General features: G+C 40.1%; 2 protein-coding genes and 1 non-coding gene across 3 annotated transcripts; all 3 read right to left on the bottom strand.

Annotated features, from left to right (window-relative positions):
• Positions 1 to 7,201: 7,201 nt before the first annotated feature.
• LOC139123371 (neurogenin-1-like) lies at positions 7,202 to 7,837 on the bottom strand. Its single transcript, XM_070689520.1, has one exon. It carries the CDS (start codon positions 7,835 to 7,837, stop codon positions 7,202 to 7,204), a length of 636 nt encoding a protein of 211 aa, XP_070545621.1.
• Positions 7,838 to 35,290: 27,453 nt separating this feature from the next.
• Positions 35,291 to 51,426, bottom strand: LOC139122854 (cation channel sperm-associated protein 3-like). The gene is made up of 6 exons (XM_070688666.1): positions 50,670 to 51,426; positions 41,952 to 42,137; positions 40,795 to 40,983; positions 40,176 to 40,247; positions 36,940 to 37,097; positions 35,291 to 35,527 (listed from the first exon to the last, which is right to left on the bottom strand). The coding sequence occupies exons 1-6, from the start codon at positions 51,141 to 51,143 to the stop codon at positions 35,443 to 35,445; spliced, it is 1,164 nt and encodes a 387-aa protein (XP_070544767.1). The 5' UTR covers positions 51,144 to 51,426; the 3' UTR covers positions 35,291 to 35,442.
• Positions 51,427 to 61,189: 9,763 nt separating this feature from the next.
• Positions 61,190 to 61,281, bottom strand: LOC139123412 (small nucleolar RNA U3). The gene has a single exon (XR_011549653.1). It is a non-coding gene; the product is annotated as a small nucleolar RNA U3 (small nucleolar RNA).
• Positions 61,282 to 72,089: the final 10,808 nt, after the last annotated feature.

Genomic DNA, 72,089 nt, shown 5'->3' with positions numbered 1-72,089 from the left:
ACTGCTTTCCAGACAAGGTAAACGAAACGTTCGGCCCGGAACTACGTGCAATTATGGATCTGGCATCCCGTGTGGGAGATCCTGTCAAAATTAAGCAATGAAGACAAGACAGTTTGTTATTTCTACATCAAAATCTCCGGGTAAGTTTGCGACAAAGGAGTAAAATTTGAATGGAAATTTAGAACGTCGTACTGTGTGATTGATAAAAGAATTTCCGACAAATAAGTGTTATAATTGTACTCTCAAGATCCTGTGATCGAAAAATGCCCCTTTCAAGTTGGCAAAACAAATTGCCGCTTTGACAACTGTAAAACGTACAAAGGTAATTAGTAGATTTATCTAATTTTATTATTTCAAAAACGTTTATCGCGCAATGATATTTAAAACAATAATTCTACGCCTTTCGATTTTTTCCCCAAGTACTGTATTTTCAAATTTCAAATCCGTACAATGAATGAAAACAAACTGTTCATACCGATAAGACAAAAAATCGTAAAGAAATTGAACTGAAAGGCACAGAGATTGTCGCTGGCAGCAGTTGATCAATGGATCTTGGCACTTTTACTCTTTAACCTCGGCACTTTAAACATTGTCTGTTTCACTTTACATCTTAAACATAGAGAAGAGAAACGCTTGATACCACCGAGTGTGCTTGGTCGATGTTCATTGGTTGCTGTAGGTTGAATATGAAACCCGTAAGACCAATGCCGAATGCAGGTTCCATAACATTCTTACCCAGATATAAAAACACCCAAAAAGCCTGATATTCGCCGCTCTTCACCAAACATTATTTACTTTTTTGCGGATGAAGGCAACCGCCAACGTATAACAACCCCATGATACCGATATTTATATGCATAAGAATTGCTTGTGGTGCCAGTGGCCTGCCTCTTGCACAGAGACTGTCAGATAAAAGATAACACACGTCAACATAATAATTTTTTATGCATACAACAGCAATATAATATATTCTCTCTCTCTCTCTCTCTCTCTCTCTCTCTCTCTCTCTCTCTCTCTCTCTCTCTCTCTCTCTCTCTCTCTCTCTCTCTCTCTCTCTCTCTGGGTATGCCTCTCCTTCACTGAGACGACGTTTACCGGAATTTTGTTCACCGTAACTCTCTTCGTACACAGTCAACATGATATGAAATCATGTCCGGAGAAATGTTGTGGAATAAGTCTCGCTCCACTGTAGGATTCACCAGACGACCCCTTAGGTTGAAGTAAATTTCGCCTCTCACAAAAAATACATCTATCAATGCCCCTTAGGAGACGGTTGAATAGTAAATAAATAAATAAATAAATAAACAAACATATAAAGTTTACGATGTTTGTCAAACCCGCTTTTTGACCCATTATACACAATGTACCGACCCGTTTTCTTGTCCATGGCTGGCCGATAAAACGCTATGACCCAGTTTCGGCAAACATCAAACGTTTTACTTCCGTTGAGGTCACACGAGACAATGAGTGCGGTCACTTGCCTGACTTTTCAAAGAAGCGCAAGTGGGTCACTTTCATGTTCCACGAAAACGAAATCATGTAAACAGTTCCCAATCGGAATGTCCTCATATATTACCCTTCCCATCGAACCATAATTATAAAAATAAAAATCAATTGCCATCAAAACTATGTTATTTTTTTGAAAAAACAAAACAAAACAAAAAACAAAACAAAATCCCGCTGTATTCATTCAAGAAAAAACACAGAACAAAATTTACAAGAGACTGGCATGCGCACCAGCGGCAAAGTTGGTGACACTTCATGAGTTTACAACACACAGCTCGAATGGTCCCCTGGGAGAATTTTCCTTTTCACATCAGAGGCACATAGTTCCCCGGGAACGCCCCTTGACTGCCGTCATACACAGTTCAAAACAGAAGAAAATGTCAGAAAAACAGCCATGGGAATACCCTTTGCTTTGAAATGTCTCGTAGTTTTGTGAGTATGAATCTTGGACCGGGAACGAGGATAAAACGGATCACCAGAAATTGAAGGTACGAAGATAAGCAATTAACATATATCAAATTTAAAATCGTATGGAATGTTTATTTTTTGAATTTTCCGACAATCGAAATGGAAATGAATAGATAAAATGAATCGAGAATCAAAACAACATTCTGAGGCGGAAAAATAACTCTTATGGCGGGATGACGTCGTTGTACGACAGTCTGTTTGTTGTTTCCGAGTTCTGGTAAAACACCATGCTGTACTTTTTGCGCACTTTTTTGCCGACAGATTTTCACCACAGATTTTTACTCGATAGATCAATGCGCCTTTTGACAACCCTGAAACCACGCTTGCATGTTGACCCGATTTTATATGTACCCAGTCGACTGGTTTTGTACCCAGGGTGTTCGTGACTTGCTAGCAATCATGTAAACTCGGAATCGTCCTTTGATTCACACTCGATTGTGGATGACTGGATTTAGATCTGAAAGAAATGCAAGGATCGGTAAATATATCGGTTCTAAATGATCTCATCAGCACTTACAACTCCAAGAGATGACAGCGCTTTCTAGACCATATTCTTGCCTGATATTTGAGACCTATGAGGCCTTCTTGCTTTATAACTGTCATTTGACATGGTACGTGTAGTCGCCTAATAATTAAATTCCCTGCATTTTGGAAGAGTCATTTACAGCACATAGTAGCGTCAAGTCAGTTCTGTGTCACTTTACGTGCCTTATTAACCTTTATTGCTATAAAATCTTTGAGATTTAAGTCGGTAATTTATTTGCAGTTCTGTGGTCATTTTTGTCTCAATATTGAAATAACATGGATGAAAACGAACGTATGATTTCCATTACACAGCGAAAAAAAGTACTGTAATTTTATGAAAATTGATAGCCAAAATATGAAATGGGATATTTCAGGGGAACCATCCGCGATAATTGCTGTGGTGATACGAAAAATTTTCAACCTTTCGAGTTCAAATTTTGTGAGTTCGTAGTTGGAGGGAAGAATGATAATATAATAACATTGACATAGATAGGCAAAGTTTTTGTTAAATGTCACCTATACCACATGTTGAGGAATATGGGAGAAGGTAGGCTACTGACAATCGGCGAAATGAAAAAACATATATTTTTTCATTTTGAAAATGTATATTGTTTCATTTTGATGCATATCATAATACTTTCTATTATCACTGACAATCACTGAAGGAGCGTGGTCTTACTTCACAAATTTTACCACGGGGCGACAATTTCTGTCGAGAGATTTCGGCGGGAAAAGTCGCGCGTACGAGAAACTGCGATGAAGACATATGGATATCGGAGATGGTGCCCGGTAACATTGCTACGCTAACGATCGTTGTACGCATAAAAGCTGAATGTCTGTTTAATAAATAAATGTCAAGAGGAGATTTTGATCCGCTTTAAAAAAGCTATCGAGAGAATGCGCCGATAAAGTTTGAAAGATCCCGTATTTGCTGTCCACTTCCCGGCGGACCGGTCGAGGCTACTTGTATGCTCTTAAATCAACCACTGAATCCATGACGCCGGGACGAAACACAGGATTCTCGCATTTTGAAACGAATATCGAATTATACTGACTGAATTGGCAAACAAGTCGAACGCTGACGTCAACATGTGTTTGAAATTAAAGGTATTTTGTCCAGTAGCAATTAGAGTCGTACGTATAGCTGATGCGGCTTTTATTTTGGCTTGCTACGACCCGCTTTAAAATATGGCATCCTGGTCGTACACGATGTACACCTTCATTTCATTTATTTAAATTACCATCGCCCTACCGACCGTTGTTCGCGCTGTATGGGGTGGTTGATGTGAACGATCGCATTATTTTTGTGCAACGAGAGCAAAGACCTCTGTTTGCATTAGTAAATGCATCGGGTTCTCTTATTCAGGGCGGGCGATCAAGGAAATATCACAAATTGAGCCGCCACGATTTCTAATTTTATGATGGCCCAGATGTGGTGGATCGAAACACCACAAAGGCAATCAAAATTTGCCATTTATATTTCTTCCATCGCTTTGAAAATATCGAGATATAATATTTGCGTTTTTTTGGCGAAAAATTGAGCAAAACAGTGACAGATGGCGACGATGACGTGCCAGGTGATTGAGAACACGTGACGTGTCCATTTCACTAGCCGGGGCTTTCTGCTGGTGGAGTATATCTTTTCAGTCGCTCTATATACTTTCTTCAAAAATACGGCAATTTGATCTTGCACTAATTAGTCTGAAATTGGGCCTTTCTTGCTGTTAGCTTATATGTAGTTACACGTCACATCCAGTATGTAGGCGACTTTGACGTAGAGCTGACATTAGCAAAAGTTGTGGATCTAAAAGCTCAATTTTCCGAAAAGTCTGACGTATGTACACCCAGTATGTTTGAAACTATACGGTGCCACGAAACAAATATATTTTCAAAACAATTTGCTAAATTATCGAATGATCTCAACCCTTGAAATTGTTAAAGTTGATTCAGCCGTCAAAAATATTTTATTTTCTCGGTGATTTAAAAATGTGAAAGGAAAAAACCATAACAATAGATTTTAGAATATAACAATCGGCTCAGAATAGAAATTTTAATTAACATTTTTAATTTGTAATTCAGAAAAAAACTCGACTGCCGTAGACATTGGTGTTGGTTTGATTGGATATTGGCTATAGCAGAGTTCCCGCCAAGATGAAATCAATTTCTGTCAACGGGAGAAAAGTTCAGAAGATTTTCTCATAATAAAAGTACGTACACGCGTACTCAATGTATCGTTGTCATACTTCACGATTAAGATTGTCAGAATTTTGTTTATCTCTAGCTGTCTAGATCTGCTTTGATAATTATGAAATTTTCTGAAATTCTACTGTCAGTTAGGTTATATTTCGATCACGCTTTCGACTTCCTGGCTAATTTTACCAAATCCGAATAACCTTCCAGGCGTGGAGCCCGTTTTTAACCGAACGTAATCGTAAGATCTACAATTTGTTTTGTTTTTTACTTTGTGAGGAGAATTTTCAATGGTAAAATATCAACTGAACGGAAGTATTCAACCATCGATGAATTCACAAACCGTTTGTATATAAAGTAGCTCACAGAACCAGGAGAGACTAACTTTAGAGGGCCTTGATTGAGTGAGCGTCTTTGTTAGGTTTACTATAACAGGACAATCGTCTTTGAAACGACTACACAGATACGCTCAAAAGCTAGAGTCTAGTGATGTAACCGATGAGTAGCCTAGGACTTCAAGACACAAAGGGTTTCAAAACACCGTCCGCAAGTCGCCGGTAAGGTTGATAACTGCTCTTTTCAAAGGGTGTCACCGAGAGGGATATACCGATCACTGTTTTGACGATCGGCCAGCATCGTTACACCCATGCTTGAAAACCATAGGGCTAAACGAGGCTAATGTTGGTCTCTGCCGGGAGTTTGCCTGCATGCGAACATATGGGCACCTCGTGTCGTGGCTCCCTTCATGGCGAGAAAGCGAAACTTAGCAATACGTCAACGTTCGTTGCAGTTTTGTGCGGGGAAAAAGTGACATTTCCAAGTATAACCAATCATGAGTGGCAGAACACCGGCTTCGGGGGATAACAATACTTTTCGTTTCAAATTTTCCTCGCATGTATCTCAAGCTGACGTTGAAATTTGCTGCTATTGAAAGCCCTTACACGCATTCCACACACATCTCACTCGAGACCGATAAATGCCACTCACTTTCTTTTATCTCTTTCACCTTTATGAATTCCTCTCCACTCTGAATATTTCATGCTTTGTACATAAAATTTGCCCCTGTCTAATTTGACCGATTTTGAAGGGATTTTCTACGCTCTGTGTCTGCCTATGTAGTACGGAGACGGTGACTGTGAGTGCATTGTTCGTCAGGTGGAAATTTTCCCGTTAAAAAACCGGTAAACCATTAATAGTACCTCCATGTAGCCAGAGAAAAGAACCCCTGCTCACATACGCTCTGACGAACGCACCAAACGCTTTTAGGCTCATTACATCCTAGGCAAGTTGAGATATGGCTAAACCATAAATAAATTTCAGTGTAGGGTTTTAGTTCGGGGTGAAATTATCAGTGTACATTTTATAGTGCAAGTTTGACGAAAGATCTCTTTCCCCGGGACAACAGAAAGGTTTGGGGCATTTCACAAACAGGTTTAGGTAATCGTTATCAGAGCTGATCCCGTAATAACCATCCTTTTAAAGTGCAGAGGGGAGGTAGCTGGGCGAATCGATTTATCGACCTCATAGTTTAATCGCGTTGCGAACCACCGATATGGGACAACTGAAGTCACATAATGCGACGTGATCTCAATTTTAGTATTAAATATAGTTCTGTAACATCCAAACATCGGAGAGATAGGAATTTGTACGTCAATATGCGTAATTAGCCATTAATCTACGCTGCTATACGCTGATTCTTGGGGCACGCGCCTGGGCGTAGAGCACGTGGCGTGTCTCCTCATGGGTGCACGCACGCACACAGGACGGAATTGTTCAACTTGTCGTGCTACAAATGTGATCAGGGACCCGGTGCATAACATAACCAGTGCATTTATTGTGTCCGCATCACCTCTGACAAAACCTCGGATCGCCATATCGCGCGGAGGGAGCGAATAAAAATATCATCGGAAGACGATTTACCGTAAAAGGGGCGCTGAGGAGATTGGGCAGACGGGAGAATAATTACCCGAAAACCTACGACCCCTCCCCTCCCCCCGAAGTGAAAGAATAGTACAAACAGGTAACAGAGATGGACAAAAAACACACATTGGATTGATGTACTTAGACTTGACGCAGCGAAGTAGTATCTTTATTGAAGTCTCCCGTGGTGCAATACAATATCAAAATCAGCCAATTTCGTCTACCATTGTCTTGTTTCGCAAGTGCTCTACAGCGTATACAGTTATTGTGAATTGAGCAAAGTAGAAAATGTCACTGAGCTCGTGATAACCTTGTCCCTCGTTTCGTCACCAAATCAGTGTTCATGTCAAGTGATATAAACGATTCAGGAAGGTACATATGGTGGCAATGACCGCAGACGAAGCAAATTTGGCAGTTTAGTACTGTAGTTAAAAGACCGTCACGACAAATGTTATGTAACTTATACCATGTCTTGTCAACGAGTCTACTGCTATGGAGGTTCTATTGAAATAAAATGACATCTTAATACTTAACATCCCTGACAGAGAATTTATCGTGTCCATCATCGCTCTGGTCATTTACACCCCTGTTGTCATGGCGACAAGGAATCTTCGTAAAAGTTTGTTTCAGTACTACTTGTTGAGTATGTGGAGTCTGATACGGACAGCGGCGATGCCAAGTCGGTTGGCGGCGCCTCTGATGCCGTTGTTGTCGTCGTCAGCTTAGAAGCAAAGTAGCTCATATCGTGCGCCGTTTGTATGAAGTCCTTAGACGGCCAGTCCATTGTCATAACGTCGCCGCCATCCTGCGGTTCGTTCGTCGTCTCCGCTTCGAACATCTTGAGCATCTGTGACAGCGCCCAGATATAGTTATGCGCAAATCGCAAAGTCTCGATTTTTGTAAGTTTTGTGTCGTCGGGAAATTTGGGCAAGACATTACGTAATCCATCCAACGCTTCATTCAATGTGTGCATTCTATTTCTCTCCCGATCGTTCGCTTTGAGTCGGCGATTCTTCTTAATGCGTGTCACGCAGGCGGGACTTCGATTTTTGCACCGTGTCTTGGTGTATCTTTTTCTTCTCCCATTGTTTTTCTGCGCTTTTCCTTCTTTACCTCGCCTTTGTTTGGAGCCATCAATGACCTGTGCGTTCTTCGCGAGATTGTCCTCCACGTAGCGCTGGCAATCGCAGCCGTTGACTTGGATGTCACCTGCCACCGGCGGTCGCATCATTCAAGGAACGAAAATTTGAAAAAAACCTCCGAGAAACGAGAACCTGTTCTGAGAGAAAAAAGGAGAAGAGAGAGGCGCGTGAAACGACATTAATTTTGACAGTCAATCCGGAAACAGCTTATCCAATCGTGCGCGGTTACCCGCTTGGCATAGAATCCAAATCTAACAAGGGAGGCAGATTCGATTATTCAAACCCGTAATATAATTACCCGTAAAACCCCGGAAATCCGAGCAGCCTATTATTCCCTCTAATCGGTCAAATATCGAGTTTTATTTTTTTGAGAGCGTACACGATTGAGATCTGTTCGGCACGTGACAAGTAGGTTTCTCTTCGCCACGGCGAAATAGCGTGCACTTCAGAGTAGATCGTCTCGCACAGCCTAGTTCCGCCCCCTCACCCAAGTTTAAAAACTCCTCGAGTAATTTTGGAGAAAGAAATACAAAAAGCGATTAAATATAATAAAAATACAAAATCTTTAAGAATCTGTCAACAAAATCCACATACCTGTCAAAAAAATTAACTGTCTATCTTCTGCTGCGTCCCGTTGTCACACTGAGTGTCGCAGAGAATGGCGGAACGGAGCACGGTTGAATTAGATCACCCAATGAATAGGAGGCTTTCAGAATACGGTTCACACTTTCCTAAGACTATAACTACACAGTTCAGCGCCTTGCTAGGCTTCTAGAAGATTCCGTGCGTGCGAATAAGACATGAGGCCATCGCTTTGGTGAGTGCTCCGACAGAACACACCAACCGCTGTTTATATATACCCCTTCAAACAATACACGGTTTATTTTGCATTACTTAACAAAGCATGCTCATTTTGGCCTGCCCACTGTTCTTAGGGGTATTCAGTTGTCAATAAGCCCACCAAAGGCTCACGTCTCTGTTACAATGCCCATCCTATAGAGGCGCTCCACCGAAGTTGCTACTCCGGATCCAATCAGAAGCGAGCACTTCCCATTAGTTTGCGGTAGACGAGAGCCAAGAGAACCGTAGAGCCTTTCTCAACGCTGCTGCTGTGGCCCAGCTTCCGCCTTGTGAAAACAAAACTCTTCGACTCCTTGCAATTTAGCATACTGTTAAAATACCTTACTTTTGATATCAATTTTCGTAACTTTTTAAGTATCCAAAACTAGGAAATATACCCCTTCAGATTATTTTTCGTTGCCATGGTTAATTTGATGAATCGGAAATATTGTTTAATTTTCTGAGGTTCGGTTTATATTGAACTCTCAAAAACAGGGTTGACCTTTTGAGTACAGGCAAAACTCTCTCGGGCTCACAAAGTGCGACAGGAGTGGAGTTCAGGGCGCACTTCTATAGCTTCTCTACAGCTGTATACGCTTTTTTCAGCTGAAAGTCTCCAGGGCGAAGCCAAAGAACCGCCTATTTCGCATTTTCACTCCATGACCCCAGTGTCACATTGACGAAGGTCACTTGGCTCTGAATGCTAGGACGACGGCCTGCGCTCCGACGCGCTTTACGCCGAAACAACTCACGTTTGTCATAGAAAACCAGCACACTGCCGTCTCTTATTCAATGCGCATGCGCACATAATCAAAAGCGCGTGTTTTTAAAACTTTTAAAAAGTTTTTTCCCGACGCGAAAAACAACTTTCGCGCACTTTCGCGTCGTAAAAAGTTGCGTTTTTCGTTGTAACTCGGCGTTCGAATATTTTTCCACTGTGTTTTTTCTATGTCTGCCTACTTTTTGTTGACTTAATCATGGCTGAATTGAACGGATACATGAACGCTTTGCCCAAACAAACGGGACACAAAGCGCAACTGGCTAGACAGAATGGCCCACCTGGTTCTTTCCATTTGCTAAAACACTAATAAACACCTTCCTTTCATGTCTATTAAATTCTATACTTAATTAGCACTACTTTAGGGGCATTAATCATTCATTTGGCGGTTGGCTGGCGTCTCAGTCTTTCACCTGGCCCCCCGATATTGTCGACGCATTGTTAGGACGGCGCGTGGCGTGAAAGACTACTACCCCTGCCATGATAATTTCAAGCGTGTCGCTACAGCAACATCGCCTACTTGTTTACCATCCGTAGGAAATACTGCATTGATAAAATCAACCGAGCACTCTTTTAACAGTACCCACGTGCGCAGCTAAATGCACCCCATTTATGGCTGTCTCTTGTTGCAAATACTCGGCGTTTTCCGCCTCCCAAACTAAGGAAGAAGCCCAGTTCGGCATGTCGCTGCGGATGAAAATAACTTTTTCGGGTGGTGTGTTAGGGGCTGTATCTGGCATCTGCAGGTTTTCCTCCCTCTTCTCGCTGCAGCCTTTTGTTCAGATACTGAAGGGCCAAAAACAATGGGCCAACAAAATTGTTGTAGGGCTGGCCTGGATGCGTGCTGTCGATATTGTCTGCCGGCATAATGTATGCCTGGCCGTCACAATGCGTACTTTGTGACGTGCTTGCCGTAACAAAGTGGTTGCCGCATAATATAAAGTTTGTGGTGTGCTTTCTACACCATATGTCATACAACTCGCTTCTTTCCTGTGCCTGATAGTTATCGGCTGTGCCTGCTTCCCCTACCGATTGCAAAATGCCCGTGGATTATTCAAAGGCTCCAAAGAACCCCACTCTTGACGTCTTTATTTTAACACGCCATAAATCATCCCGTTTCTTTTTTTCCTCCCCGATAAAATATCAGGCCTAAATATTGACTGTCCACCATTTTGAAAAATTGTATGCCTTTGCTACAAAATTGGGGAAATTGAGAAACTCGCGGCGTATTTCGGTCGATTTCAGATTCGACTACTTTTTCGTCAAGTACTTTTATCATATGATGTGTTTTTGCGCCCGAAAGCCCGAAATCGATACAACTTACGAGATCCAGTCAACGTTGTGACCTGGTTTGGAACCTGTCGCTCGAGCCCTCACCGCCCATCACGCAATGCATCATGGGTAATCTTCATTGACAAAAGAGCCTGAAATGCGCCTTTCTTTTGTGATGGTATAAGACCTGTGAAGCGCTTCCAAAGCGATGTTTTTTCCACATTGACTTTGTTTTTTCTCTCTCCCTTTCATCACACAAGCGAATAATCAGCAGGCCAATTTTTGACAAACTCCGAGTACACTGGGAGCTGTTGGTCTACCATGGCTCACAGATGACAATTGTGCCATCATTTGTGAAGGCTCACCTGCTGGAACCGAAGACGTTTGTCACTGGCCTTTGGGAAAGAGAGGGGGAAAAACCGCAGGTGCTTGCGGAAGAAAACGACAGACAAGGAAGGGCGCGGGCCAAAAATAAAAGAAAGAGAAAAAAAAGTGGGGAGAAAGCCAGGCAGGACTAGACTGGTATTGGGCCGGGGCAAGGACCAAGTTATGCCGTAACCTGTTCCCAAATGTTGATTTCGAAACAGGTGCAGCGTCTGGTGTAGTCCTATGTTGAATGGTGTACACTTAGCCTCCACAATAAAGCCGCTGAAAGCTCCAAATCAAATCGAAATGGTTATTTCGAGTTGCCACCAGTTATACCAATGTCAAAAACACAATCGTACCAACCTTCACGCCAACGGCCATGCTTGTTCGAATGCTGCACAAACACAAATTTATGGATTTTCTCGGTTTATTGTGAGTGTCCCTCCTTATTTGACACTTTACAATGAAATGGGATATAAACTTAGGAGAAAAGAGTCCGATTTTTCTCGGTTTTGATGACATCGATCCGAAACGAAGCTAGAATCGGGAGTCCGTTCCCTTTCGTTTTAGTTGAATGGTTTCTTGTTTTTCGGTATCGTGGAAGCATGGCTGGCGAACGATTTAAACGGTCGCCCCTTTAAATCAATTACACTGAGGCCAGATAGGGATTCACAGTGGCTCGTGCAGAGCCTGTAACCTTCCCAAACATCGCTCACCCCTTAGCCACAACCCATAAGTTGCTAAGTTGTTCATGAGCGACCAATCGCCACCCAAAATTCGTTACTCTCGCTCCTGTCTTGGTGTTCTCCCAAAACTCAAACCACTAGGAAACATTTGACCATGGCGCCAACCGAGCCACGGCGACGTTTAAATTTCACCACCACCATCCGCTTGTCTTCAGTATTGAAACATTGAGACAGAACCGTTTCTTTAAAGATCACATGGGCGTAGTTTTTTTGTTGAAAACTTTTCCTTTTTTTTCCACGGGATGTGGAAATTAGGTCATCTAAATCTGCCCAGTGTGATCAACTCCAAACTAATAGCTCGCTTCAAGGCTCTTGTGTGATAGGAGGCTCCGACTTGTCTAATTTATAGCTTGTGTTTGTGCATAAGCGCTGCCGAATGACGGTCCATTCATCTGTTAAATCTACATTCGTTTACCCTCTGATTTAGCTTCTATTTCTCCTAGCTCAATAGTTTCCCTATCAGAGACTGCGCACTAATAAATCAAACAAATTAGATGGTTTCAGCATACAGCCTCCTTAGCCCGTGGATGGATCAGCCAAAAAAAAAAAAAATGAAATCGACCAATCGATCATTTGATTTCCTGGGTGCCAAAAAGACACCACTTTTGACTTCGAGCTTGAAATCAAGTTCAAAAGTTGCTTAAATATCGCGTTTATACGCGGCAACGACGGGAGCTGTTATTGAAACAAAACCCCCGACTGGTGAAGCACTTCACACGCCAGCAGTTTTGTGCAGCATATATCGTCCCAACACCAGTTGAAAGAGTTCCCAGTGCGTTCTTTTATCACTACTATCACAAGTGTCCTGTCGCGACGTCGCCAAAAAATCCTCCCCACCTAAAGTGATACAGCAAAAACGAATCAGGCAGTTCACACCGCCATCTTTAGGAAATACATGGTGCGACCATACAGATGATATGCAACACTGCAGATTTAACTGTCCAAAATTTGAAATTCCCTCCTTCCTACCAACGCGAAAATTTCTGATAAATTGGTGGATGTGGGAGCGATTTGACAGCTTGTATCAAACTCGGGTTAAAATTAATCCCTCCGTCAGGAACGATTATCAACGCGATCCGACATTAACCCTTACACTTTTAATGAGCGTCCCACCCGGTTCACTGTATTCATTTCCTTGCCATTAGTTCATCGGATGCGTCCGGTGCACTGACGTGTCGCTTCCCAAATAATTGTGATTTAGTCCAGGCCTACACCCTTGCAGATGTAACCCCAGTGTCGTTGTGAGTTTCTTCTTCTATACTGTGTAACTATATCACTCATCGAATTGTCGCCTATGTTACAACTATCGGCTGTTGTAATTTCAGTGAAATCAATCAGTTTATCGAATTATCAATAGACCAAACAATCAGCAAGAGTTTATCTATCGTCCATCGCACTATTATTTAATTTTTCTATTCTTGATAAAGATTGATAATTTCAACAACCAGATCTGATGTTTTCGTCATCTTTCAACGTGGCACACTCAACAAAGCAATCATGAAATCAACAGCGTATTCACCAGTGAGGAACTGAAATGTGCAGGGTTGTACTTTTCAACCCTGATATACAACTAGGACATTTTATACGGCTTTCTACCATTGTGGAAACTACAAGGAACGAGAACATCGGTTTTCGTGTCTTTTGAACATTCTGTATGGGTTATTTAAGGTCACTTGTCACGTTTAAGTTCCTTCCCGCGTTTGCACGGAGGAGACTCTCGAAACTTCCAAAACCCGAGCGCATAAGATTTCAAAACATCTCCGACTTGCCTTACTCGCCCGAGGACGATGAATACGTGTATGGAATAAGCGTAGACTCCCAACGTGAACGGGAATCTAAATAGAAGATTTGCACATTTTGGCATTTTTATCGTCAGCTCCACAGCCCCCTGATCACTGAATTTTTCACACTTACGTGGTAAAAGTATAAACTGACCTTGACAAATCGATGAAAACGTTTATTTGTTCATAGTGCAGATCTATTTATCCCACCAGGCAAGCATTTTGCATCGCTGAAGATACTCAAAATGTCTTGTCTTCCACTGATTGGATAATAGTCGTCACGTCTTTCGCTTTAAAAAAAAAGCTGCGCCTAAATACCATTTTTTCAATATTTTATTTCCTAAGAAATATTTAACGTGCTTTGAAAAAGTACGTTTGGTGTTTTCCGGCTTTTTGTCACGTGATACCCATTTCTTTGTACCGATCCTTTGTTTGCTCGTACTTTCCCATATCTCTTCTTTTTTTCAAAACTGTTTATTTCCTTCGGGGAAATTTTGTCCGAAGTTCGGAAACGATCACGAGTTGAGAGCACCACAGATCGCTCTTAAGTTGGATATTTGCACAGGTCGACCAAGCGGAGGTTGAATTTTCGTCGTCCTACTCATATGTACACACTTGTTTTCGAATGCTAAACGTAATGGGCGCACAATCTCTGCGACTGGAGCAAGGTAAACAAGAGAGTATAGATCCCTTTAAGCCCACAACGATGATCCTACAAGTACAACCACTGACTTCATTCTCCCCCAAATACATCGCTTCTTTTGACGGGCTTTCTTGCGTGTGGGAACCCGTCTACGAGAACATTCTCACTTTTCGTCGCTACCGAAGTTAAACATTGGAATTGACGAACGTGCTCCGTCCATCATTCAATTCTGCGTCGTCGCTCTTTTGAAACGTTCGGTGATTCTTGCAAAAATACGTTTTTGTGAGCCCATTTTACAGCTCAACTTTTCATATTGACCGTAAAACTTGAATTTACGACCGTTTTAACGATGTATTGACACGTTTAGGAGTAGCGCAATATAGACACCGATTGCAATAAAGCAACGGACATCTTGACGTCGTTCAAATTCAACATGATTCAAACGTTTATGCTGTGTGTTTTGGCTTCTTTACGCTCCGCGTTTATAAGGGGCCTTGCACCCAGTGCCTGTCACACTTATGTGCATACTCTAAGTTTTGTGCTGTCGTATATATTCACCAGAAACAGTTTACAAACTTAGACTTGTCCATGATAACACCTGACGTCTTTTCTTTCGTTTAAGTTTACACGACGAGGAGCAAAGCATCCAGTAGCTGGCACTGTTGATTGTTTCCGGTAAACTTCACAGTTTGCTGACTCTCGAACGACTTAAGAGCCGCATCGTTCCGGTTCCTGATGAGCTTTGCACGGCATGACTACGGCACGTCTGTTCCGAGATAGTTCTTTTGTGAGAAGGCAAATGAACATGAAATAGGCGCAGGATTGTTGAATGTTTATGTCATGAGATCACAAGCTAACTCCTAAGTGTGATATTTTTCCTTGGAAAGCCTAGACCAAAAGCGCGGAAGAAAGCTCTCTCAACAAACACTATAAGTTTGATCAGATAGAAGGACTCATGTCCTTCCTCGCAGAATTAATGAACTTTCCTTCGGAAAACATGACCAAAGTGCAGCTGCTGCACGCAGAATACGTTTTTTTTTTTCAAAGATATGCACACAAATTATCCAAATTGAGGATGTCGGTATAGAAGGCGTGGTTCTAGCGGAGAACTCGTCAACGTACGGGCGCGCAAGATATTCGACACACCCTCGTTCTGTTTCGGAGGGCGTCGTGTTGATTTTGGCGAGATCGACGCCAAACTCATGCTCTTGCGTATTCGGTCGTCGTTTCATCGAACATGATTCCCTTTTACCATTTGTATTTTGCCAGGTTCCGTCGAATGAACTCACAGGCGCAGGCGAGATCGCAGTCGTGAAAGGAGCCACGATAGACTCCATACAGCAAGCGGCGTTTTAGACTTTATGCATGCGGTTGTAAATTTAGATCATGGGAAAGCGCTGTACTCGGCGTTTTGAACCGCAACAAAACATGATGCAATACTTCCTGAAATTGAGCTAATTGTGCTGGATACAGCTTGACAACGACCTTTTTAGCTTTTCAGGTCACATATGTTGTCTGTCTGTTTCGATGTCTGTCTCTTTTCCAGCAGTTCTCTCTCATGTCTTTTTTTCCTCTACCTCTTGCCCATTTTGTGTCTCTGTACTACTAAAGCTCCCTGTCTCTCTCTCTCTCTCTCTCTCTCTCTCTCTCTCTCTCTCTCTCTCTCTCTCTCTCTCTCTCTCTCTCTCTCTCTGAGTCTATCTCTCTCTCTCTCTCTTAGGGTCTATCTCCCCTCTCTTCGGGTCTATTTCTCTCGTGTCCCCTCCCTGTATTGATCTGTCTGTAACCGTTGCTGTCGCGCTTTCTGTTTGTCTGTTTGTCGTTTTTTCTGTCAGCCGATTTCTGTCTGTTTGTCTCCCCTCTCTGGCCCAGGGACTGACCTGCAGATTGTGCTACTTGTCGGAGATTGCATAATGATGGGTCATAGTTTCGATGAGGCAGAGACTAAAAACACCGACAACAAAAACAAAAACAAAAATACAAAAAACTCGAAAAATTATCCTTTATTTTTCCTGGAGAGAGATTTGATCGATATTGTCACGATCGGAATCACTCAACGAATCGACAAATATGGCTAACAGATATGGCTGTCGAGTACGTGATAACCGCTTAAGCTTAGAAACGTGCCCGGAGTATGACAAGACACGCGTATTGGAAATTGTACGTCGGTCTAACAACCGTTCCTCTGTCGGTAGTTAAACAAAAAGAAGGCTAATTGGGCATTATCTTGTCAATATTGATGACACTCTTTGTTTGCCGGGCAGATCAGCACCGGTCGTGTCAGATCAATACGTGCGTGACAGCATCACGGGAGGGGGGCACTATGCGCATGTCTCGGAAATCATTAAATCAATTGGTCACAATATCGGTGTCTGCCACGCGTACGACTCGTGGAACACATGTAGGCGGAAAATCAATGCAACCGGATTCCAACACAATTTGAATCACTCTGTTTACAAAACGAAGCTTTCCCCTCTTTTGAATAAAGACTTTCACCGTATTTGTGAAGATCTATATTTTCCACCCTTTCATGGACTAATTTCTTAGATAAAACCCACCTCGCGGAAGCAAATAAAATGCAAGCCCCTTAGGAAAAAAAGTTGAAATCCTGCAAGTTTTTTTTTTCGTTTGCTATGCGCAAGCTCAAGATAATTTATGAGCTTACTGACAGTTTCAAGGAAAATAGGGCACATATCATTTTATTTTCAAGACAACCTAGTATTCAAGTTTCAACTTATGGCAGCCAGCCATATGTGGCCATTTTTAACATTAAACGTTTGTAAAGTTTGGGTTACACGGTACTCGAATAGAAAACTTGACATTGTGACCCCGATCATAAAAGAATATTGTTGAAAGTTTACATGGTCAGACAGATTGCCAGGTCAAGTTTAAAATTCCATCTTTGACGTGCACAGTACATTGCAGAGTAAACATTATGTGGTATCCTGATCACGTGATTTTCGATTTATAAAAGTGACTAGTCTGCATTTGTGGTAACTCAAGCCCATGTTTTGAAAAAAAAGACTTTCAGTCGTAGCACCATTTTAAATGTACGCGTAAGCCTATATATTTAGCCTCCACATGTGCCTAAATTCTGTTTTTCTATCTATCTATCTATCTATCTATCTATCTATCTATCTATCTATCTATCTATCTATCTATCTATCTATCCATCCATCCATCCATCCATCCATCCATCCATCCATCCATCCATCCATCCATCCATCTATCTTTCTATCTATCTATCTATCCATCCATCCATCCATCCATCCATCCATCCATCCATCCATCCATCCTTCCATCCGTCCATCCATCCATCCATCCTTCCATCCGTCCAAATGTATCTAGCGGCCGTTTGTATTTGTGGTGTCCATAATTGTCTTAAGTTCACATTCAATGCATTGTTGTAACCGATCTGCGGAAATGAAACTTTAGATTTGCAAAGAGTGCGTTCAATGATAGAGCCTCGAGAAAACCTAGGGTCTATGAATCGATGTCAACTATCTCACTATTGCCACCCGGAATCTGTGTGTTATATTAGCTAGTCTCGTCGTACCGCTCGTGTTCGTCAGTATTCTTTCCTAGACAGAGTACGACGTCATCAAGATAATCCGAGGAAATTGCCTCCTCCACCAGCTTACCTGTTATGAATGTCAAGTTTTAAACACCACTGAGAGCGGTTTCTCGAATGTTTTGGAAGCCGTCGGTTCGACATCATGATCGGATACTTACTCGTCGCAGCCGAAACTGTTTGAATAGAGCCTCTTTCTGTCTTATATTTGTGTGTGAATCCATCGTCCAATAGAGAGGTTGCAAATCTTTACAGAAAAGTAGAACATGTAATTGTAGCGAAACACATTTCAAAGAAAATGGCGAATATCTCCTGCCTAATTTTAGAGCGGCGAAACTTGGTACATCAACGCGTTTTGTCAAATGAAGGAAGACAGATATGGCTGGGCTGTAGTTGAGAGAGAGAGAGAGAGAGAGAGAGAGAGAGAGAGAGAGAGAGAGAGAGAGAGAGAGAGAGATTTTATTAGATGTTAGTGTATTTGAGTCATTGTGTTTATTTCCTTCCTATCCCCCTTGAGAATTGGTTTCCACATAACTGTCGAGAAAAGTGCGTGAATGACAAAACCACAACACTGTCCATAGTGTGAAGTGCAGAACAAAGTACGATAGTCTTCTTTACTTGGTTCTGTTTTGTAATATGAAATCCGTTTTCGGTTTGATCAAACCGGTACTCTCATTTAAAGGTATTGTTTAAAAGTACGGACGTTTAGCGGCACTTTATGAATTTAATCCGATTATATAGTCAAAGTTTCATCATTGACAACCTTACTATCGATTTTTTAAAAAAAAAATAACAAAGCTCTGTACGACTTTCATTTCAAATTTTCTATAGGCTTTACGAAACACGTCCAAGCCACCACCAAGAATAATCGCATTTCACTCAGAAAAGAATATCGATACACGATTGTGTTGATTTCACATGGCTGCCTGTCGTCCAGGAGGATTACCGGGTCGATGACGTGTTTTGAAATGTACGAGTACCTGCGCCACGCGCTGGTCAAAGCCAGCGCACGTCGCCGGTACCAAACTTTCGATTTTTCGATACTTTTAACGATCCAGACACCCCCTCCCCGGTGTGTTCTTTCTTTGTTTACGACCTGCCGTCTTGAATAATTAATACATACAGTTGGCGTTGCCGATTCCATTGTGGTGGTCATCAATGGGCGATCTTCAGAGATGAGACAAGACGTTTGGAAAACACCGGCGATCGAAACGAATATGATCTTCAAAAGAACGATCAATGACCGTGTGCCAACCTCCATGCAAACACAACGATAATTCTGTGAACCGAAGATTATATTTTTTGCTCTTGATTGTAAGTCTTACAGAAGTAAAATCTCTCCAGGCCAAAGCGCTCTGTAATTCACTGTTGTCCCCAAATTAATCTTCATCACGTACTGTGATTTTCAAGGTCTGATTGTCGGCCTCTCAGGTCTAAAGCGGTTAAAATCTATTAAAGGATAGATAGAGGATGCTCATCCCATTCTATTCAACATTCTATTTTCTCGAAGAATTGATTCATCAAAAGGGGAGAAGGGAAAAAAGACAATAGTGGAATAATTTGAATAATTGACCCATCTCCCAGCACTTTCAATGCAGACACCGCCTGAGGTCCTCTTTCGAGAGATTAAGATTTCCCGGCGAGGGGTGCCACGCGTTGGAGCTTTGTGAAGGAACGCCAGCTCTGAAGGCGGAACTCGGAGTGTGGCCATCACCGGAACTGAGAGAAAAGGCCCCGTTGTTCGCTGTCCTGGCATTGTAATTGTTCAATACACTGACTGACCATTCTCTCACGCTGAACATTCTTCGTACAGTCAAGATTAACCCTTTGAGTGCTATAATTTTTCCCACCAAAATTTCAGTGCAACATTTTACCAATTTTTATGAATTTTTCTGTATTTTTTTTTGATAATTTTTGATCAAATGGACATTACATTTCATTTACTACAGTTTTTTTACCAAAATTTTGGCAAAAAATCTGAAAAAAAAATTGACTGGGGCACATTTTATAAAGGTGACAAAAATTGACTTTGTCGCTCAAAGGGTTAAGCGACTCATCATTCAGCGAAGAGGGACTATGCTATCCCTCTTGCCTTTCCATCGCGTGGTGCCGCACTGTGCGAACAATGTCCGAGTTTCTATAAGTGTTTGAGCAGAATGCAATTTGGAAAAAAAACAATAAACAAAACAAAACAAAACCAAAAAACTTATTGAAACTCCAGACAACTACAATTTTTCATTTGTCAAGGTACAGCTTCCTTGTGTGAACTTATTTCACACCCGAAGAAAAAATCAACTTCTGAACAGTTTTGAACTTGTAGTCTCGGTAAATTTGAGCTCAAACCCGCGGCTTAATTGCTCGTTTCCTAAAAATATATGATTGGAGTTTTAACTTCTCTCTTTCGACATGCCAATCGCCTCAATCAATCAAACATACAAAGTTTGTCAGAAAAATTGCGCGCCAATGCTAGAAGAAATTCGGAATATACCAAATAATGAAATAGCCCCACCAGACGTTTAAACCAAGTGGCTTGGTGTGGCTACTGAGGAATGGAGTTTACTCAGTTACAAATCAGCATCAAACAGAACGGTCACACTTCGATTGAATGTTTTTTTCATCGAGGAAAATTAATCATCTTCGGACCGCCATTGAATACGTTTGTCGGTTCTAGAGCAACGGGAGTCCCATTCTCGATGCCGGCGCTTTCACAACATGCAGACGGGATGAAAACATCGAAGGTCGTTCGGTGTGTTAGTCTCCCACGTAACAACATGTGTCTCAACAAAGTGGACGGGAGAAGATGCACGTGCCAATGGTCACAGCATAAATTACAGTTAATTGTTTTACACAAATAGTCGGCAATAAGACAATGACTCGTAATTAAACTGTTTGGAGAACGGGCGATCAGTGAAAAGCGGCTACGCTAACGAAGCCATTGTCACTTCATTTTTGTGTTAATTTGCTCGTAGTGATCGCGATGCCAGGGTTTCCACCAATTTCCAGTAAACGACTGATTTTAATAACGACCACTCTTGCAATTCTAGCGGTAGAATACGGTGGGATAATTGTTTAATGTCTTTTTCGTAAACACAAATTTCGTCTTACGCCGGATTTCAAATCCGCCTTTTGAAGTGGATACATTTGGTTTGCTACAACTGTCTTTTAAACAAAAAAAGTAAAATTATCAATGCAGATTTTTTTATCCCCAGTTCTGCAAAACCGATAATTATCGGTTATGTCAAAGATAAATGGAAGAAAACCAATCAACCAAGCAACTGATATATGACGTTATATTTCGTAATTGAAAGTCGGCGGCTGTTCTGTTCTAAGAAGGACTTGTTTTGGGGTTTCTTAGAATCCGACGACACAATCAGAGTCGGCGCCAGACAGACTAGCGACCATGACGAATGTTTGAAACCTCAATAACGAAGTGTGAAAACAATTTGACACTTTGGTCAAAATCACGGTCATTTACTGTTTTTATGTTCCAATTAAGTGTGTTTACAAGTCAATCACTTTGGTTTGAAGGTCTTCTTCTCAGATCGAAGGACGAACTTCTTGTCCGTATATATATATATATATATATATATATATATATATATATATATATATATATATATATATATATATATATATAGTCTTTAGGGTCTTATATTTTGAATTTAATTTTTTTAGAGTCGAAAACTCCACTTTTTTCACAATCTATGACTGATCGTTTCAGAGGGTCTGTCAGCTTAATTAAAACATTTCTGTCTAATTTTTCTTTTCCTTTTATCTTTTCTTTTACAGCGCCTTTCCCGCCAAGAATACAATCGTCTGTGCGTCTGCACAGACGATAAGCCGGCATAAATCATTTGAAGCCAAACATGTTCTCGCTCAAGCAACCGCGCGACTTTTTCTGGAAAGGCGGGAAAATGTTGTATTGATGCTGTACTGCACATGCTAGTTGCCTACTCGTCACAAGTTGCTGCATTGAGTAATATGATTTCGCTGTATTCAAGTTTTAGCATTAGATTTGACGGATGCGTGTTCGTATTCTGAGAGATACATGAAAGGTTCTCTCTGTTTCGTTATAAAATTAAACATTTTTAACATGTTCACTTTGGGACTTGTCTAACATACCACTTTGTGTGGATGGGGCACATAGGGAGAGAAAAGTGTTATGACATTGAGTGTGTACTGATGATTACGTCATAGTAGGATATCGAAAGCGCAAATCTGATTGGCCGAGACTTGAACATTCCCGTACCACTGGCATATTCACGATATAGCATGGTTGGAAAACGCTTAGCTAGAGAAAAACATATTATTGACATTTCTCGCCAGAATTTCAATATACTGTTATGATACAGTAGCATTAAACCACCTCAGCAAAGGTCATGCTACTCAATATTGACCAGATTACCTCATATATTTGCACTCAATATCGCTCGTGATTTTATGTGTGAACTGGTCAAAATCTCACGGTGTACCGTCGCTGGGTATGGATTATTGCTTATCGGTTTTACCTGTGTAGTTCGAAATTTTTGTTGACATTTTTTCAGTTCCAACATCATTACTTTTAGTTATTTGAACACAATGCTGACATTAGCATTACGCCGTTTAAACAGCCGTAACCAGAGGAAGACGTTTGCTTGCCTGGCTCTGCAAACCACAAAAGCGGCCGGGCGGAGTCTCCAATGAGCCGATTAAGATGTACATCATGAAGTTTTGGATCACTGGTTGCAGAGCCGAGTTGCTTCCGGTACTTTTGTACTTGAAAGCTTTGTTTTGTACTTGTTTAAATACAATTGCTCTCCCTTTGTGCGAAGGTCTAATTCACATCTCTGTCTCCGAATCGTGGGATGATCAGTCATCGAACATTGCTCCGAGCGACAAAAATTGTGAACCGCAGAAGGGCACCATTCTCTCCGTGTTCACCGGAAAACAACTTGTTAGAAAAGTCAAGCGCGTAAACAATTAAACAATATAGCAATCACCAACATCGGGGTCGACTGATTAAATTTTCGGGTTTTTTTTTGATGGAGCTGGAGCTCCATAATATCTGACAAGTACTACTCAATGGGCCGCTTCCTGTATATTCATCGAAGAGGACATATGCATCATACGGGAGCTTGGGACCCAACCACAGGTGGTCGGCGTTCAAAGCCTCGTTCTGCAAGTTCTGACCGCTGACTCACCACGATCCGCCGAGCATAACGTGCACATGTGTGTCCCGGCGTGACGGAGTGATCGAAGAACAAGCAAACACTGACACATCGTATGTTTATCGACAAGATTAGAACACTCAAGTGAATTCAAGTGACGTTATCGTAGGTTGCCAGCGGAATTTCAAACACCGCGTACGTAAGTGATGGAGAAAACTTGATGACAGACAAATTCCACATGAGCGATCTACGGCCAGTATATCGTGGAATAGATTTACAAATTTGCACTTATTTAGAGAGAGAGAGAGAGAGAGAGAGAGAGAGAGAGAGAGAGAGACTTCGCTCACAGAATTCAACACTTTGAAAACACTTTGACTTGTCAGCAGCAAATATCATACAATCTTTTACCACTAATTTTGTGAGAAATGTATTTTTTTCCAGACTGAAATACAGTTCAATGATTTTGATACTTTGTAGAACCATCTACAGATTACACGAATTATATACACGTCACCAAGTTGCAAAGAGTATATACATCACTGTCGACTGGACAGACGACACTTGTTCCCGCGCATTTCCCGTCACACACCGTTTGTGAGCCGCCATATTGAAACGGAATGCGGTTCCTGTCTATATATTATAGATTATCGCTTGCTCTTCATCGACCCCAATAATTACTCAAATATGTCAACTTCATTTAAAAAAAAAATTGCCCAGGATATGACTCGTGAGAAAGTTTATAGTCTGTAAACATGGATGGTAAGCTTACTGCCAACATCATTCCTTAAAATCGACCCAGATATGGTCAGATCTAGACTGGTCATATTCTGACATATTGAGCCAAAGTCATTAATCTAGGCATCTTTTTTGTCTTTTTTGTTTCACTTGAGCAGTAAATTACTTCGGTAACCTTGAAACATGATGAAAGAGAGGTCAACCAGGCATGAATTCAGCCCCTGCTTTCACGCGGAAACGAGAAATAAATCTATGAAATAATTTCCGGTATATTTGTCAGAAATATGCTAATGAGCGAACACAAACTGCAGGCAATCGCGCGGAGCATATCGACGTTTTATCTGACACCCACATCACAAATGATCAACACAATTTGAGTTCTTGTTGATTTTTAGAATACACCGCATGCATGGCTTATGAAAACCAAACACTTTGCCGCTTCAACATAAGGATACTTTCCAAACTATGCATTTTTCCTTCTTTTGACATTGAGGTAATACACGCCCCGAACAGAAGGAAAGGTTTAATTTTTTCCCCAAACTCTCCGCATAGAAGCATTAAACCATTCTTTTCGTAATCAGGAATAAAATTCGGAGGTCACCGTGCAAAGTTTGATTAGAGAAACAAGAAATTACCTACAAATTTGCCGACAGTTGAAATTCAAAATGGCTGCCACATCCTGTGTCAGTTGTATTAGTAAATATTAACATTTCGATTTTCACAAGAACAAGACGATAAAGCCTTCGTTCACTGTACATGATTCAAAAACGAGTCCACACAATCAGCAGACCAGAAAAGTATTGTAAAAAATTGAGAGTACGAAAAATTAGCCCGATGCGCATTCTACCTTAATCTTGAACATTACTTTAACTTGCCAATGGAAAAGCGGATATTTTTTTCCTGGCAGGTTCTGGTATCCGTCAATGAATCAAGTGACACAAGTAGTTCTTGTATTCGTCCACCACCACTTCATTCTTGCCCTTCCTTCGATATTCTATGCGTTTGTCACAAATATATGTCTATATTGCCAATTTCCTTCCAATCTGATTTCCCCCGTCGTACTCATTTTCTCCTTGTTGTTCAAATCCTCATGATATTTTGCCTTTGTGTTCGCAATTATTTTTCTAAGCAAACACACAACAACTCATGGCATGACAGGTGACAAACTGGGAGAAGTTTGTATAATCACTCTGAGATCCCGGTTCTTAAAATTCACAATGTCGCTTCAAAAGTTTAGTGGCAGTTGTTTCATGGGCAGCCCGGGCGCCTGCAGCTGCCGCTAATCAGCCACCGAGTTTGACGGATGGAACGCGAGCTAATATTTGTTAAATCGGCGTGTACGGATAGCCAAGGGAGCGCTGAAGTCACCGCAGGCCACTGCGGGGTCATCTGTCAATGTTAAATGCCCAAAGAGACAACGGTGTCATATGACGCCCCACAGGTGGAGCGCCATCATTCAATTATACATCCAGCATGATAACAATGCGCCCTCAGTAGACAATGTCGGGAATGTCATTTTTGCTAGTTTATTTGCCTATGAACCTGTCTGTTGCGAAAAGAGATCTTTCTGTCTTCAAACTACATACACTTTTATTTTATATAGCGATTTCAGCAGCTTGTGTGGTACCTCATAATGTCTATGAATTAGAGTGAATATCGTTACATGCATCTTGTCATGTACTAAAATTATATGATTACGCCGCCGACGATATTAGGGAACGAGCACAATTAACGGCAGGGGGGGGGCGGAAGAGAAAATATGTGGTGCGTATATTTTTTACAGGCCCCCCTAACACCAGCAAAAATTTTAGTGGCCCCCCCCATCACCGGCGACAAAATTTTTGTGGCCCCCCCTCCCCAAAAAAGAAAGATTACATAGGTACAAAGTTGTACACATATATATAATCCTTATAACTTTTAATATATGCTTTAGTGAAAACAACATTCTTGCATTCTTGAAATAAATAATAAACAAATAAATATATAAATAATAAACAAATAAAATAACTTTACTTCAACTGAGTATCTGTATGATGTTTTCAGATGTTGGGGAAAAATGTATAACATGACCATTGTGATTTCAATGCACTTTCCACAACCCAGTGTCTGCCTTTCTATGACTACCCAAGATATTCAATGTTACTCCACTGTAATGACAGTCTGCCATTGGAATAGTCCTTCATGGGCTAACTATAAAAGACTCATTAATGCCATTTTTTCCTTCTTTTTTTCAGTATTTTTTTCCTGTGTGTCCACTACGTATTCTAGTTCTGAACTGCCTATTAGCCAGTCCACATTCCTGTGTGGAACAGGTTGAATGGTTATTTGAGGAAAAATAGGCAGTCCATAGCAGTCCAACCTGCCACATGCCAGTATTGGAAATATGACATGTTAAAATTTGAACATTCATCACTGGCTATGAATGTGAAATCAGACTCAGCCATGTGAAGTAACCATTCATTAGCAGTCCTATTGAATTCATGATAGAAGGGAAGATTGTCAATGGATTGAATGGTAGCTTACACATGTGGCGGTAAAAATTTAGACATGCATTAATAAACTCCAAGGACTGACTTGTTGTCAATTCTCATGTTTTCACATCCCTATTGTCTATTTAATTTAAATAAATTAGGCGGCACTCATGTGTAGAGTTGATTTTACTTGGGTTAAGTTTTTCAGGTGAAATTACTCATGTTTGCACTATAGAAAGGGCACATGGGTCACATTTACCAGTTAAATTGTTCTCAGACTTAAATATTTAGTGGCTACAGAAGCAACGGTTTGCCATTTTTAAGTGACAGTATAAAGCTGTAAGTTTTTGATTTTGTTAATATTTTTGTTATGTATCAACTGCACTTACTTCATTGGTTCACAAATTTAAGTTGAATTAGCTCGTTGATATTATCAATACAACCAACATACACTTTGTGTGCATGTATATTATAAAAGTTCACTGTTATTGTGTTCAATTGAAGTTTAGTCCAGACCAAAATGTGTTTACCAACAATAACAATGCTGACTGTACATAATACAGGTCGTGAAGACTGGATATTTGAACGTGTTTTAGAAAATAGAATAACATATTGCATAGCTAACATGATTTTGAAAAGAGAGAAAAACCTGTAGTCGATGTACGAAGAACACAATTTCTGCCAAAATTATGAAGTTACAGCCTATCCCTTAAATATAATTAGCATTGGTTTCATCATTCATTCCATTCAAAAAAAACGAGACCAGGGATTTTCAGTATAAACCAATGAATATGACAAGAGGGAAGTCATGCAGATGGCTGCAAACGTCTGTGAGCAGCCTCTAAATTAAATCAGCACAGATCAAATTTTAAACATCGTTTATTTTTATTTTCAAAATGTGCAATAATAAACACATGTTCACCGCTAAATATTCCATATGATCGGAACCTGCATTCTATTGAAAGGTACTCACATTTCCAGACGTAATATGGTTGGATCTGTCATTTAATTTTTCTCATACGGTCCACGTTTTCGCGTACGTCCGTCAGCAACTGGCTATGCAGTCATGTACATGTACGTCAGATCATCACACAACGACGAACACACTTGCGACGGTTCTGCATCTGCCATTGTAAAACTTTCGCGATTACAACTTACATAAAACTTAATGGAAACGCAGTACAGGTACTGTTCATCCCCAAACCGTTCAAAAGTCGAGCCGGATGGACTAACGGTTCTGACGATGTATGATGTCGTGACTTTGGAAAGAGTTGTGTTGGAAGAGTGGACGGGACGCAACAGGGTATGAACGTAAGGGTCCCGTAAATGAGTACGCTTGGATTTAACGAGGCTGATCAGAATTGCAACAGGGTTCACTTAGTGTGTTGGACGTCCGTATTTTAACTGATCTCTTCATATAAAGTCAATTTTTGCTTATTAGAAAAATCTAAAAGAACAGTTTACGCGTACTTGAAATGTCAAAATTTTGCGACGATCACGACCCTTGACCTTTCGAATTTGACCAATGCTTTGTGTTCCCACACGATCGTTATCGGATATCACATTGCATCTCTCAAATGAGATTGCGCAGATTTTTTTGAAGTAATGGCTGTTCAGACCAGCTGAATCTTACGAATTATGGCTGATTTCTCGGTCATTTCTTCCCCCAGTGACGACACATTTTTAGTCAAAACAGCAAGTGAGTTAGGTCTAAGTGGTAATGTTTCAGTTGGCATGAAGGTAAAGTGTATTTCCCCGCGACAGTGTTGGATGCAGTGACCGAGATAGCAAGTCGTCGTGGACGATAATTTTCCATTCATCCGGTAAGTATTTGAAATGCATATTTCTAAAGGGCAATTACGAAATTAGTATGCCTTATAGAGAGGCTTTTCTCTGCACATTGATGTTTTCCTGGGAAGCTTGGTTTTGTATATGGCCCGACATTTTTAACCTGAGCTTTAGGGGTGAAAAGAAAGTACGTATCTGTATACCTGGACAGGGCGGAGGGAGGTGTACAGTGTGGCCATTAACGCAAAACAAAGCTGGGCTTGAACAACGCCTAAGCTTAGTTTGCGTCCATGATCACTCAGTGCAAAAACACTGCTATAAAAAAAATAGGCGAAATGAAAATATTTAAAAAAAACAAAACTACCGTTAGATCGTAGGATGAACATGGCTATGTAAACTTATGATTGTTTGTACCACCCGGTCTTACTTGCATTTTTACTTCTTTTATACATGGTTAGTTTTAAAATCCATTGTTAATATGATATTGCCAGGTAAGAAGCCTTGTATTGAAAGACAGAAAAAATATTTAGAAATGTGAAACGTCTTAATTTTCAAGGGACAGCAGCTGTTTGCCTCATGTATAAACATACTTTCTTGTATTGATTCAAATTATGAATTGTGATGCCCTCACTTTGTAAAGATGTACATAAATTAATCGGTATAGTGGCTGTGGCAACTAGTCAAGTCAATACAACATACACAAACCCAATACATTTCTAGACATATATGTTACACTTTCAATGTATTAATTTTGCACTCGCAAAGATGTATGTAAAAAATTCCTCTATGTGTATGTAACAAATCACACACATGTTCTGAAACTTTATTGTAAAGTTGTTGTCTTAATAAATGTTGCTAAGTTCATTCTCGTCTTTCTGTTTCATTTCAGTGTGCATGTCAGCCAAGGCCCAAGAGAAATTTGGCAAGAATAATCATGACTTACGTAAAGAAGTTTTCAATGTCAAATTTCAAAACAAAATAGGACATGAAAGACAAGACTTGGCCAGAGTTAAATGAACTCTTTTAAAAACTAATCTTTGACTAAATCACTTTTCACTGTGTCTATGAAATTTGTTGAAGCCAAAATTTATTAAATTGGTCATCAGACTTACAGATATGTTTTGTGCTTTTTATTTTGAACGTTTGGAAAGGTGAGTCTGCTTGTGTTTGCTGTGTTCAGGTGAGTCAGAGTTGCTTTTAACTCTGTTTGGCCTGTCTTAGTTTTAGGCCAAATATGGTTAAATTACATCTCTAACCAATTGTATCATATAATTCACCGAAAGAGGCTGTGTAAAAAGTACTTGATTTTACTGGAATTTGATTTCACTTATTTGATGTTTGCTTACACCTTGCAAACATGCAAATGTAACAATGTTTACCAAATTCATAACGGCAACATCAAAATAAGTAAAATCGGGTGTCAAATCAGTACTTTTCATGGTGCTCTTTTTCTGCCAGGATGACCCTGTCATTCATATGTGCATTCAAAATAACCATTCGTTCACATACGTGTGAGTGGATTCAGAATAACCATTCGTTCACATGTATGTGAATGGCTAGCTCATTTAAATATTTCGGCCTATACACATGTTACCTACGTGCTTCTGAAATGAATGTGGACTGCCTGACTGCCTATTCCCTATGCACATGCATAAGCCATGCCAACTAGCCATGTGAATGCTAATTTCACATGGTACTGACAGGCATTCCTGTTCTATAAGGGATTCCTATAGCATGATGAAATAACCAGTTTCAACCGAGCCTCTGTATCGTTACCAACCATTATTACTGTTGACAAATGAAGTCAATTTTCAATAATAATATTGCTCATTTTACACATAACAACTGCATTGTGAGGTTTAAGACTTGGTATTTCATCATGCTACAAGAAGTTTAACAAGGAACTCCAGCTTCAACAAGGAACAAAAATGCTGAAAAATATTCTCTGTCTGTCATGGTGTAAAACATTTTGGTGGCCCACCCCTTACTTTCCCTGGAGTTTTCATGGCCCACCCCAAGAACACTCATTTTTTTTCGTGGCCCCCCATTTTCTCTTCCGCCCCCCTGCCGTTAATTGTGCTCGGTCCCTTATCCTTACATTTTGCACGTGTACTTTTCTTTTGGCGTCGCCATGTGTGTATGACCTGGAATGTTCGACCCTTAGGTCGCATTGTTCCACGCAAGGTCAAGCTGCGCTCATCCGTGCGATCAGTTTAATGCAAGTGTACCGCTCCGACACTTTCCAAAATTCTAATTCGTTGACATGTTACACTTGACTTGCATAAATGTCCTTGATTCAAAGCGTATAGACAATGGAGTGTGACCGGCTAGTGTTTCCCTCTGCCTACTCCACTGGGCAGTCTGTACGTATCGAGAAAAACGGTTAGTCGGTTCTCAGCTGAAATATCGACAAAGGCACCTCTGAGTGGAAACATAGCGTTTTAAATGTTTTCTCAAACACTACTCAAGGAGATTTTAAACCATCTCTTTAGATATCACCGTGCAAATACTGGAACTAGAGAAATTGTGTTGCTAAGATTACAGATGTTTGAAATTTCAAATTGCTGCAATTTCTAGTGATTACTCTGGAGGGAAGAGAATTATTTTTCGATTTATAAAATCAAAAAACAAACAAAAAACGAAAAATCACGAGATGGTGGAAGCTTCATTTACTCAACTGGTTTTAGACGAGTCCACAGGGGCAGCAGATCATAAAGAATTGTAAAATTCTGCGGATAATTTTTTCTCAGAATTACAAAGTTACTGGAATTTGGCGTCAGATTGTATCATGTGAGAAAGGGTGCATTGTTTTAGCCTAACATCGAGTTTGAAGATCAGCAAACGTTTTCTTCGGATACAGAATAACAAGGACAGCGTCTGGCATCTACTTACGAGAAGCTGTCGGTGACATTTAATTATAAGTACAGAAGGGTGATATTTTCTAATCTTGTCATCCATGATCAAGATAATTTGAGAGCGTGGCTGGTCATTCTTGCGCTGAGATTTGGAGCCTATGCCTACAGCATGCCCCATCACCCAGCTGTTAGTACGTGATGTTTCTGATTAAAACCACTGTTCCTTCTCTATGTGCCTTTTCGATGACGAAATCTTCGCGTATAAGTTTAAGAATTTCGCACGGACGGCAAGATTTTACCGAGAAAGATAAACAAATTGAAACTGGGGTCAAGCGTGGAAAAGAATGGTATTTTGTATTCGTATGACGTAACTTTCCGTTTGCGATCTCCTTGAAAAGACCCACAACAATTGTAAGTGGTCTAACAATACTGCTACTGTACGAAAATGGTAAGTGGTATATATTTTCTATAACTTTCCCGAATGCCCGATACATATGTTTTACATCAGAGTCACTTACAGTCGATGCTAACTCAAAATTATCCCATGTTTAAGATTTCAAGCACGGGTCTTTCTATCGCAACATTTTCAACTTCATGCCATAACAAAGACCAGTTTTTGAGAATTTACAAGTTCACATTTTCCGTCGCGCATGCGTTTTCCTAAGACTATACTCACTGTTTGGCGATACCACTGTCAGCTTTAGTGACGCAGTTCCAGACTTGCTGAGCGTCCGGTCTGCGATTTGTTTCGTAAGCGTGTATGTCAGTGGACACATGTAATAGAGTTTGAGGGCATATCTACCATTTTCCTGTCCATAGCTCCGACGGCATGTTAATTTCCTGGAAGATTTTAGTGCGTGTATCAGAAGAAGAATGAAATTGCACACAAGAAATGTGCATGTTTGAAACTGATTAAGTAAATACACAGCTACCGGGGAAACAGTTTTACTAGGCAATGAATCACCGAGCGCGCACTGCGAATAGTACCCTCACAGCTCCAGCACACGATCCACAGACGACGGCCCAGTGCGTTTCAGTGCGACGAATTAATCACAACAGCCATAATCACAAGCGGCGGAACAGATCGGTACGGTCGAATGAGACTGTCGTATGGTATCGCCCGGAAGACAATTCGACACCCGCACCTCATGCTTGGGTGAAGCTCTAGGCTTCAGTAAACACCGACAGCCACACCGTGCTCAATGGGCATGACAGAGTGTAAATTTAAGCCGGCAAAATACATTTCATTATTTTCGCTTGCGTAAAGGAGATTTATCGCCCTTATAATTAAATATATCATCGCCATTATAGGTCACAGTGCAGGTGTTCTCAAAGGGGACTCTGTACGCTGGAAATCTTTTTGAGATGTCAAATGAAATTTAGAAAAACATATATCACATAGTAAATTTCTGTCAATTGATCTCATATGTGTTTGTTACCTTATTCAGGATAATTTGTTACGAGGTAGGGTCGCTCAAAAGGATGGGTGTCGCGTATGAAACGTCTGAAAATCGGGGAAGAAAGCATTAACGTGTTCGATGTTTAGACAGAGCTGCGCAGAAACGTCAAAATGGAAGCTTCATGCTGTCAACAAAAAGGCACATAAAAGGTGACATTATGCTCGAAGATTATTCCAAGTCTTTTTGAGAGCTTGATTTCTGGCGGCCTTAAAGCGGCAACAAGGGTGTAAATTTGGTATAGATTTTACTTTCTTATAGAACTATGTACAAAGAGAAAGAATTGAGGGGGGGGGGAGACAAACGATGACGTGTCGATAATGGCAGTCTGTTTTGGCCAAGTTGGGAGTTTGTGATCAGAGGTCGCTCCTAAAAAGGTCCGAACTTATAGAGAGCCCGGATGCTCGAACGACAAAATCTCATTCTGAACTTATGGGTTTCTATCTCATGCCTGTTTCGACAGATACCCAGCAAAATCATAGTCAGTGCATTTAAGGTAAAAAAAATGCGGTTGTGAAATTGAAATTTTAATGCTGCTGTTTTGAAAATCCTAAAGATTGAATTACGTATTTCCTATCTCGCGCAGGATTTTTAAAGTTGTGGAACGTTTCAAACAACAACGAGTTAATGAACCCCTCCCCATCATGCACAAAAAGCGTGAGTTTTCCCGCTCGCTCAGTTATTTGGGCAAATACGGCCTGACTTGTCACCATAACTTATCATCAAGATGTCACCATACGGCTACCACATTTGGCTAAACGAGGTACGTGTTGACGGGCTTTCCACTAACTCCTACTCTTAGACAAGTACGATGTGATTTCTTTAATATTTTTTCGGTTTTTGATTCTGTGGCAGTTCCTTTTAATCTTGCCTTGTCACACTCTGTATTATTCTGTCCTTACGCCGATAAAAATATGACGGAACTCTGATTTTTTCCGGCTCGTAACATACAGGCGACAAATTATGATGTAATTTTAGGATTCCAATTTTTTGGCTTCCAAAATCGCCCGGTTAACATTGCCAGTTATATCACTGCCGACGGAATTTGTGTGAGTGAGCCCGCAGCATTCGGGACGAGTGCTCAGTATATGTGTATTTAAGTGCATTGGAAACTAACTGTACGCTGTATAGCACAAGAAAATTACCGTACCGTCAATACTCACTCCTTTTTCATCATTTTACATGTGAATATACTTGATTCAAACATTACAACAGAACTGGGCAGTTGAAGAAAAATCACTATTCAAACGTATATTATAGGAGAATTTTTGCTTATTGCAATCTATTTCAATGGCCTACAAAAAACAAAGCCCTCAGTATTTGGCATCATTTTAGTCAAATTCAAAACTACAATGAACCGTGATGACAATGAGCGAATGTGACTGCAATAAAAAATTTGTGTGGAAGCAGATTATTTTCACGAACAAACACAGTTACTGACGCGAACTTGGACTTGAAATCGCTTGTAACACGCGATGCAAATCATCGTACCCCTAAACTCCATACAAGTCACGTGTGAAATACTTCAAAAAACAGAGGTTTTAAAAAATTGAATAATTCTCCCGAGTTCGTGTTGATTGTTGCATTGAACAAACATTACCCATTTAAATGAAAGAAAATCGAATGGTTTAAACTAAAAATCAGCTGTTACTAAAAAGCATCCCAAGAGCCCACTTTGAACTCTGTGCATGTACTGGAAGAAACCTTTGAAAGTATTGTAAGTTGTCGCCCAACGCGTCATCCACACTTGCTTCGATGTGCAAATTTCAAGACCTGAAATTTCGACTCACTTTTTTGGAATTCGCTGCAACAGTGAAGTACCGCCGTCTCTTTTATTGTTTTGGAAATTAAGATTTCAAGCGTGTCGCCGATCACAAACCAACGCCCAGGCTACACGGTACAAAGGATAGCTTCAAGGTCACTCTGAATGGGTCATTAAGCATGATTCTATTCCACTCCACATCAGACCAATGAAGCGAACAGGTAGGCCATAACAATAAAAACAAAGGCCCAGTAAGAAAGCGGACGAGTGGGGGCTCCCTTTCACACACCTGAACGATTAACAGTGGCGTCCACCGAAAAAGCCCCGGGACAATGGAAGTACTTCAGATTTTATTGTCTTGTTTTTAAACACTTAAGTGGTGTTTATTTAACAGAGAAAACTAGAAGTAGGGCAACCAGCTTTAACGACGCAGTGCATAACTGGAGAAAAGAAATGTGATAGGGAATGCAACAAAGGCGTCTCAAATTCCGTCACATAATCTCCACCGTGCTGCCTCCCATTGCGACGTGTTGGGGGCGTCTCGGCGTGTTGTTATTTAAAAGATTGAAACTGTTAATTACCCGCATATGAATTTCAACTCGACATCTCCACATCTGCGTTTACTGTTCGTCAATATCCGAGGTTTACCAAAATTAGCCGACGCCTTTCCGAGTAAAGACCGATAGCGTGTCTCTCCATTGCTGTTGTGTTAATGACTAAAGCCACCTTGAGACCATTGGTGCACCTATTATCAGTATGGCATAGTTAAATGCAGACTGACTTCGAGTGGAGATGTTATGCCTTAACGTCCAAGAAGACCGGAAATCTTGCATGATTGTAGGTGTTATCTGTGTCTCTGTGTTATTTGTGAGCGAGACTCGTTCTAGATAGCAGCTGTATTATCAAACCGTGTACCAAAGTCTCGTGGCCTCTGACCCGTTTTATGGACAGTATGGAGCCCAATACACAGTGCGGCTTAGCATTGCCACTTAGGATGACCTAGCGAGGATTTGCTGTGGCAATGACATTAAGGTTTTGCATTCATTCACATAGTTCACCGTTACAAGCACACTGTTTTTATTATATTGAACTAGTCAGAATAGTATACATATCTTTATGAGACGTTTTTCATCGATGATATTAAACGATACGTTATGCGATGCAACCCAACCGAGGAATTAGTCAAGACAAATTACATAAATTCGACTTTTGACAAAACCTAAACCTGCCCTGATGACCCTGACCTGGCGCTAAATATACGTGTAGAATATATATTTGATTATCAATCGATACACCGAATTGTTAATTTAGTTATGGATGTATTGATATATTTATTTTACAAGCAATGTCGGTTATATATTCAGAAGCGACAGAAAAAAAACATAAAAACATTTTGTTTCAACTATGACTGTGAAGCGCCTCCTCTCAGAATTCGATCTCAACCTTAGAACCTTGACCTTTCAACCCGAGGTCGGCGTGTCATGTTGTGCCGTACCTTTCTTTCAATTTCACTTCTAAGTCCATGGACAGGAGCTTGGACATCTCAAAATTCAGCTGCTGCAGTCTGTTGTTGGAAAAGTAAAAATTGCCGTGTCAACTGACCTGCATAATTGTGAGACCACATTTTCACAGCACTAGGCCTGGTATGACCTTAACTCACCTTTCATACGTATAACGGTTGACCCAAATGAACATGTCCCTGCTCATGCATCACGTTAAAATTTAACTGCACGAGTCGACCACATGATCTTGGGACGAGCAACTCTTGACAAAAGGTTCAAACATCCTTACTTCAAGATCAAAGTTGGCTTTGGTTCATTTCGTAGCAGATGAAATGTATTGATGACTAATAACAAACTATGCTGCAACAACAAACTAGTATGTCAAACGCCGATTGGTTCATGTATCTTACGTCATTGGTACCAGCGTGCACGTTAGCGAAACACTTTAATGAGTCAGACTCAGGTCGCCTTATCAAAGACATTTAAATTTGAATTTAACACCAGTTATATCATATCAGTATATTGATGGCACAAATACAGCGATTTGATTGGTCGAGACGTGAAAAGACCCGTGGTATATTCGGGATATACCACGGCTGGCACACGCACGAGCTCTCGGTTTGAGCAAAAATGCTTTTTGACGTTCCATGGCAGAATTTCAATATACTGTTATAATATACTGTAAAACTCTTGAATTAGCTGCATGCTTTTTCAGCAATTTTGAATATTCATTGCAATCAGCGGGTTTTTAATTTAGCTGAAAAGACATCTTGACCAGTAAATATGAGGAAAAGTTTAAAATAGCGACATCTTAAATAAGCGAATTTAAAGACTTACTTAAATGAGCTAAAAAGGTTGCTAGCTAAAAAGACTTGTTTTGAAAGTAATAGCAATAAATCACACCAACCGACGGTATACAACTCGGTTTTGACTAGTTCACTTCATACATGTACGAGCGATAGCGAGTGCATAGATGTCGTGAACTGGTCAAAGTCTCGTAGTATACCGTCGCCACGCTGGGTGTGCTTTGTTGCTGAAATATTTCACTTTATATTCATATCTGTCTAACATCGCAATGGAAAGCAATATGGTCTGACAAAAATGTTCGGGTGCAAAGTTCGGTTTGCTTGCACAATCACCGATTCAACTGAATTCAAACGTTACATATACTTCCACAAAATTCCCTCTTGAGAGGTCTAAATTATGCCGCACAAACACCAGAGTTATATTAAAATGTCTTAGTGACCGGGGTGTATCGAACTTTTAAGGTGAGAAGAATAATCTCAGGTATAACCCATTAATCTCTTAAACTACTGTAGCTTCTTAGTGCGCTAACATTGTTATGAGTGTGAGAAAGAAAGCTATGGCTACACGATCAGTACAAAATCTGCTCCGATGTGGTATTTTGTGAGTAAACGTGACGAGCGCCCTCTAAAGTAGTCGTGAATTTAATAAGACAAGATGATCCACTTACCGGTAGAGAGTGTTGTCTTGGTGATCAAGTGACGTAATAAATGTCTCCATCCATATGAGATTGGTTGCTAGGTCAAGCATGACTGCGTAATCATCATGACGTAATGTCTTTTGGAACTCGCCGACCATCTCATAGAAATCGGAGTATTGACTCCCTTGCTGAGGAAAGACAACAGGAAGTTGAACAAGAAATCAGGATACTAACTTTGTAGACGATCCACGGTTTAGAATTTATCTTTGCATCAAAAGACAAACAAACAAACCTAAAAACAATAAAAACAAAACAAAGTAACAACCCTACAAACAAAAAGATCCCAGAGACAAATAAAGATCCCTGGGGAAGATAAGCATCTTTACTGATGCTTACCAGGCTACCCTCGTTAAACAAGGTTTAATAAAATAAAAGATCCCAGAGACAAATAAAGATCCCTTACAACAAGAGTAACATAAAGCTTCACAGTGGGGTATTTCTAATTCTTGAACGTTGACTTTCTTCCAATTTTCGATAGCATATCTTCGCTCCTACGGTAATATTGTTAGCAATCTGCATTCTGCTACTCAATAAAAGTTGAAATCAACTCTTGAATTATCTATCCCTGGATTTGATATTGGATATTTGAGCATATAAGACTGCGTCAATTAAAATAAATTTGTCCTTTCTTCTGCATACAAAGGACAACTTGATTTGATTTCATCCAGTTAATCAGATGACCTCTACGAACCATCTTGTGTCTGTAGTTAAACCGATATTATAAAATAACAACAGCCTGTGACTAAACTTGTGACCCTAGTGATTTGTCTCAAATGTCTTAAGCCTTTCACCGCCATGAACCATTGGTTGGCCCAAACCCATTGCTATGAATGGTGACTGTGATCTTGTTCACAGGGAATTGGAAGTGAACGAGTTACGGTAATGATACTTTCCGCCGAGGGAATGTGCTAAACCGTCACCACACTGTCTATCGACATCTCTGAGTCCGGACGTTGTGTAATCAACACAGTGGTACAATAAACGATATTGTAAACCACGTAATACATCTGACTCGACCATATGATACATTACAACGTTTGACTTAACGGTCTGAAAATCGTCTATATATCTTCCTATACGATCCCCAGGCATGTTGATGATTATTGTCTTGCACTTGCAGTCCACTTTGGACCCTTTGAGCTTCATTAAGGTGGTATGCGCCTCAAAAGTGAAAGACAAAAACTTTTGCTCAAGCTAAATTTCCCCAAGGAATACTTCAACCATTCCCTCTCAAATCAAGAGTAACCAGATATGAACTGAATATGCTCACGTGTTTTACAACAGGTTCATCAATAGTAGTACGCTTCACAGAACAATGAGATATATGTTATCACTATATGTAGCAGGTTTTTTTCAACTTCGCACAGTACTCTCAGAGTTTAATCACTAATTACAAAACTTTATTTAATATGCAAATGAGCTGTTAATTAACTTGACACTGCTCAATGCTTTATGGGACAATTAGATATCCATCAGATCAACATTTGTAGGACGTTTTATTAATTTAATGCTGTAATTTTAGAGTAATATCACTAATTACAAAGTTCATTAAATATGCAAATAAACCCTAAATTAAATTGACACTGTTCAATGATTCATAGCACAATTAAATATTTATCAAATCAATATCTGTAGCACGTTTCACAAAATTTTGGTGCCGAAATTTCAAGTTATATACTAATTACAAGGTTATTAAATATGCAAATGACACACTTAGATATTGTCGTATCAGTATGTGCAGCAGTTTTCATGACGTTTAATGCAGTTATTTCGGAGTTATATGACTAATTATAAGACTTCATGAAATATGCAAATGAGCTAATTATTAACGTGACACTGCTCAATGCTTCTCAGTACAATTGGATATTTATCACATCAACATCTGTAGCAAGTTTCATCAAATTTAACGCTGTAATTTTGGAGTAATATCACTAATTACAAAGTTCATTAAATATGCAAATGAACCTTAATTAACTTCACACAACTAAATGCTCTACACCACAATTAGATATATGTCGTATCAGTATCTGCAGCAGATTTCATGACATTTGGTGCAGTTATTTTGAGTTATATCACTAATTACAAAACTTCATAAAATATGCAAATGACTTATTTGTTAACTTGACACTGCCAAATGCTTCTCAGTACAATTAGATATTTTTCAAAACAATATCTGTACCCAATTTCACTGACTTGGGTGCCGTAATTTTAGAGTTATATACCTAATTACAAAGTTCATTCAATATGCAAATGAACCCTTAATTAATTTCACACTACTAAATGCTTTACACTACAGTTTGATATCAGTTGGATCAGTATCTGCAGCAGATTTCATCACATTTGGTGAAGTAATATCGGAGTTATATGACTAATTGCAAACCTTCATAAAATATGCAAATGAGCTATTTATTAACTTGACACTGCCTAATGCTTCTAAGTATAATTAGATATATATCAGATCAATATTTGTTGCAAGTATCATCAAGTTTTGTGCAGGAATTTCAGAGTTATCTCACTAATAACAAAAGTTCATTAAATATGCAAATGAGAAGATAATTGACATGACACTCACAGTATCATGATAATGTTCTGAGATTGTCATCTGTGAAAAGTTTCATGAAATTTTGTGCAGTATTTCTTGATATATGTCTACACTGTCATTACCGTCTCCATAGGGAAACCATCGTATGGAAAAAAACGACATTGCATAACATCATTAATATGCAAGCCACACTTACCAAAATCTAATCAGTTCTTGCAAGTAGCATACTGTACCTGTGTACCAAATCTGATATGAATTCGTTCAGGCATTTTTGAGTTATCGTGTAAACAGACAGACAGACAGACAGACAGACAGACACACACACACACACTAACACACACACACACACACGGACAGACAGACAGACATCGCTATGACATTAGCCCACGTGTTTACACACGTGAGCTAAAAATCAGGGGTCACATTGCAAATTTTGGTACTAGGGAAACAAGATTGAAATTCAAAATGGCCGCCATCCCTGTGTTAACTGTATGGAGAACGATAATTTCGATTTTCGAACTACTATACAGACGGTGGAAAATTTTCTTACACCAAGAGCTTTAAAATTAGCCCCAGCAAATTGACGATCAGAAAAGAATTGTAAAAGTTTGAGAGTCCGAATATCTGTCCCCGAGGTGCATCGTACCTTAAATATTATCCTCACCTGTTTTTCCAACATTTGTTTGACATCATTGTGCTGTTTCTGAATCATGTACTCCTTCTTCCCCTGTATAATCTGACAATAAATAATATTTCATGTTTCAATGTTATGTGTCTGTCACACTGAGTAATGTCAGTGAAGAACCTGTTATTAGAACACAGCTGCATCATAACGAAACTATGAAACTATACACTGTGTCCTGTATGTACAGTGGAGGCTGTGAAAATGATGACTGTGGAACAGTGTAGTGACAGTGTATTTTAAAGTTGAAAGGAGGCCTTATTCCGTTTCATACACGCTATGTTATGTTCAACAATCGTGGAAACAGTCGCTGATTTACCGATACTTTAATCTATGTCATTTTAGAGAAATTGGTTTCGCCCTGTGTAGATTCGCTTACCTTGTTATTCATTTTCCACAGGAATATTTATGCTATGCCGTCGTTTGTCAACGAAAAACGGTAAATCCGACTGAAGTCAACACACTAATAATTTTTTGCAAGCAGAATAGACGTCATTCCCCATTTTTCAAATCCTCAAAAATAAGAAGATGGAGAACTAGTGATTCTAAATGTTTTTTTGCACAACGCCAGTATTGTGAAAGTATAATTTGCCAATTTTACCTGTTCGCGTTCCTTCGTTTGTTCCTCCCGGAAGTCTTCAGTCGCGTCATGAATATTCATGATGATAACACTGATGAAGATATTGGTGAAAATAAAGTGGCCCAGGAATATGAATACTATGGTGTAAATTCTACTTCCGGTGAGACCTTTGTCGTCAAGAGATTGCTGCAAGTCTGTCCACCCGTCAACCTGTACCTCAGAAATTAAGTGACTTGTGAGTTGAATTTTGAAACATCTTTGTGATATGTATTCATATTGACATGTGCTCGGAATAAAAGTGTAACTTTTCCTCAAAGTTAAACTTTAAATTTGTCAGAGGTAACGTTTAAACAATATCCCTTTCGGTTGACGTTGCCAGATAAGAGATTATGCCACACGTATTTTTGCATAACAGACTCAAGCTGACTAAGATCACCGAAGAATTGTCATTCAAAATTCACGTCCTGTGCTTTAAGTAATAAATGAAATACTTCTTTCATATAAAAAAAATTAACTTTACTTCAACAAAGAACATCAAATTTGTCGTTTTGATACGAAGTCCCGACGTTTAATGTGTTTTACACCAAAGAAAGCCAGAATCTTTAAAATGATTTCATTTTTTGGAAGCCGTCTTTGTTTTTTCAACCTCTCCCCAAACGCCAACAAGAAGGGGCTATGTTACGGCCCAAAGAAGAAAACACGTCTAATTTTTCGAAGTAAGAACATTACCACAACATACTATTCTAATGCAATAGTCGAATTACATTCAAGTTCCTCCTCTAGTTCCTTTAAAAATAGATGAATTGAATTCTAGTCATCAGCGGAATGAACTTTATGTAATTTTTAATAAGTTTCCGTTTTTTTGTGTATAGATACATACAATACCATAAATAAGCCTTATTTTATGTGTTTCCTTTCTAAATGATCTTCTGTTAAAGTGAACCAGAACTACACGAAGAATCCCCCAAACCAACTCTTCAATCTAATTGTAAGTACAAGTCACTTTTTAAGTTGAAGTCAATAATAATTTTCCGTGGCGTTGAATCTTAATTACCGCCATAGTGTAACTATGAATATATATATAAGTACATTGAATCATGTAAAAGATGTTTTGTGTGACTTGAGTAAATATGTGACAACCAAAGAGTTGAACGTCATCAAATGAGTGAAGTACAAACCGTGACGTATGCAAAGAGTGTCAGCATGGCCGTTCCCAAGTCTCCCCACAGTTCTTTTGCGCCATCTTCTTTGTAGCCGAAAAAATAGTATCCAACTATGGCGAACAGAAACATCATCAGCATCAACAACAACACGACATTCACAACCGACTTTCTTATAGTGTCTAGCAACGCTGTTACCAAAACCTAAAGAAAGAATGGGGAAAAATAGAATTTAAAGAAATACTGTCACCTTTATTTCTGCCAGTCAATCAAACAAAAACTAGGTGCCAAGCGAAAACAGTGTTAGTGCTTTTGACGCACTAACATGGCTTTGGCGCCTCTTTACCATATATGTACATATGCAAATTTGCAGAGACGTAGTATTACCTAAATAGCGGGAGTATGCAAATCATGCTCATCTCTACATTTTCTCAATTATACATCACGTCAAACACATAATATGACTTCTTGGCGAGATCTTGGTGTATAAATAGCGCACAGGAATATGTACATTTTATCTTATAAGACATTATATTTTTGAAATTGGAAAATTGCAACCAAAGTTCTTCAGATACCACGGATGGCCAGAAAAATTACACACGCAAGCCGGCAAATGCCGAGAGAGTTTGACCGGTTAAGAAGGGCTTGACTACGCAGTTTCTGCGTAGTGAAGCTTCATTACGTATTCATGGTGACCCCTGGCCAGCTGTCAATAACTTTGGGGGCTTTTGTCTTTTGGCCTGCTTTGCATATGCGTCGTTGGACACGACCTGCCAATCACCCAGGTAGTCAATTAAACTATTAATTGACTGTTTAACCGACCCAATTAACACTATCCAGCAGTATCAGTCATATTTTAATCGCGTGGCCCGGGTGGGCACAACGTAGGAACGCGTGTATTTCTATGTGTACGTTTCACTTGTGGTGTCGTTTGTATCATCGTGCGTTTGAAGTCCTTGTTTCACTTACAGTATTACCTTCAAGGTGACGGGCTTACTATTAATGTTCAGTATCATTGCACCGAGTTCTGCCCACGGTGAAAACCACCTGTTTTGCCTACTAATTACTGCCCGTCGCTGCCCGTCCTGAATGTAGCCTATCATAGCTACAGTAATCAGTCAATATATAATACCCCGCGCCTTATACTTTCTATATACACTTGTAAAATCATAGTCCGAGCCGTAAAATTTTTGACTTTCGATCCGATATACCGGTTGATCGTTGAATCGCACCGGCGCATCCATGTTTACTTGCCCAATAAGCTTACTACTCTGCAAAGGGTGGGTAGATGGAATTCCAGGGCCAAAATGAACACCGGGGCGAAACTTTTTGTGAATCCATGTGAAAACATAAATCATTTATCTGTTTTGATATATACTCCTTAATTGTAAGTTTGATCAAAACCGAGACCACATTCAAGGGCTATGCAGACTGTCCATGTACGCACACACAGGCAACCAACGGTGAATATCAGCGTCAGCGGCATAACTATCGGGTCGTAAATCGATCGGCGGTTTGGGGGCCCTGGACTATGATTTTATAAGTTTATATCACAAACAAATGTTGTGGAATATTAAGATATCGACCTATTAATGTATTGAAAAGGCCAATTTCGTGACGGGCATTGCTAGAAGAATGACGGGCAGGGACGGCAGTAATTAGTAGGACTGTTTCTTTGAATACTGTTCGATATTAAGTGACGGTCAAACTTTTGGGTGGTGCGCGTGACCGGCGGCACTGACACAAACTGGTTTGACAAGCATATAATTCAGGTTTTGTTCAGTGTTGTTACCATTTGTCCGTGGTGGAAAACATTGACGGAAAACCAGAGAAAACGGTCCCGCTCCGGGAACAGCCCCGAGACGGGGACGGCCACACTTGTGGTGTTGTTTGTACCATTGTGCGTTTGAAGCCCTCGTGTTATCTACAGTATTACCTTCAAGGTGACAGGCTTACTATAAAAGTTCAGTGATCATGGCATTGAGTGTGTTACATGTCATGATGTAAATCACGCAATGTTTTTTTTTTTTTTACATATATCCCAAGGATTTGTTTTCGCTTTCTTTTGCCCTCGCGAAGTTTGCGAAAATTTCTCGCTCTGAAAAAAATTTCCGGCCACAGTATCATTGAACCCACTCATTTTTTTCTGGGTGACCTGTGACCAAATGTATGTTATAGTGAAGTCGATCATGCGGGAAATAAAGGAGTATTAAAAGCAAAGTTCTATTCGCCTATGTCCGTTCATTGTCAAAGTCAAGGCAAAATGGTGATCCTGAATGATTTCATGACCATTGGGCGATAGAACTTTAATTTACTCTGCAGTGCGCCTGTTCGATACACAAACATTACGACACTTTTGTCTGGGTAGGTATTAAATTTGGTCTGGCCGAGAAAAAAAAGGCATACAAGACCATAGTCCAAGTTTTTAGAAAAACTAACTGGGACACGAACGGGATTCGTGAATCAAATTTTGTTGAGCTTTACAAGCTGTCTGGTTCACGGCTTATTGTGCACAGGCCGCGTCTTTGCCCTTGCCATCATGTCATTGAACTTGTAAATGGACGCATCAATTTAAACGATTTCTTTTTATGAATGTTCTGTAAGTTCATAATCAAACACCGATCTTTGTCGGCACGCTCAACATGAGAAGAAAACTGCCGAAGTGACGATCGGTTTCGGAGCACCCAATAAAATTTCCACAACTTAACAAGTGTGTGTCTTTTCTTTTGACAAGTGTGCGTAACTTTCCATCATTCTAATGTGGTCACCGTGAAGGCGTTGTCACGTAACTCGTCAACTGCCGAAACCGCGGGCGCGCCGCGGGGGGGGGGGGGGTGTTGACATAGTACAACAATAGAGTTCTGATTGGTCAAACAATGTTTAAAACAGTTCGAGAGATATCAGTTTGGTCAGCACAACTATATCATCAAGACCACCAGAATGCCTTCCAAGAAAGTAATCATCCGTGGCCTACTGGCAGTCGGCATGCGCCACTATCGCAGTGGGCGATCCCTTGGAGTTGGTGAAGTATTCGAGCTCACTAGAGATGCGGCCTGCCTGTACGACAGGAATGCCGTGTCTATTACATTAGGCGGCCTTAATTAGGGGCCGAGAACAGCCCCGAGACGGGGATGGCCACACACCAAAAACGGCCTCACAATAAAGTTTGGCAACGCAACTTAACCCGCCTCACTACGAATGAAAGCCTCCCATCCGACCCTTGAAAACTTAGATTTGTATCCAAACATTCATCTTAATAATTATATTTTATGTGGGTGGCACAGCGGGGAAAGACGCTAGATCAAGTAAACCAAAGCGAGCTTTGTGTCTCCGCACCAGAGCCCTGTCGCCAGGGATCGCTGTCAAAACTAAGCTACACGTGTATTTTGCATACTCGATTGATTACTTTCTTGTCATCGAACACAGAATATAGTCTGTGCAGCTACGGCTTCGCTTTTTGCTATTACTGTTTTATTGAAATTCGTTTGCCTGGTACAAGCAGGCTTTGTCATCGCGACGATTCACGTGCTGCCGCGGGGCCGTTTTCTCGGACGAGGCGTGGGGCCGTTCTCACTTGTTACCTTATGACGCATATCAATAGCGGGCACTTAGGTTTTGGTCAAGGTACTTGGCAATTTATTCGAAGTTTGACACCAGCACTATAAAACCAATAACTTCAGGGATAAAAACAGCAATACCGCCACCCGCTACCACCAACAATAAATCATCATCAACAACATTAACAAAACGGTAGACATAAAAAGCCAAAAAATGGTTTTTGGATGCCGAAGATGGCTCTTGCCATATAAAATCACTGACAAACAGTAATTGAAAAACAACAACAAACAAATGTAAAGGACGGGTGCATGTGACGAGATAACGTATCGCATTTTTAAAGTGTACAATATCAACTTACCTCGCACTTTCGGTCGTGTAAACACTTGGGGGAGCCATTGAGCCATTGAACTCTTCTCTTCTCTTCTACCATAGACAGTTCTCGCTATACTGTCTATGTTTATAAAAATAAAGTCATCTGGCATTTTGAAATTTCTGTAGGCTCATATCGAAGTCGGGCGATTCCATGGCTCTTTGGGGCAATTAAGTGTACGTCGAGCTTAAGGAATGTGGTTACATTCGCGATGTTTTATTCGAAATCATTTATTCTAGGCAAATGCACACAATTTATGCCGTTGGAAATACTGGCCGCTCATAAACAAGACAATAAACTCAATATGTGTGCATCTTTACTTTTATTGTCAAAGTGCCAACGACACCTACAAAATACAGAATAGTTCAGTCCAGGTATTTGCAACTGTGCCATCAGACTGGTCAACCGAAAATCAACCATAGGTGTCTTTTGGCACGCGTATACGCCAGACACCTAGGCGACGGTAATCCGCATCACTTATCACTATCTTGAAGGTACTCCTCCCCCTATACCACTGGCTATCCCGCCCTCAAGGCAATACGTCATTCGACCAAGCATTGTTATTGTAATTTCCTGCATAAAATTAACAGCGAGGTCAACCGGTCAACTCTCTCGGCATTTTCTCTCATGCGCAAATTGGAACGTGTCAGAGAACCCTCAGTGTGAAATTCATGAAAGCAGTGTTATAAAATAGTCGCTAAAGGCATATTTGATGTTCATGCCATTTAATAGTCGCGCCAGCGGCTTACTGACTACGCATGCGCAGATTCATACCATGCGAGTAACCGGAAGTGTACCCATTTTCATGGGCGCCGCCATGTTTTTTTTTTTTGAGTGCTCGTAAATAAACAATTACGAAACGTACACAGTATTATTTTATAACATGCCATTAATAAAATATATCTCTTTACTTTGCCAATAAATATAATTATCCAACTTGTCACTCATACAAAATATTACTATCACACCTAAAATATAGAAAAAGAGAGAAAACTGAAAACTGCTGGGGTTTTATTTTAGAAAAGCGCCCTCTGTGTCAATAATTAGATGCAAAATTGTTTTAAGACGGAACGCTATAGTTTCAGCTTCTAAGTGGAAGTTGAGCAGCGTAGTTACTATTGCAACGATAATGATGGCACAATACGTTAAACACAATAGGTAGTTATCTCGGTAAAAATTGCCAATTTTTGTCCAACATTTTTACATATTACAGAAAATCTATATCTGCAGGGTGTGACATCGTGTACGTGAACTGTTTTTATCAGAGGGTAAACTGAGCATAGTTGTCGTACAAACGTATATAGCAAGTAAGTAACAATTAATTCTATTTTATCCTTTACTGTTACTTATCATCAATTAATACAAATAACATTTCAAATCTTAACCCCTGGCGCGACACCATAGGCTGGGCCATATTTAATATTATTTTAAGTATAATGCAAATCCGTATATCATCTCAAGGGCGAGATTTCATACCCAGCAAATGTTTTGTCAGCACTTGCAGTATGAGTGCACATAAGTGCTTTTTAAACTCGTGTACAGAATCTTTATCGCCTATCAAATTTCATCATCACGTCCATTTAGATTATTCACTTGATGCATATTGACCGAACGGAGGTCAAATAATTAGAAATGCAACATGACACATGATATGACCAGGTCTGGTGAAACTTGTCAGGGATTTTCGTCAGCACGTGCATGTAAAGTAGTAAAAGATTGGAGATATCATTTTGATGAGATTTGTAGTAATGATGTATGAATATATATTGTTCTTATTGTTTGCATGTAAGTTAGTTAATGGTTTTCAAATCGAACCATGGGCCTTTTTACAACTAATCTAGTCTTTATCGAAGACGAAAACGATGGTTCTCTAAAACAGTGGTACTGATAATATCTCAGCCTATAGTGCTGCTAATTATAGTATCTTCGCATATATCACACATCAGACAGGACAGTTTAACTATGCTTCTAACCGTCAGTGTATTACCGATGCAGAACTCCAGAAGAAGGGCAGTTTAAATCGAAATGTACAAAGAATTCAGTCGCGATAATAGTTGGCTCACCGACCAATGTTCTGTGCTCACGAGATGCTCAAGTTATGCATTCGCTTTTGCGTGTGACCCAGTTACATGAGATCCGATAATTGCTTTTATTTATTTCGGCATGACGCGTGTTCCTATCTGCGGCCAATTATGCATACAATGCGTTGTGTGATCATAGATGGTTGTTTGCAGTAATAGCGGTATTTATAATACACATACATCTATAACCTATGGAGTTTCATTGTACAGTAAGTTCCGGTGTCACTGGACGCGGAGTCCGATAATATTGACGCAGAGTTAAACTGAGGTTGTTATTGGACACTATTTGACCTTGACCTCACAAAAGACTATATAAACACTTGGAAAACAAGAGGAAAATCATTTTTTTTCGAAAAAAATAAAAAAATAAACATCACTAAGTCACGCAGTGAGCAATGGCTGGTCCAAAAACTTTGAATTTATGTGAAATAATCCGGCTGAACTACACTTTCTTTTGTGACATGCATTGCACACGTTGATTTTTCGTTCCCTACGTTGAAAGACGCGCTGAATGCGTTCCTAGTCTGCATGAGATCGCACAGTGTTCGACAAAGCATTCTGAAAACACCAGATACTTTAAAGGTATACAGTCACCTGTAATTTAAATATGCCCATTTATAGCCAAAGGGGCGTTCCTTGGTATTCAACATGCCCATGTGAGGGCGATGTTTTTAAAAAGCGGCCACCCGCTTAAAATTTGTGATTGGTTAGATTTTCTCTTTCCATGGTAACTGTGGCAAAATTGGAACAGGTGATACCTTTAAATCTTTGTATTGTACATACTATATCCAGCAAATGTTATGAAGATGAGCGTTACACGTCAATTTGAACTTGGCCAGTCTTTGAATAAGTTAGAATAACATGAACTGTGCATTTCATTGGGTGGACTTGATTGGGGCGACCGGTGTAGACCGGTGCACGCAGGCCAACTAAGTTCGTACTTGATTGATTCGTGGATCCCCGACTTGCCTGATCGATTTTGGTCGGGAGCAGACGAATGCCGCGCTGCCATCCACTTGATTGAGAATCCGTCGGATGACCCCGACCACGTGACGGAACAAAGCGGTGACGCTCCGGTCTGGTAAACCCGGGCGCCTCAATCCAGTCCACCCATTGTTACTAGAGATGTACATGGAGATGGAAATAGATAAATCATCGCATCGTCCTCTCGAACGGGTCCGTTACTTCCCACTCCAGCAGCCCGGACAAGAGACCTTGGCAATCGAACATGGAGTTTAACATGTAGGACAATAGACCCTTGAAGGGTCTACGGTAAGACCAATTAAATCTGTCAGAATATACAATATGAGAAATTCTCTCCACAATTTGAAAACACAATCACACGTTTCTCTAAGTCGTTCCTTACAGGTTCGCTCCGAACAGTAGACCACCTGGGAAGGAATTGTGTTGTAACAAGTACAGCGGAAGTATGACTGTTTTCGAAGGACTGCGTGACTACAAACATTTACAGAGCTTCGTCTGGTTATACATCGACATCATTTTCAGATAAATCGTATGTATATGGTCAGACGAACTCATGGGGATAACGTATTACAAGTGCAGCCAACGAACAGTGCACTTTTAAAAAGGTCCTTACCATGATAAGATATTTTGTGCATGCAAGTAATGTGAACTGACTAATTTTAAATCAAGAGGGTAATTAATTAGCTGTTCATAATTTGCCCTCCCACAGAAAAGTTTTCGACTTACCCTCCCACACTCTCAAACTTCATTTTTACCCATTCCCCACTTATTTTTGCCTGTTTCCCCTCCCCACTGTGAAGTTTTGAAGCTCCCTGACCCTGTGGTGAAAAAAACTTGCCAATTTCCCCTGCCCTGGAAACAATTCCCCTCAAAAAGTTTTTCGCCAAGCCCTGTCCCCAGGACAATCAACCGATATCCGCCCTGGCCTACAAAAAAACCCAAAATTTGCTCCCCTACCATCTAAAAACATGTCCCCTGCTAGCAAAATTTAAAATTTCCCCTGCCCTCAAAAATTGCTCCTGGAATAGCTTTTTCGATGAATAGCTCCGTTGGCTGCACCTGGTATTACAATGTTAGCCATCAGCCCTTTTGATAAGCACGGCAAGATGTTGGGACGCTGGAAATATGAAATGTACATAGGTTAAAAACTTCTGTAGTACAGTAGGACCTCAAAGTTAAAGGTATACTGTTACCTATACCAATTTTGTCACAGTTACCATGGAAAGAGAAAATCTAACCAATCACAGATTTTAAGCGGGTGGCCGCTTTTTAAAAACAGCGCCCTCACATCGGCATTGTCAATACCAAGGAACGCCCCATTGACCATATTTAGATTACAGGTGACTGTTTACCTTTTATAGGTCACCGGATATTTGCATAAATATCCATATATGGGAAAAACAGGCGTGTCCGCCGTGATGTAGAGCTTCTGCATGACACGAAAATGAAAATCAGTGATTGGCTATACAGGTGACCGAGTTCTTTTACCTGTATAGTTGCTCTGTCATCACAAATTTGCATATATCCATATATGGTCTAAAGCATGTCTTTCATGTGCACTCTCAGAAAGTCAGTAGCACTATTAATTATCGGTAGCTCACCAAAGATCACATCGTTTTTTGGCGACCATTGCCACGACAGAATTTCTTCAATTACAACACAACGAATTACTCGAGGAGGAGCATGTCATGATTGTATTTTTCGTACTCTCATACATATATCTCAATGTAGTATCGGGCTTACCTGCAGTCCCTTGATGAAGGACACTGTTCGCAAAGTGCGTAGAGCACGAAGCGCCCTCAACACTCTGATGAAATCTACATCACTGGAATCAGCTCCAGCCTGCGAGAAAATAGTGGGAAAGTACGAAATTGCCAAGACGATGAAGTCAAAGATATTGTAGCTGCTGTAGAAATACCGAATAGGTTCGGCATAGATCTTCAAGATGAACTCTGCCGTGTAAACCGCCAAGAAAATGTCGTCTGCGACTATGAAGAGCACGAAGGCATCTTGTTTGATGCTGTGGTCTGTCTCGAACGCCATGAACAACGCGTTCAGCGTGATGGTCGTCATGATGAAACCGTTGAACAGCGAGCTCTCTGTCACCCGCTGAACAAACTTATGAAAGTCGTAGTCAAATCGGACCCATGGCTCTTCAGATATATCGGAGTCGATAGACTCTTCGTCGTATTGAGACGTTAAACTTGTGCGAGACATTCTTTAAATTTCTCAGGTATTGATGTTTCAAACGGCGCTGCTTGAAGTTGAGGAAAGTCCTTCGTGAGAACGATAAGAATTTCGAACGAGACAAAAAAATCATATCCACGCGACGTTCTAGTTTGCGAACTGAAGACTTCGAAAAGACAGTTTTTCAATTGTTTTTTGCAATGAAGTTGGATTAAAGGTCGCTTTTTTCCTTTGTTATGTTGGCACTGACAGTTTGACCTGCAGGCCTATTGTGGCCATGGTCGTTTTCCGTAACACAGACCACGGACAGCTTACAAAACAGCCCAAAGGAGACGCTGTCCCCGCTAGGTGCCCGAGTTCTTCTTGCCCGTTCGCGAGTAGCAACTCCAGCCGTAGAACGCGCAAAGCGTTGTTGGCATGAAAAGAACTGCGTAGAAATCGAGAATGCGCGACGCAACATATGAATCATGGGAAGTGTTGCCACACGCCATTATCGAACTAGTGTACCTTGTTTGGAACTCTGCTTCGAGACCAGCCAATCAACGATGAAAACCACCGACCGAAGGTAAAATACATATACTTTACGATTACCCAGACAAATTTGGACACTTTGGTTTGAACAATAATTCTGCTTTGTAGCGTAACGCTGATGTTGAGAACAATAGATCCCGTTCGCTACGGCACACGAGTTCTGGGCTCTCCGTTTTTTTGTTTTTTTCTGAACGTTTGCGTTGAAAATTTGGATTCTCAACTATTCTCCTGAAAGTTTGTTCGATCTCCTCATCCTGCTGATCTTGTTTGTGTACACATCGGCGGAACCTTTTGACGATAGATTTTGGATTTCAAGTGTTCGCAGTGCCCACTCTTGAAAATGGCCTATGGTGACGTGCACACTGAATGGACCTCGGTTGGCCATCACGGTCAACAGTCAGGGTTATGTCCATATAGAGGATAGTTGGGAAAAGCCAATGGTGTACCGTATATGTAATGAGGTTAAGACAAGAACCAATCACATACTGTATATGTAATGACAGTTAAAGGTTAAGTGGGTTCACTTTGAGATGTTATGCTGAGATCGCGATCACTATATATTTAAAGCCTTATCACTTCGCTCAGGGATATAGCCATTGTTAGGATTGGGTCGAAATTCTGGTGGGCTTATCCGTGGCGAAGCAATATATACATGGGGTGGGTGGGCGGGAGACCGCCGCCCCTCTCCGTATCTCCTCTACACCATCGGGTCTTAGCCTACTTCTGTGTCGCCTTCTCCCCGTTTGCAATGAGGAGAGATAGTCCGGATGACACCTTTTCTATTTATACCTTATAAATTTGCATATGGCGGATTACTTTCACTACGTGATGCGGCTTTGAATAACTATATATTTAAAGCCTTATCACTTCGCTCAGGGATATAGCCATTGTTAGGATTGGGTCGAAATTCTGGTTTGCTCCCTGATGCTCTACGCATCATATTATTCTGCTCCCGTTAATACCCATACCTTAAAAGAATCCCAATCCCAATCATTAACAACGTACCGGGAAGAAAAACAGCGAGATCCGATACGCATGTTTCAAGATGTTTATTATTCATCTATATGATATGGAGTACACACTTCGCTTTACCAACCTAACTAATATCTGTATATTCATTAGTAACATCCTCTGTATAGATTATAATATAGGCCCTTTACTCGAAAGCCTTATGGAAACCGACAAGTTCATCCATATGCTTATATGTGTCTGTAATACTGCCTGATGTTTCTACTAAATTTACGAGTTTGTCTGCTGGTGCGCCGAGTTGTGTAACTTTTGAAAGCTCATGTAGTACCTAGCTGTCTCTTCCGCCTTCCAGCCAACATGCTCCATGAGGGCGTATATGTCTGTACCGTCATGGCAAGTGAGATGGCGCATGCGCTTCGACAGCCATGCGGTGTTTCTCCTGCATTAATACCAACCTCCTGTAAATATGATTTCAGCCTATAATATATTAATTGGGAAGACATTGGTTTCATTTCTATAGTTCCTTGTGGGGCGGTTGGCCGGAAGAGATAACCAGTGAGAATATTAATGCCCAGGCTGCTGGCTAAAGCGATATACGCTTCCAACGAATTGACAGGGCACATGACTAAGTCGGAACATCTTTTAATAGCAAATAAATTTGTGGAGTCGCCTCTTAGCGTCTTCCAAATGTATGATTAAAGAGTAAACCAGAATCGTCAGGAAAACTCAAAATTTCTTGGGTTTCACGTGGCCTAGGTAGTGTGCCCTGTCTCCAGAAAAAGACATCTTGAAAAAGGCCATGTCTCTGGCTAATATATATAACTGTGTGGGCGATTTTGCAAGCATTATCTTTTGAAGTATATGTTCAAATACAAGTCTCATCTTATTAATGAATAAAGGCGTAGCTTGCTTTGGCGAGACCAGGGCTTTTGCTTGCTCTTCGGCTATTTTCTTTACATATCTATCAATTATGTATGAATCGGCTGGATTGGGTGTACGTTTGTCAACGCCACTTGCTAGGCCTGGTAAAATGTTTTAATTTGAAACCATGTTTTTTATGGTGTTAACACGCAACCTTTTGGGGCAGGAGCACTGCTGCATACCCGTACGCCCTAAGTATGGGCAGGTCACTATATGTACCTGTGACTTGGCATCCTTAGACTAGAAACGCAAAACATCATGGGGGGAGGCAGTTAAAACCGTTTTCGGTTCAGTAAAGGTTAACAAAAAAAAAAAAAAAAAAAAAAAAAAAAAAAAAGTTCAAATTGCTGTACAAAACGGTCTTTTTGTATTTCATGAGCGGAACGAGTACCTAACACTTCTTCCAATCGCTGGTCTATAGCTTCGACGCCGGGATCAGTATTACTACTATCACAAGTGTCAGTTGTTTGGCAAAGAAACTGTGGAGTCTTGGTTTTGCAGACTTTGCAGTTTTCAAGGTTTGTATTGTTCGCCCCACACATCCAGATATATCGAGAGATATATTGTGTTCCGAAGCACAGGTAAAAATCTCTTTCAGTATCTGATTTAGTTGTTGAGATTTAGAGCCCGGGTAACCAGAATTCCACGCATACATGAGGTAGCGGAGTCTGAACAAACGTTCAATCGTGCATTTTTCAGTTGCTGGCCGAATGCCACTAGCGCTCTAACAAGGGCTTCTGCTTCTTTTTCCACTATTGGTCTATTCCTCCATTCTAATTCCCAACTATCTCCTATTGACGTCGACTGAACCGGGCTAGTTTGTAGAATCGCTCCCCACTTGTAAGAGCTCGCGTCTGTGTATGCCGTGATTATTGCATGTTTCTCGTCACGCCAGGGAAATGGACTTACACATTTAATCAAATTGCGCCACTCGTCTAGTTCTTTCCTGAGTGGGGTACCGATACGAATGTTGATAGTGTTCTTAGCGGATTTTTGCGCTTTCGATAGAGCAAAGGCCATTTGCCTGATAAAGATCCGAGCGCATGGAATTGCCAGACTGAAAGAACTACATTTCCCCATGATTTTTTGCAACAAAGAAATTGGTATCACACTCTCACCCATGGCGTATTCTACTAACTCTAAGAAGCGGAGCTTTTTTGCGGGGGAATGATGAAAGCTTTACTCTCGGAATCTACTATCATACCTAAGAGAACCAAGGCTTTCTGCGGTCTAAGTACACTCTTTTTTAGTGCTATGAAGTAGCCAGTGTCTATACATAACTTAAATAGGATGTATGCTGCCGCCTCGGCGAGATCGAAATTGGACCAATCACTGTGCGTGTCGCTATTATAGGCCGGTCTCAGTGGTCCCCCGTGTCTATCGTCGATGTACTGTAGGCAGGGGACACCTAGGATACGCGCGTGACTCGTGATAGCGTAACCGACAGTATGGTAGATATACGCAGATAGCTTCCAGCCAAACGGTAGCGTGTTATTAAGATACCATTGCCCTGCCCATTGAAAACCAAAATATTTGCGATCTACTTCCTTAATAAGAAGGTGGTCATAGCCACTTTTATCGTCACACTTAAAGTGATAATCATATTGTTCAAGATATCGCGAGACTTCAATCAGCTTGTCTAACTTAAATGGGATGTCTCTGATCCATAGATTAAGATATCTCATATCAATACACATCCTAGGTTTTTTTTGTTCTACAGTAATAGGCATGACAATAAAAAGGTGGGGGGTCTATGCCGACCTGCCCGACAGCTGAAATAGCGCCAGTTTGGATTCTAGAGGAGATTGACTGAGAAATGAACTCAACAAAATTTACACAGGCAGGATTATTGGCAAAGATACGAGCTGGTGGGGTGGAACTATCATACAGTTTTCCTTTAAATGAATCTTTATAATGTTGAAAATACTCCGAGACTCCGACTCCATTAGTGATCCATTCCATGACAGGATCGTGACTACCAGTAGACATAATAGTTTCCCAGTTACATCTGTGTCGATGTAATTCTCCTGCGATGAATCATCGGGGCAGCGAAAAGCTAATTCGTTGGGGAAGCTCTCATCTTTCCCATCGTTACATCCCCGATGGTGGGGTTACACTCCAGGCCCTGTCGAGGGGCACCCTCAAAAGTTACCCAAGAGTAGGTAGTTCTAGGCGTCGGAATTTTTTCCACCATAAACTTTTCCCATGGATATGGTACATTTGTATTCTGCAACAGAACAGATCAAGGCCGAAACATGAAGAAAAAAAAAAAAACAAACAAAATTACCTGTGAGGGCGCCCCTAGACAGGACCTCGAAATGCGAGGTGTGCAGGTAAGTACACGAGGGTGCTATGGACCCTCCCTGTAGAAGGGGATGAGGAGGAGGTATTACTTTACATGGGAGGCTTTGAAGAATGGCGCATAAATTTTGACACCTTGGACGCTATTTCCTCCTCTTCCTTGTTTCCCAGGAGAAGAATCAACAACCTGCCGGCTTCCTGCCCAAAATCATTAGACTCGAACTGGGCTAATACCGCCCGAAACCTAGGCAGTTTTGGATGAGCTGCAACCGTCGCTCTGTCGACCAGTGCCCTCAATGCGCTGACGAGTTGAACCCTGGAGGCCAACAATGGTGTGTGCGCCAATTCCATGACTTTCGACAGGGCGTCCTCAACGGATGCAGTTTCCGCCATATCTTGAAGCTTCTGAATTTGAGTCTTCAAATTCTTCATCTCGTCAGTCTATAAATTCAACCAAGAAATATCAGCCGTCAACATTTCAATATTATAGTAGACAACATTACCTACTATCGCAACAACATAGCGAGATGGTCGTATACTCTACATCTGCATACTCGCACATTTCTTGGCATAATCACAGCACCCCACTATGCCGCCGCTGGCATCACTATCATATACGTTTTTTTTTTTTTTTTTTTTTTTTTTTTGTTTTTTTTGTTTTTGTTTTGTTTTTTTTGTCGTTTTTTAATCATTTATGCCACTTCTCCACAATGTATGCACTAGCCTTACTATAACGTCCTCAAGTACCACTCTTGAGGTCTGTACGTTATTCCCACAGCAACTTCTCATCTGTTATTGCTGTATTCCCCACATACAATACCATCCATCTATATGTTACTAGAACTCGATCACCAAGGGCTTGTATTCCCCTACAGGCTAAAACACTGATGGCACCCTCGCAGTAACTCCTCATCGAGTTATCTACCTGGCCAATTCTCCCGGCACCCTCGCAGCAACTCCTCATCGAGTTATCTACCTGGCCAATTCTCCCGGCACCCTCGCAGTAACTCCTCATCGAGTTATCTACCTGGCCAATTCTCCCGGCACCCTCGCAGCAACTCCTCATCGAGTTAACTACCTGGCCAGACTTAGCGACTTCAAGTAAAAGAAGATAACAGGACGGTGAAAAGAGGGTACAGAAAGAGAAACTAAACACAAGTATGACGTAGAATGAACACAAAAGAAGACAAAAGAGAGAGAAATGAGACTGCAGTATCACATGGAAACCACAGACAGCTGGCTAACATGAATACTACACGTGCGCAAGCAAAAGAGCAGTGAACATGAACAAACAAGCCAAGTGACAGAAATGAAAAACAGGGGGGAAAGGAAGCGGAAAACGTATCAGCGAAGAAATTCCAACTTGAAAGCATCTAGACACGTGCGCACACAAACTTGCGGCATGCTAGCGCCCCTGGAGAGACCAGGTGAATGACTCGTACCAACAGGTGGTAGCGTGCCAAACGAAAACTGACTCGTGCTATTCCTTGCATAATTCGCAATTATCTAGTAATGAAATGACGGCGACATACACACAAGCAACGTATCAAACAGTCTAACAAACCAGCTCTACGATACGATATGCTCACCTGTGAAGGTTGGCTCTCCTGTGGCCCTATCTGGGGTCTAGGCGTTTCTGGTCGTGGTTGTTTGTCATTGGCTCCCAGTGGTGTTTGCAAAGCAGTACGGGCACGGGAATTCTCAGCATTCTCGGTGGTTGAGAAGCAGCAGTCGCCCTAGACGGGCCTCCGTGTGCAGCAACAAAGGCTTGGCTGGCGCTAGCAACTGGTTGAGACGATGCCATGCTGTGTCGCTGGTCCGTGTGCAATGAGGAGAGATAGTCCGGATGACACCTTTTCTATTTATACCTTATAAATTTGCATATGGCGGATTACTTTCACTACGTGATGCGGCTTTGAATATGACTTGACAGATCCACCGTGACAGATCGAGTGAGAATGTTGGCTACCCGGAGGTGTCGAGTCAATTTGCGACGTTCTACCGTGTTAAAAATTGTAAGGATTTCTTAAGGAATAGTTTTCTGAGTTTCTTTACCCTAGACCATGTTCAACAAAGAGTTATTGGACGTTTTTCGTACTCTTTACCAGCTTCTGGTTAACTTCTTGGCGATTGATTCTGAGCGCGTTTTTCTGAGTGAAGGGTCAATCGTACCGGGAAATGCATGGTGATCGAAAAAATCGTGCTCCATCGTGCTCCGATCATTGACAAGAACAGTTGACCCATCGTTGCAAAGCTTGAACATTCTCCATGCTACAGATGGAAAGGTTAAATTAAATTTGACCAAAAATAGGCGATATTTGGCGACAAATAACTTGCTGTAAATTTACAAGGGTCAAATCCTGATTTCTAGGAGCGGTACCTAGCCAGGAAAACCATCCAAAGAAGTAATATTCGATGTAATAACCACCAGTGTCAGTCGCAATCTCGACCGTACTGAACATTGTGCATAACGTCTAAAAACTACCTAGTGCTAAAAATAAAGGATGAAATCTGGCCGAAAGTTCCGAACTCATTACAATCTGCGAGCCAAGGATTGCATGGTTAATTATTCATGATGTTGGCGGCGGCAGGTTCGCTGATTGGTCAATCGTAATATCCTCTCTATAGACAAGACCCGGACTGGTCAACCTGAACCACGGTCCCTCCACGACCGTTTGGTGGAGGGACTGTGCCTGAACGTCGTGAGTTCACGGTTTTCATACTCGAACGCTCATTTATTGACTTTGGGGAATCAAGAAAAAACCCCTTGACTTCTGAAGAATTATATCATTGCTTGATTCAAGAAATCCATTGCGACAATTTGATTTCTGTGCAAAAAGTTCGTGTCTTGTGGCGTATTCATATCAGAGACAGACAATCTCAACTTCATTTGCTTAACAATGGTATAACCTTGCAAGGAAGATCTGTCGACATTCTTGAACATAACCCTTTTTCATTTGCAACCAGAATGCGTACTCTTGGAGCAACTCGAATTCGAGTTAAATAATAACACATGAGAGCGAGGGCAATATCACGATTTATTGCCTGCCCAAGGGATGGTGGTCATGATCGAAATACTGATGATGCCCTCGCCTACGGCTCGGGCATCATCAGTATTTCGATCATGACCACCAGCCCGAGGGCAGGCAAAAAATCGTGATGTTGCCCAAGCTCTCATGTGTTATTATTGTTATTACACCGAACAAGCAAACATGCAAAGAAACAAAAACACAAAGACTTCTTCGAGTACAGTTCGCCTTCTGAGTCCGGACCTCAGCGTAAAATGTTGTCAGTGCCAAGTCTAGGGTTGCCGCTAAAGTTTGCCGATCTCCTCGGTGGCGTATCCAAATTTGTTGCTTGCATAGGTCGCTGAACACAGAAATTGCATTCCTTGTTGCCAATTTCGTTCGTTTGCTGTTTACTTGCATCAAAATATCGTCTAACTGTGCCGGTGACAGCTCTGCATGACGTTTCGCAGCTATAAGTTGCCAACTGCAAAGTACAACAAGCGAACGACAATTTGTTTTGCGCAGAAAGGACGCGCAGTAAGTAAAATGATGTCATACATGTAATATCAAATGCAGAGGGCATCATCACATTCGCAGAGGGCATCATCACGTTCTTTTACATGTCACGTGAGTCGTGTTTAACCAATGGCAGTGCACGCTGAATGAGTGAGGTGTAATAATGAAAGATCTGCCACATTCTGTTGACGATATTGCCCTTCGCGACGAACTCGTAGAGCAAGGCTGTAACATTATGTCTGATATTTCTCGAGAACGAATCAGATAAAATGGCAAGTTAACAAATTGTTTCAACGGTGACCGAGTGGTTTTTGCTGCAGCTGCAAGCCGGTGAGTCTCTTCCTCGAACTGGAATGAGTGTCTGTGGTTTTCAAATTCGCGTCTTCCATCCCGGGCAGAAAGTCTCCATCAGGAGACCTGCCTATCCTGAAGATCCACGCTCTCCCTATTCAACACCGCGTGTGGATGAGACAACTTTTAATACGGCCTCGCATCAACAACCTTCGGTGGTCGAGCGTAAATCTAATCAGGAAACCAGCGATGGTGATAATATTAGCACACATGATTCTACTCTGCGTCACCGCAAAAGCTCAGATTCATCGTCATCTAAATCCTACCGTCGACGTAGCAATAGACAACAGAGACAATCTCAGGAATTTCACAACACACAAGTAAGTCCTACAACTGAAAGTTTACAGGTTATAGATGACGCACACCAGAGGTTCGTTGCTCCGAATGAAGATGATTTAGCAGATACTTCAAATGCAGAATTTATGGACGACAAGGACTCTTTATCGGATTCTTCCTGCAGTTAAGAAACTGTCTGTCCAACTTCGGCAACTTCAATCTCTCCAGCAGAAGTTAACGAAGTTAACAACGAGAGTGACTCTAGTTTTTCACGTCAAGGACGGCAGTCTAACGCTGGTCTGTCAGGTAATAAGATTCCACGCAAAATTTCAAGTTTCTTTAAATCAAGTCAGAGATCTAAAGTAAAGGCTAAACAAAATGAAGCAAACAATGCACCAACGAGGGAGCGTATCCGCACTCGTTCGAAAACAAAGAAGTAAAATATGAATTTTGAGCATAAATAGATGAAACTATAGCTGTCTATTGTTGTGATTAACACAGCGAGGTATTTAATCTGTCATTATGGATTGCTTGAATATAATCTCCATTAATGTCAACGTAGAAAATTCTTTCATTGGATCAAACGTCAAAAAGTAGACATGTCGACTACAAGAAACATACATGACACCAGATTTAGTAGAACAAATCCAAAAGGAATGGGGTGGAAAGTGTTTCCATTCTTTCGCTCTAACTAGTAATCATAGTAAGTAGAGGCGTTTCAGTACTTGTAAATCGTCAAATACAGTTTGAACCTCTTCATGTTGCTGTATACATAGATGGATGGAAGGAAATTAATTACTTATCAATGTAAAAATCAATAACTCCTATCTTTCTCTCATATACGCGCCAAATACATCAAAACAAAGAGCTGCCTTTTTTATTGATCTTGCCAAATGGATCGGGGATCATGATTTGTACAACATCATTATTGGCGGAGATTTCAATACCGATTTTGAATCCATAAATGGATAAAAACGGGGGCAGTAAACTTGACCCAGCCATCTCGACGTGTGTTAAAAATTGTATCTGTAAAACTTTTAAACTGATCGATATTTGGAGAACGCAACATCCAAACTGCAAACAGTTTACCTGGCGTCAATCTCAACCTATAATAGCTTGTCGGCTTGATTATTTCTTACTGTCAAAATTGTTAGAATGTGACGTTCTGAAATCCTCTATAAAACCATGTTTTCTTTCCGATCATCAGGCCATTTTTCTTAAAGTAGCCTTCACCTCTGTCTGAGAGACTCGGTGTGGATTCATACTATAGAAATGATCCCTAAAAGTATGATCTTCTGTAAAGGATATTTTATTTTCATTCGGATTTGGGTTTGCCTGGGTTTCACAGGAAGTTGGTAATAAAAATCACTTTCTGCACATCTTCGAAAATAGAGTTAAAGATGTATACAAACAACGCTGGCTCGAAAAGGTTTCACTGAAACCCAAACTCCGTACGTATATCCAATTTAAAAGTTTACTAGAGCCTGAGAAATATCTGTACCTTCGTTGTAATCACCAAGCTATCCGAATGTTTACATATTTTCGCTGTTCAGTACTTCCTCTTGCGATGGAAGAGGGCAGGAGAGATAACATTGCTCCAGCTTTTAGATTTTGTAAAATTTGTAACACAAATACTGTAGAAGATGAATACCACTTTCTTGTAATCTGTCCACTGTACAATAGTTTGAGACTTCGTTATTTGCCAAAGGATTTGTTTCTGGAACCAAATTTCTGTAAATTTATAAGGTTTATGAGGTCATCTCTTACAGATGACCTACTCAGTCTTTGTAATTTTGTCCACAGAGCTTTCAGACTTCGAGAAAAAGCTGTAATGTACGTTTACTCACAGTGATGTGATCTGTGTACTTTGTCAGTTGCGAGTCTATTCATAGTCTTTTCTGATATATTCTGAGATATACACTCTACTCATATGTATTGTAGTATTTTTCTTTTTGGAAAAAAAAATTCTAATGTACCCCCTTTGCATATGGGCCGGAGGCCTTGAAACGCAAATAAAAGATTATTATTATTATTATTCACCTCTGTTGTGAGAGGACCGGGTCTCTTTAGATTAAATACCACTATTTTGGACGAAGTGGAATACATCCAAGGGGTTAAAAGAGTGGTAGATGACACCTCTTCTGAATTTAACACAAATCACGCCAGTCAGAAGCTTTTATGGGACATTTACGAAAAAGAGAATAAAACAATTCAGTATATTTTATTCACAAAATGCAGCTGAACAAAGTAAAAGAAAGCGCAACCAGCTTGAAAATGATCTGCAGGTTCTCGAGAATAAGTTAGATGAAACACTTGATTCTAAAGTTCTAGATCAATATAACACTCTGAAACAAGAAAGTCAACTACAATATGATAAACAGCTTGCAGGAGCGCGCGTTAGATCTAGAGCCACCTGGTTACTGCAAGGAGAAAGGTGTACGAAATTCTTCTTGAACTTGGAACGTCGTCGTAGTGTTCAAAATAATATTGCTTCATTAAAAGTAGATGATACAACTGTGCGTTCTGTAGACAAGATTTTAGATTGCTGTTTGAATTTTTACAAAAGGCTATATACCTCTGCCGATATTGCAGTCACTGAAATACAAAACTATTTAGAGCATACTGACACTCCTAAACGTCTAGACCGGAAAATGACAGAAGAATATGTGATTTAGAACTATCTTTCCATGAACGTACTAAAGCTGTTGAAAATTTAAAAAATGGGAAAACCCCTGGACCTGACGGTCTGCCAGCGGAATTTTACAAAAGGTGCTGGCACATTGTTGGACCCTTGGTGCATAATTCTTTTCTTGAAGCATTTAAGACAGGTGAACTATCAGCTTCGCAAGGTCGTGCTACTATTCGCTCAATCCATAAAAATAATGATAGTGAACTTTTAAACAATTGGAGGCCAATCAGTCTCCTCAACACAGACTATAAAATATTAGCCCTAGCACTTGCTCGACGACTACAGATTATCTTACCACACATAATTGACACTGATCAAACTGCCTACATTAAAGGTCGATATATTAGACAAAACATCCGTTTTATAAAAGATATCATTGATTATGCAGAAGACGAGGATATTTTCGGCGTGATTCTGTTCCTTGACTTCTCAAAAGCTTTCGACTCTCTGGAATGGAATTTTTTATTTGAAGTACTTACCAAATTTGGTTTGGGTCCACATTTTGTTCGATATATTAAAACCATTTATAATCGTTGTGAAAGTAGTATTATCAATAATGGATGGAGCTCTCAATATTTCAAATTACACAGGGGCATCCGTCAGGGATGTCCTCTTTCAGCCCTATTGTTCCTTATCGCAGTTGAAATTATGGCTTGCAACATTAGACACAATTCTGATATTCCTGGTATTAGTGTTGGACCTATTCAGGTTGGAAAATATCCCTGTAGAACTGAAATTAAAATATCTCAAGTCGCTGATGATACGACTCTCTTTGTATCTGATGAATCATCAATACCAACAGCAATTGCAGTTGTAAAACACTTCGGGAGTTTATCAGGTCTACAATTAAATGTAACCAAATCAAAAGGTCTCTGGTTAGGAAAATGTAAAGATCGAAATGATAAGTTCGCAGAGTTGACCTGGGCGTCAGATCCCATAAAATCCCTAGGTATATATTCTGGAGATGACCATGCAAAGTTAGTCTTTTTAAACTGGGAGAAAAAAATAGAGAGACTAAAATCAACTCTAGAAATATGGGGAAAGAGACATTTAACACTATATGGTAAAATTACCATAATAAAATCTCTAGCAATGCCACAAATCTTATTTGCCGCGACAATAATTGGATGCCCGGCGCCCAGACACTTATCTGACAAAAATCAATCATTTATTCTACAATTTTTTATGGCACAACGGCATTGACAAAATCAAAAGAAAGACGATAATCGGAGAATACAAGAATGGAGGACTGAACATGCCGGATATTTTTATTTTACAAAAGTCTTTATATGCATCTTGGATTCGTAGACTGTATACTAGTGACGATGCAAAATGGAAAGCTATACCTTTTAAAACATTGGAACTTTTTGGGCCAGATCTCTTAATCTTCCATCTTAATTATCAAAATAGTGTTGTATTTCCATATATCCAATACTGCAAATTAGAATTTTACAGGAATATTGTTCAGGTATGGCACGAGACTGGAGGGGGAAATGTGATTCTGCCGAAGTCCAGCCACCTAGATATTAGGAATCAAATTATTTGGGGAAACGAAAATATTTTCTGTAATGATCAAAGCCTTTACTTTAAGAACTGGATTGACTCGGATATCGTCTTTGTCAATGATATCCTTGACAGTGAGACAAGGTTTATCGCTGCAAATCATATTTTACGGAAGTTGAAAGATAAAAGAAATTGGATATCTGAAATGACTATCGTTAGAAAAGCAATTATACCTTTAAGCTGGAAAAGAACACTTGCAGGAACACGGATTGATTACATACGACGTTCTCACAATGTTCTTTTTTTCAAAGGGGGGAAATCTGTATTTCACGAAACCTTAAAAAGTTATCTTCAAAACTATTTTACTCAACCCTCTTATCAAAGCGCTTTTTACATTCCTATAGAGAAGGCATTTGCAATCAAAATATTAAATTTTACACTCCTTCTCAATGGCATAAAATATGGATTCATCAAACTATCGGGCTTACGAATGACAGGAAGCTTGCAGAGTCTAATTTTAAAATTATGCATAATATCCTTCCGAATGGCCTAAATCTTTTACGATGGAAAATTGAAACCAGCGGAAAATGTAAAATTTGCAATGTGACTGATTCATACCAACACATGTTTCTGGATTGCAAAAGGCTTGGCCTATTCTGGCAGCAGGTCAATTCTTTGCTGTCAAAACTTGATATTCAAATATCTGTAGATTTCCACATCATTGTATTAGGTTATAAACCACTTCATGAATCTTTGTTGATTAGATTTGTCAACTTAGTCATCACGCTTGCAAAGTATTGTATCTTTTCTTCATGGGTCCACTTTAGAAAAGACAATGACTGCCAAAAAGCAGTGCTACCGTACGATGTGTTTCATAACTACCTGCATTTTAGTTATATGATTCACAAATTTAATAACTATCGAAAGTTCTTTGTCTTTTGGAAAAGAATACTTGTGTAATTTTAGATAAGATTGTAGAGGACAATAGATACAACAACACCAATGACTGTAAATATAAGAATCTTTTTTTCTTCTTGAGCAATTAATACTATATGTAACAAGCAATGTACAATTTTTATGACAGAAATAAATATAATTATTAAAAAAAAACAAACGCTGATGTTCATCACATTTGGCGAAAACCTGGCTTTTCATAAAACATGCAATTACTGAAGTATCTCTTCGAGGCGGCAAAGAGAAGGTCTTTTCACTGTGTAGTACATACTCAGCGGTTTCGACAATAGACCATATTCCGAACCGCGCGAGACATTCTGAGATATCGCGAGAATATGTGGTTCGCAGTGGACGTGTTCTCGCAACACAGGATAAACTGCGTAAAACAGGACAAGTCACTAATTACGTTAAACACAGCATAAAATATATGAAGTTGCAATCTTTGCTCAGTTCTGCACTTTTTCTACTTCCATACAAAGTTTGACTTGTATTACTAAGCTGGAATCCTGTTTCTACGGGCATGTATTAAAGTCTCGCGAGATCTCGCAATCAGCGGAACATCGTCTATTCCGGTCTATTCATCGCTGGATAATTTGATGAGTAAACTCGACTGCATATTCAATGTGGTTGAGCACTTAATTTACTGAATGAACAACCCCAATATTAAGACAAACGCTCTTTGATAATTGCCATGCACATGCGTTGTTTCAGTGGCAGTTTTCAAATTTGGTGCAGCGAAGTAGACGTTTATTTCATCTCTCAGATTGGCAACAACATCGTGTTTCTATCTCAGGACATTAGGCCCTGCATTTTCAGACTGGGTCACAATTCTTCAATTAAATGGGTTGTCGGGTGTGATTTATTGTAAAATGAAACATCACTGCATGTGATGATGACCCGATGACAAAGAGTTGAATCAAATACCACGTGACTCAAATACAACATAATTTCGGACACGGTGGCGATTTGCGGTCTGGGCAAAAAAGCGATCAATTGAAATGTGAAGTGTAATTTATGAATTTGAATCCGATACGAACCTTAGGGATGGACCCTTTGATATCCTGGAGGGGATCTAGGAGAATTTTGGAAAAACATTTCAAGAGGTTGCCTTTGAAAAATACAGCCAAGGAAGGCAGGGAAAAAAAATAATGTCAGCAGACATAATGTAAAAATGATACACCGACAGTTACTTTCAGTCATCACTTTTCATTTTCCGTGCGCCTCATTTTCATAACATCTTTTATTTTCTGCCAGTTCTTCAGACACCCCATTTTAATAACATCTGATTTGATTCCATTGTTTCACTAGATCTTAATGCCCTGTTGTGATTACTTTTTTCACTCCTTAAAACATGCTAGAATACTGTCTCACTTCAACTTGTCCACATAACCTGTACTGGATGCCTGATGTCCATGTTGTTATTTACGATTATGGGCCAGGCTTATCATGAATTGTCAACAAAAGATTCTGTTGTACATGCGGGGTTCTCGCAACCAGCCCCAATATTTACAATGCAATTTTTTGAACTGTTTACACATTTCGCTAGGTCTGCCTCCGGGTGCAAGAGTGCTGCCCCATGTGCTTTTGGATAAGAACAAGATATTTTGACGTAAGCAAATCTGATAATCAATAATCTGAAAAGATATGTAAGAAACTGACCTTGAAAGAAATGCAAAACTGTCAAAACGTCACTTATAGAATAGTGATATATGGAAATCTTCTGCTCAGATGATGTGAAGCCTGCAGTATATACTTTAAATAAGCGTTCAAGTTGTTTATCGCTGCAATAATTTTTTCTTGCATTGTCTGAACATTTTGAAATTCAACGCAAAGTCCAAAAAATGTACATCGCTCATTCGTTTAAGTCCGTAGGAATATTAATACCGGCAGTTTAAGATTAGGAAATTATTACTCATGTTCTTAATAAAGCAACAACCTAAGCAGCATACCTGTAGAGTATATTTACAATAGATAAAGGAACATTCGGTTTCATTTCTGTGTCCCTAAAATACATTTATCACAAAGTAAACGTCACATAAAATATTCAGCAACTAACAGCTGGAATTCTCCACCCATTCAAATAAAAAATATCAGTCGAAGACATACATTTAAGAACACATTAAGAACGTATTTAATGTATGAATAGTTTATATCGTACACATTTTAAAACTATTTTATTTGTCATGTATTACCTTATTGAAATACTCTATATTGTATTTTCTATTTAAACATGCGTCTTTCAATATGTTACATCCATTTACCAAGATGGTGTAGATTTTCTCCTCTTACGCATTTTTTAATAAAGTTATTTACCACCAAAGACTAAGCTTGTGTATATTTTCTTCCAACTGTTCAGTGTTTTCATGTACTCTTTTCGCATCCCTTGTACTGTAAACATCAATACCTTACACAGATGTACACTTCTTCAGTTACATTATGATGTACTATTTTCCCGGGGCACGGACTACACTAGTTCAGACAGAACTATTTTCCGTGACCCCATCAGATTGTAGACCTTTTCACTTTGAATTAGTGTTATTTGTTATTTTTTGCCATCTGATAAAATAAATATATAATCACTGTTGAATACAATCACTTAAAAAGAAGACAGCCTACTAGAAATATTTGTGTAGACCGACCTACAAATATTTGTGTAGACCGACCTTGGTATGAAGGGCAACATGTAGGAATTGTTCTGCACGGGAAAATTATTTCTCTATCCAGAGCTTTCGACAACTATCCAACCGTCTTTATCAATGGTGTTGATTAGCACCACTGCGCATGCGTGATCTTAAGATATTATCCCAGATTCGATTGATACCGTCCGCCATCCCGATTCAGTGTTGGTTTATGTGTTCTTATGTATATCGCTTCCTTAATACCTCTCTTGAACCAGTCCGGCTCCCGATCCAAGATTTTCACATTTTCTACCATGAAATTATGACCCGGGGAATTATTGTGAATATGTTTAGACACCTCTGAAGTGACGCAGCTTGGACGCCGATGTTTTTTCACTAGCTACAAGAGTATAGTATGTCTGCACAGATGAGTCTGCATCATTGTATGTAGGAATAATCATTACTACCACTGCACAGGACCTCAAGCCGTGCAATAGAACAAAATGCAAGTTTTCCTAGTCTGTAGTGAGTAATGATATGAAACAATATATTTTAACATGTAAAAATATGACCTTTTTTCCGTTATCATCGGAATTCCTGTTAGTTTAGAACCGCTATGTTTACACAAAACATTAGAGCAAATAGAAGTAATAGATCGTGCACATTGGAACTTGCCAAGTTAGAAATAATTTTGTTGTCTTCTTTTAATATTGGGCAATAGTATGGCAATGTAATATTCAACTGTAAGCAAGGTATTGCCGAAACAAACAAACAAACAAACAAACAAACAAACAAACAAACAAACAAAGAAAGAAAAGAAATAAAGAAAGAAATAAAGAAATAAAGAAATAAATAAAATATATGAGATTATTGCTACGCAACCTTTTCCTACTTTTACTCGTATTTTCACGATATTATTTGTTTCCACGTTGTTTTGCACGACGTCTCATGCTTGTTGTAAACCACGGTTGACAGCGCATCATATGACAGAAACGCCGTACTCAAGACCTATTTTCTTTATAATCGGATTGACTACAAAGATAAGCTAAGTTAAACTCCTTTGTTTCATTATAATTTATAATTAGCCGATCAGATCTGACAATGACCTAACCAAAGAGAAGGATTTCATGTGTTCTGTCTCGATCCAAACAGTGATTCCCGGTGAGTGAGTCACGATATTCCATGAAAAAAAGACTCAGTGTTACTAAACATTATTTATTACTCATAAAGTTCTCAACTTGTTCAGATATTGACAGTTAGTTACGTAAGCCAGTCGAGCAAAGATGTAAGTAAATTTTTTAAAAATACGATTGAACATTTTCTTTGTTCGGCAAACACAACAACAACAACAAAAAAAACCCAAAAAAACATTGTTTGATTTCAGGGTGGTAAAATGGTTGGCCAAATAATGTCGTCATGGATTGTAGATCAAATCTGCAGAGCGTAGGTCAAATCAGAAGAAGGACATTACAATCTGAAGAGCGTAGCTGAAATCTGCAGAGCGTAGCTCAAAGCTGAAGAATGAAATTAGATTTTGCAGAGCGTACGTCAAATCAGAAAAAGGAAATTTTAATTTGCAGAGCGTAGGTCAAATCTGAAGAAGGAAATTAGAATAAGAAGAGTGCAGGTCAAATCTGAAGAAAGAAATCACAATCTGAAGAGCGTAGGTCATATCTGAAGAATGAATTAGAATCTGCAGAGCGTAGGTCGAATTTGAAGAGAGAAATTCAATCTAAAGAGCACAGGTCAAATTTGAAGAAGGAAATTACAATCTAAAGAGCACTTTCAAATCTAAAGAATGAAATTACAATCTAAAGAGCGCAGGTCAAATCTGAAGAAGGAATTTAGAATCTGCAGAGAGTAGGTCAAATTTGAAGAAGGAAATTGCAATCTGAAGAGTGCAAGTCATATCTGAAGAAGGTAATTAGAATCTGAAGAGCGTAGCTGAAATCTGCAGAGCGTAGCTCAAAGCTAAAGAGCGTAGGTCGAATTTGAAGGAGGAAATTGCAATCTGAGGAGCACAGGTCAAATCTTAAGAATGAAATTACAATCTGCAGTGAGTAGGTCAAATTTGAAGAATGAAATTACAATCTGAAGAGTGCAAGTCATATCTGAAGAAGGTAATAAGAATCTGAAGAGCGTAGGTCAAATCTGAAGAAGGAAATTGCAATCTGAAGAGTGCAAGTCATATCTGAAGAAAGTAATTAGAATCTGAAGAGCGTAGCTGAAATCTGCAGAGCGTAGCTCAAAGCTAAAGAGCGTAGGTCAAATTCGAAGAAGGAAATGACAATCTAAAGAGCACAGGTCAAATCTGAAGAATGAAATTACAATTTAAAGAGCGCTAGTCAAATCTTAAGAATGAAATTTACAATCTGCAGAGCGTAGGTCAAATTTGAAGAAGGAAATTACAATCTGAAGAGTGCAAGTCATATCTGAAGAAGGTAATTAGAAGCTGAAGAGCGTAGGTCAAATTTGAAGAAGGAAATTACAATCTGAAGATTGCAGGTCATATCTGAAGAATGAAATTGAAATTTAAAGAGCAAAGGTCAAATCTGAAGAAGGAAATTTCATTCTGAAGAGCGCAGGTCAAATCTGAAGAATGAAATTACAATTTGAAGAGCACAGGTCAAATTTGAAGAAGGACATTACAATCTGAAGAGCACAGGTCATATCTGAAGAAGGGAATTACAACCCGTAGACAGATGGTGTTATTTTCGGCCATGGTACTCAAAGTGCCAGTGTACGGAGCAGTTGTTTTGCATAGCCACCCAAGTGACGGTCCGTGATTGACAACAATGGATATGATGTTTCTATCTGAGCAGTCATATATACATGGACCCATATTGGTCCTGTAATTAAGGATGATGTTCATACTGGTTCATTCCAGCTCTCTTAGTACCCTCTCTTCAAGCCATATAAAAGTCATCAAAAACCAACTTTGCTGAAACAAATCCGTTTTCTAAGATGCATTAAAGGGAAACAGTCGTCGGAACGGCGCCTGTGCGAGTTTCGTGTTTACAAACGATGTATTTCGCGCACGATATCTAGATGCACCTCATCATCATAGCTGCAACATTTAAATAACACGATGTAGATTAGGCATACATGTTTTAACTTTCATCAATCACCATCGTACCTTGGATACAGTGTTGCCATTGGTCGTATGGATCCCATACGACCTTTGAGCACAGTTCCGACGACTGTATCTCTTTAACATTCTCTGAAATCTAGCTAGTCCGATTTACTGTTGTGACGCTCTGTGTCTTTATGTCAACCATGGTTTTGTTCGCCAGAGATTTGTTATAGTTTCTGCTGAAAACAGAAACTATAACTGTACATCAAATTTGTCCTAAATCTTGTCAAAAGAAGACATTTAATTCATAGCCTGCACTGCCAAGGTGAGTCTCGGTGCTCTAATATAGCGAGCCTGTCTCGAAACCTACCCTCTGTCGGAAAAGATTCCATGAAAATTATGTATCAGAATGTAGAGTCTGGATCACCTTGACAACGAAATATTAACACTTCTCCGCACAGTATTTATGGTTATATGCGGAAGACGAATTTGGATACATAGCTAGCTAAAGACAGGTAGCAAACTTCATGCTTCAAACAAAACGTTAAAGAACAGGAAAGCCTTAGCGACACTTATAATCTATCTTGGTATACCAGAATTGGTGTGGCGTAGTTAATTATGCATTATATTTGGATACCCCGAAGCGACACTTCACAGAATGATTTTTTTTTGGCATGAACATTCGAACGTTCGTATCCTCGAACTCTTTGTTCGTTACATGTCACACTTGTTCTTGTCCCTGTACTGAGATAGTCGACCAAACATCCTTTAACTATATACAAAAACACAGCGCTGTGCTACTATCAAAGTATGAAGGTGTTACCACATGTGACCCAATATTTGATCTGTTGTATCCGGTTCCTTGGACTCTCCAAATGATAATCAGGCAGAACAACGGGACAAATAAATTGTCTTGAGCAACTAATTCAACTGTTTTCAACGGATAAGTGTTCTCAGAGATAAGATAGATAAAGGTATCGGTCAATTAAGAATGGCCATAAATAAATAAATAAATAAATAAATAAATAAATAAATAAATAAATAAATAAATATGCTTTACTCGAGTCGGCTACCAGCCACACGTGTAGACTTGCCCTGTTGAAAAATATTTTTCAAAGTGAGCGAATAGCAAGGGTGATATAACCATAAGTAGAGGCAAGATCGTGTAGGGCTTGCAATGGCGCTTCGGACACTGACGCTGAAATCCAAGAAAGAAATCACAAAGAAATGTTCAAATAGCAAAAGCAGGAAAGGAAGTAACACGAT

The sequence above is a fragment of the Ptychodera flava genome, chromosome 22 (genome assembly GCF_041260155.1).
Source record: "Ptychodera flava strain L36383 chromosome 22, AS_Pfla_20210202, whole genome shotgun sequence".
Taxonomy (NCBI): Eukaryota; Metazoa; Hemichordata; class Enteropneusta; family Ptychoderidae; genus Ptychodera; species Ptychodera flava.
This window is presented reverse-complemented; position numbering and strand designations above follow the sequence as displayed.

Coding starts and splice junctions, on each gene's coding strand:
- LOC139123371 (XM_070689520.1), bottom strand. CDS start 7,837: ATGCGACCGCCGGTGGCAGGTGACATCCAAGTCAACGGCTGCGATTGC.
- LOC139122854 (XM_070688666.1), bottom strand. CDS start 51,143: ATGTCTCGCACAAGTTTAACGTCTCAATACGACGAAGAGTCTATCGAC. Junction 40,248..40,794: donor AAACGAAGGAACGCGAACAG/GTAAAATTGGCA, acceptor ATTTATTGTCAG/ATTATACAGGGGAAGAAGGA. Junction 37,098..40,175: donor AACAAATGTTGGAAAAACAG/GTGAGGATAATA, acceptor GTCTTTCCTCAG/CAAGGGAGTCAATACTCCGA.